This window comes from Capricornis sumatraensis, chromosome 1, assembly GCF_032405125.1.
Source record: "Capricornis sumatraensis isolate serow.1 chromosome 1, serow.2, whole genome shotgun sequence".
Classification (NCBI taxonomy): domain Eukaryota; kingdom Metazoa; phylum Chordata; class Mammalia; order Artiodactyla; family Bovidae; genus Capricornis; species Capricornis sumatraensis.
This window is the reverse complement of record NC_091069.1, coordinates 2,989,422-3,057,661: the sequence shown is the minus strand read 5'-3', so window position 1 is coordinate 3,057,661 and position 68,240 is coordinate 2,989,422. Positions and strand designations below refer to the sequence as shown.

The window sequence follows — 68,240 nt, the reverse complement described above, 5'->3', positions numbered from 1 at the left end:
CCTGCTGAACCACCGGGGACGCAATAAGGGTGAAGTAGAGAACACAGATTGGAGGAGGAAATGGCAATCCACTCCAGTGTTCTTGCCAGGGACGGGGAAGCCTGGTGGGCTGCCATCTATGGGGTCGCACAGAGGTGGACACGACTGAAGCGACTTAGCAGCAGCAGCAGAGAACACAGGAAAATCTGCGCTGTGTCCTTAGCTGCAGCGCGGCCCTGGAAACCCTGGGACCCCTCTGTCTCAGAGCTGAACATAGATGTTTGCTGGGCTCCCACCAAGCCCTGGGCACCCGGAAGAGCTGAGGCTGTGGCCATGGGGCAGACCAGCATGGCTTCTGCCCCTGGGGAGCTGGACACAGGGCAGCTGTGAATGCGCTCAGGGTAGGCGGGGGCACCTGGAAAGGCCTGGATCCCACCTGCTGGAGGGTGGGAGGGGGTGGGAAAGGAGAAGCATTTGTGGCAGAAGTGAAGAGAAGCTTCTGGAGGGGCAATGGGCAGACCCAGAAGGCGGGCAATGGCGTGGGAGCCAGTGGGTGTGCATTGCCTGGGGCTTTGCAGGCCCCGTGAGGGGATTCACGCTTGTTTTCTCAAAGCAAGGGAAGCCTTCAGGGACTTTCCAGCCAGGAGTGACATCATCTCTTTAACCTCCCCCGGGCTGCCTAGCAGACCAGTAGCCAGAGCCAGGAGCCCAGGGTCCCCTAGGGGCATGGCAAGGCTGTGGGGGCCAGGCTGGTGGGGAGAGTCGGACCTCGGATGACCTCCCAGGGCGGGACATGGCTCTCTGGCTGCCAGCTGCGTCTGCACCCCCTTGGCACAGCACACGATTCGCACACATCAGCCAAGGGAACAGCTAGGACGGGGGGGCAAGACCCCAAGCACCAGCATCGTGGTGACCTCAGTCCCAGGTGTCGACCAGGAGGCCGGGGGGACGGGGGACCCAGACTGGAGCGGGCATAGGGCGGAGCCTGGAGGAACTCCTGCACCCGCAGGTTGCCAAGTGCCAGGCTGGCTGTGGCCTTGACTCCTGGCAACATGAGCTTGGCACACCCCTCCCTGAGCACGGGCTTCTCTGTCCGAATGGTGATGAATGAGCGAGGGAGGCTCTTCAGGCCTCCAAAGGGAGGTGGCCCCTCGAGGAGTTGAGAGGACACCGCCTGGGGAGTCACACGGCTCTGGCCTGAGTGGGCGAACTCAGGGAAGTGATCTTCCTCTTTGAACCTCAACTTCCTCATCTGTGAAATGGGACAACAGCACTGTCGCAGACGATGGCCCTGAGCTCCAGGTGAGGGGCAGACATATACACGGTAAACAGCCAAGACTCACCGGGCCTCACCGGGCCCTCCGGAGGTGTTCCTGCCGGTCATCTGCTCTGGAAATGGGACCCTGGCGGAGCATTGCCAGCAGAGGGAGGCAAAGCCCCGCCTCTGAGTGGGCCGGCTGGGCCCCGCGAAGCCACGGCCCTGCTGGATCTGGGCTCTGGGGGCCGGAACGGCCCAGGTTCATTCAGGATCGGGCTTCGGGGCAGCCAGAGGAAAGAGTTTGCGTTGGGCCCAGGCTATTTATCACTGGATGCCGCGAGGGTGGTGGGGTCTGCAGAGCCCAGTACCTGCTCCATCAGTCCTCCCGGGGTTGAGCTTAATGGACAGCAGAGAACGTGGCTTTTTCGAGGTCTGTGCTTAGTGATTGAATCCTCACAGCCACGCGGGCTGGATGTAGGTTCGGCACCCGCGGGCACCCACTAGGTCACTGGTCGCTTGGCAGGTCCTGAGCCCAGTGTGGCGGGAAGGACGTCGCCTGGGGCAGTGAGCTTCTCTTTCTTTCCTTTTGGTGGGGAATAGCTGACCTACTTAAGGTCACACACTCTTCCAAGGCTTGTTTTGTTGTTGTTTGTCTCTGGCATGGCTTGTGGGGCCTTTTCATACTGTTCATAGGGCTCTCAAGGCAAGAATACTGAAGTGGTTTGCCATTCTTTTCTCCAGTGGACCACATTTTGTCAAAACTCTCCACCACGACTCATCCATGTTGGGTGGCCCTACACAGCATGGCTCCTAGTTTCATTCAACTCTCATGCTAGCAAAGTAATGCTGAAAATTCTCTGAGCAAGCCTTCAACAGTACATGAGTCGAGAACTTCCAGATATTCAAGCTGGATTTAGAAAAGGCAGGGGAACTAGAGATCAAATTGCCAACATCTGTTTGATCATAGGAAAAGCAAGAGTGTTCCAGAAAAACATCTGCTTTATTGACTACACAAAAGCCTTTGACTGTGTGGATCACAGCAAACTCTGGAAACTTCTTAAAGAGATGGGAATACTAGACCACCTTACCTGCTCCTGAGAAATCTGTATGCAGGTCAAGAAGCGACAGTTAGGACCGGATATGGAATTGGATATGTTACATCTATGAATCAAGGTAAATTGGAAGTGGTCCAACAGGAGATTGCGAGAGTGAACATCGACATTCTAGGAATCAGCGAACTGAAATGGACTGGAATGGGTGAATTTAACTCAAATGACCATTATATCTGTGGGCAGGAATCCCTTAGAAGAAATGGAGTAGGCATTACAGTCAACAAAAGAGTTCGAAATTTAGTACTTGGGTACAATCTCAAAAATGATAGAATGATCTCTGTTCATTTCCAAAGCGTACCATTCAATATCACACTTATCCAAGTCTATGCCCCAAACAGTAATCCTGAAGAAGCTGAAATTGAAAGATTCTATGAAGACCTACAAGACCTTCTAGAACTAACACCCAAAAAGATGTCCTTTTCATTATATGGGACTGGAATGCAAAAGTAGAAAGTCAGGAAACACCCGGAGTAACAGGCAAATCTGGCCTTGGAATACAGAATGAAGCAGGGCAAAGGCTAATAGAGTTTTGCCAAGAGAATGCACTGGTCATAGCAAACACCCTCTTCCAACAACACGAGAGAAGACTCTACACATGGACATCACCAGATGATCAACACCGAAATCAGATTGATTATGTTCTTTGCAGCCAAAGATGGAGAAGCTCTATACAGTCAGCAAAAACAAGACCGGGAGCTGACTGTGGCTCATATCAGGAACTCCTTATTGCCAAATTCAGACTTAAATGGAAGAAAGTAGGGAAAACCACCAGACCATTCAGGTATGACCTAAATAAAATCCCTGATGATTATGCAGTGGAAATGACAAATAGATTCGAGGGATTAGATCTGATAGACAGAGTGCCTGAAGAACTATAGACGGAAGTTCGTGACATTGTACAGGAGGCAGTGATCAAGACTATCCCCACAAAAAAGAAATGCAAAGAGGCAAAATGGTTGTCTGAGGAGGCCTTACAAATAGCTGAGAAAAGAAGGGAAGCAAAAGGCAAAGGAGAAAAGGAAAAATTTACCTGTCTGAATGCAGAGTTCCAAAGAATAGCAAGGAGAGATAAGAAAGTTCTCCTCAGCAATCAATGCAAAGAAATAGAAGAAAACAATAGAGTGGAAAAGACTAGTAATCTCTTCAAGAAAATTAGAGATACCAAGGGAACATGCAAAGATGGGCTCAATAAAGGACAGAAATGGTGTGGACCTAACAGAAGCAGAGATATTAAGAAGAGGTGGCAAGAATACACAGAAGAACTGTACAAAAAAGATCTTCATGACCTGGATGATCACGATGGTGTGATCACTCACCTACAGCCAGACATCCTAGAATGCAAAGTCAAGTGGGCCTTAGGAAGCATCACTATGAACAAAGCTAGTAGAAGCGATGGAATTCCAGTTGAGCTGTTTCAAATCCTAAAAGATGATGCTGTGAAAGTGCTGCACTCAATATGCCAGGAAATTTGGGAAACTCGGCAGTGGCCACAGGACTGGAAAAGGTCAGTTTTCATTCCAATCCCAAAGAAAGGCAATGCCAAAGAATGTTCAAACTACTGAACAATTGCACTCATCTCACCCGCTAGCAAAGTAATGCTCAAAATTCTCCAAGCCAGGCTTCAACAGTACATGAACCATGAGCTTCCAGATGTTCAAGCTGGATTTAGAAAAAGCAGAGGAACCAGTGATCAAATTGCCAACATCCACTGGATCATAGAAAAAGCAAGAGAGTTCCAGAAAAACACCTACTTCTGCTTTATTGAGTACACCAAAGCCTTTGACTGTGTGGATCACAACAAACTGTGGAAAATTTTTAAAGAGATGGGAATGCCATACCACCTGACCTGCCTCCTGAGAAATCTGTATAGAGGTCAACAGTAAGAACTGGACATGGAACAACAGACTGGTTCCAAATCAGGAAAGAAGTACGTCAAGGCTGTATATTGTCACCCTGCTTATTTAACTTATATGTAGAGTACATCATGAGAAACGCTGGGCTGGATGAAGCACAAGCTGGAATCAAGATTGCCAGGAGAAATATCAATAACCTCAGATATCCAGATGACACCACGCTTATGGCAGAAAGAGAAGAGGAACTAAAGAGCTTCTTGATGAAAGTGAAAGAGCGGAGTTAAAAAGCTGGCTTAAAACTTAACATTAAAAAAATAAAGATCATGGCATCTGGTCCCATCACTTCATGGCAAATAGATGGGGAAACAATGGAAACCGTGATAGACTTTATTTTCCTGGGCTCTAAAATCACTGCAGATGGTGACTGCAGCCATGAAATTAAAAGACGCTTGCTCCTAGGAAGAAAAGCTATGACCAATCTAGACAGCATATTAAAAAGCAGAGACATTACTTTGCCAACAAATGTCCGTCCAGTCAAAGCTATGGTTTTTCCAGTAGTCATGTATGGATGTGAGTTGGACCATAAAGAAAGCTGAGTGCCAAAGAATTGATGCTTTTGAACTGTGATGTTGGAGAAGACTCTTGAGAGTCCCTTGGACTGCAAGGAGATCCAACCAGTCCATCCTAAAGGAAATAAGTCAGGACTGATTCATTGGAAGGACTGATTCATTGTGTTCATTGGAAGGACTGTTGTTGAAGCAGAAGCTCCAATACTTTGGTCACCTAATGCGAAGAACTGACTCCTTGGAAAAGACCCTGATGCTGGGAAAGATTGAAGACTGGAGGAGAAGGGGACGACAGAGGATGAGATGGCTGGATGGCATCACCGACCCGATGGACATGAGTTGGAGTAAGCTCCGGGGCTGGTGATGGACAGGGAGGCCTGGTGTGCTACGGTCCATGGGGTTGCAGAGAGTCTGAGTGACTGAACTGAACTGTGGGATCTTAGTTGAATCTATGCCCTCGGCAGTGAAAACTCGTAACCGCTGGACCACCTGGGAGTTCCCAAGGCTCCAATTTTGAAAACGCAGAGATCAGAACCAGGGTGACACAAGCTCTGGTATGAGGCCGCCTGCCTCGCTCTGCGATGCTTCACACATGTTGCGTGTTTGTTTAATCAAATTGAAGGTTTGTGGCAAACTTGCGTCAAACGTCTGTCAGAGTCATTTTCCAACAGCATTTGCTCACTTCCTGTCTCTGTGTCACATTTTGGTAATTCGTACAATATTTCAAACTTTTGATTATTATTATTATATTTGTTACAATACCTGTGGACAGTGATCGCTGATGTTATTGGTGGTGGTGGTGCTAGTTTAGTCGCTAAGTCTTGTCCGACTCTTGCAACCCCATGAACTGGAGCCCTTTCCCAGGCAGGAATACTGGGGTGGGTTGCCATTTCCTTCTCCATTGAATCTATTATTATTATACAACTCCCTGAAGGCTGAGAGGATGGTTAGCATTTTTTAGCAATAAAGTGGTTTTCATTAAGATGTATACATTGTTGTTTGTTTTTTTTTTTTCAGAGATGACGCTATTGCACACCTTATAGGCTACAGTCTAACAGAAACATAACTTTTACATGCACTGGGAAACCGAAATACTCACGTGACTTCTGTTCACACTTCATTCACACTAATTTACTGTGACATTCATTTGATTGCAGCCAAGGGCATTGGAACCAAACGCATCGTATCTCTGAAGTGCGCCTGCAGAGAGATTTGCAGTAAAAACCGCGAATCTACACAGAAGTACGAATTCAACTATGGATGTGCTTGATAACACGTCACCTGCCCTGTGGCTCAAGGGCATGAGAAGACAGTGAAGAGTGCAGTCCCGAGGCCCTCACACGTGGTGTCTCTCGCGTTACCTAGAAACAACGCTTCTGCAGCTCAGAGCATCACTGCGTCCAGCCTGGGTTTCTCGGTCCTAATTGGGATGGTGACGTGTCCACAGAAAGTGGCTGCTGCCTGGCCCGTGCGAGTGCACGAGTCCCCGGAGGCAGCGCCGAGAACGCAGCTGTAGGACTCGGCGCCATTTCTGAGTCCTGACCTCATGCCACGAGCTTTGTGCCAGGGACCTGACAATTGCAGCCCCACCACCAGCCCAGGAGGCTGGGTCAGAGCCGTTTCCACTTTACCCTGAGACACTGAGTCTCCAGGATGTCACGTCACCTCCCCACGGTCCTCCGACTGTGACCGGGAAGGTGGAAACACAAGTGGCACAAATCGGGAAGCTCAGGAGCAGCCGGCGTAGCCCCTTCGATGATCCTTAAGATGGAGTCACGTGGAGCAGCGCCTCCCGGCCCGGGTGCAGCCCACGCTCCACTGGCTTCTGCGACGACGGCGAGTCGTTTGGGAGCCAGTGCACACGTGCTCCCTCCCAGAGACGCACGGTGCACACCGTCATTTCAGGGCCAAGAGGTCCTGCAGGAAAGGATCCCCTGACCCAGGGCTATTTCCCACACCCATCAAACACCCTCTGGGACACAGCGCTTCTGGATCTCTCCATTCGCCCTGGGGTCAGGCTGAACCATACCGTGTAGGTTCCCGATTGAAGTACTTTGATGGAATAATCCTTTGCTGTTGTGCCTGGGATCCCCTCATGACAGCGAGCGTACGAAGGTCTCCACCTCCTGTCTGCTGACAGCTCTGCCCCTCCAACAGCGCTCCTGGGCACGGTTCCCGAATCTGGGCTGGCCCGCAAACGATTCGTCATCGGCCGTGATGGGATATGAAGCCGCCACAGAGTGGTCCTCCGCTCAGAGGCTAAGCACAGCCTCTGGAAGCGAGGCTTTCTCAGTGAAGAGGATGGCAGCTGTGGGCAGCCCCCCGAGTAGCGCCAAGGCCTGAGAAGCTCTGCTTGATTCTTGGCGTGTGTAGCCCCACGGGTGTGTTTATCTGTGGGCCCTGAGGCCGTCCTTCCTGGCTCACAGATCCCTTCTCTGCTGTGTCCAGAGGGGTGCAGAGCCACCTCTGGGGCTTCCTCTGGGACAAGGTGGAGCAGACCCCATGCCAGTGACGGGCCTCCGGTTTTTCCGCAGGGCTGAGGGGCTGCCAGCCATCCTGACCACCTAATCCACACTGCCCAGCGTGGTGGCCGTGCGCACATGTGGTGGTCAACTACCTGGACTGTGGCCCGTCCAAACTGAGGTGCGCCGTAAGCCTGGAACACCCACGATCTTTTAAAGACAGTCCCCCTCCTACCCCCAAAGAAGGTAAAAGATCCCATTAACTTTGTGTCAGTTACGTGCTGAAGTGACAATATTTTGGGTCTGTTGGATTAACTAAGATATATTACTAAATAAACTTCACCCATTTCTTTTTGCACTTAACATGGCTGCTAAAATATTTGAAATTGCACACGTGGCTTGCATTGCCTTTCTGGCAGACAGCGCTGCTCTAAATCACCCTGGAGGCCTCCAGAAAAGTGCCCCCCCCACCTCCGCCCCTGGTGAGCAGTCGGGAGAGGAGGGCATGGCAGGAGGGTGGACTGGCCACTCTGTGTTGACCTCATGTGTTTTGCGTGTTGAAAAGCACAAGTCTCCAGACCCCTGGGGTGGGACACCACGAGGAGGGGAGGGGGCCGTGGCCGTGCAGGCCATGGGCATGCACGTAGCACTGGAATGTCTGGGGATATCTATCTGCTAGGGCTGCCAGAACAAGTGCCACGCACCATTCCCTGGTGCTCCAGTGGTCGGGACCCAGAGCTTTCACTTCCAGGGCCTGGGTTCAATCCCTGGTCAGGAAACTAAGATCCCATGGCTAAAAAAACAGAAGTGCCACAGGTCAGTGGCTTAACAGAAATTCAATTCTTACAGTTCTGAGTGCCAGAAGGCCGAGACCAAGCTGTTGGCAAAGCGGATTTCCTGAGGCCTCCCTCCTGGGCTGGGAGGCGGCCACCTTCGCCCCGGTCTCCACTGCTCCCTCTGTGCGAGTCTGTGTCCCGATCGCCTCTTTGTTGAGGACCCCAGTCACAGTGTCTTGGGGCCCCCCCGCACCGACCTCACTTTCCCTAAATTACCCCTTTAAAGGCCCAGTCTCCAGAGACAGCTACATTCTGAGGTCCTGGGAGCTGGGGCTTCCACGTACGAATTTGGGAGAACCAGAGCCCCAAGACAGAACAAGCCAGACCCCCAGGCCAGGGCTGTCTTGGCTGAGTCCAGCCCCAAGGGAGAGGCTGCACCCTTTCCCTTGTGGGAGGTGCACCGTGGCCTGGGAGGGGTCCTTTCAACAACGCACGGCTGGTGGAGCAGGCTGGCTCAGACTGTGTGTCCAGGATGAGAACGGTGCACTGCAGAAATGCTGGTGGGCAGCGGAGCTGAGGCTGTGGGAGCAGGTTCAGGCCCCAGTGAGCAGGTCTCGGGGTGTCTTTCAGCCTGCAGTGGGCTCCCTGGGGCCTGGGGAATCCCTGCCGGTGCTTCTGAGCCCGAGCACAGCTGAGGGTTGCGTCCCTGGGCATCAGGGGAGGTTCAGGCAGGGGAGGGCAGAGCCCTCAGCCTGTGGCCGTGGTTGGTCTGCCCCCAGGATCTTGCCCGCAAGGCGATGGGCAGGGCCGGGTTCTGGGCATGCCCAGTTTAAACCTGACATGGCATCGCTCTCCTTGTTGCTGGGGGCCCGAGGGTTTGAGGGAGAAGTGAGGTGCTCCTTAAGGCCCACAGGTCCCCTGAGGCCTGTCCTGCTACCTCTGAGGGAATCCCACAACTACCAGGAACTTCTTGGGAGGACAAACACTGCTAGGAGTTCTTTCTTTAAAAAAAATAATTGAGGTAAAATTCATGGAGCATGAAATTAACCATTTTACAGCGAATTCAATGGCATTTAACATATCCAAAATGTGCAACCACCACCTCTGTCAAGTTCCAAGACATTTCATCACCGGAAGTAATGCCCCAGACCCACTGGGCATTCACTGCCCAGTCCCCACAGCTCCCAGCCCTGGGGACCACTCATCTGCTTTCTGCCTCTCTGGGTTTGTTTACTCTGAATGTTTCATACAAATGGAAGCACACAGCCTTTGGTGTCTGGCTTCTTTCACCCAGCGTGGTCTTTCTGCATTTTGACAGAGCTGTAGCTTGTGTTGGTCACTTCATTTCTTTTTATGGCTGAAAATAGTCTGTCCTGGAGGAGCAAGTGGCAAACCACTCCAGTATCCTTGCCTGGAGAATTCTATGGACAGAGGAGCCTGGTGGGCTACAGCCCATGGGACTGCACAGAATCAGACATGACTGAGTGACTAACACACACACAACAGGCCATCACGTGTGTGTTTAGTCTGGGCTCTCCAGAGAAACAGAGCCAACAGGATGGTGTTGTTCAATAGCTCAGTTACGTCCAGCTCTTTGCAACCACATGGACTGCAGCACGCCAGGCTTCCCTGTCCCTCACTATCTCCTGGAGTTTGCACAAGTTTGTGTCCACTGGGTCGGTGATACTGTCCAAACATTCCATCCTCTGTCGCCCCTTCTCCTTCTGTCTTCAATCTTTCGCAGCATTGGTGTCTTCTCCCAGTGAGTCAACTCTTTGCATCAGATGGCCGAAGTATCGGAGCTTCAGCTTCAGCATCAGTCCTTCCAATCAGTATTCAGGGTTGATTTCTTTTAGGATGGGCTGGTTTGATCTCCTTGCTGTCCAAGGGACTCTGCAAAGTCTTCTCCAGCACCACAATTTGAAAGCATCAATTCTTCGGTGCTCAGCCTTGTTTATGGTCCAACTCTCAACAGGGTGTATCAATACATAAAGAAATTTATAACAAGGAACTGACACATATGATTATGGAGACTCTGAAGGCAGGAAGAAACAGATGCTCCAGCTCCAGTAGTCAGGCGGCAGGATGTCCCTCCTCCTCAGCCGTTCTGTTCTATTCATACCTTCTTCACCTGATTGGGTGAGACCCACCCGCATGGGGGCAGGGGCGGGGGCATCTGCTTTACTCAGTCCAGATTGCAATGCTAAGCTCATCCCTCACATGTGGCCAAATCTGAGCCCCCTTCCCCCACCGCCAGCCATGCTGACACATAAAATCAGCCGTCACAGTGTGGTCCTACCAACTTGGTTCAGCAGGCGGCAGCTGATGGGCATTTGGGTTGCTCCCACCTCTCGGCTGCTGCGAGCACATGTGCAGAAGCACCGGTTATAGAGCCTGTTTCCACTTCTCTTGGGTGTGCACCTAGGAGTGTAACTTAAGGGTGCTGGGAGTTCTTTGGGCAGAATTTAGGCTGAGTGCCCCTTCCAAGATGAAAGTTCACCGTTTGCCATTTTCCATTTCCCAGTATCTCTTGTCCCAGAAATGAAGCATCTGCACTCAGTGAGAAAATCTTGGGTTCACCCTTGTGCCCAGATGGGCCACGCCAGGGACAGGTGGCACTTTGCAACGCCAGTGGCTTCAAAACAGATTAACAGTGCGCTGACCTTCTGAACTGTGGTGTTGGAGAAGACTCTTGAGTGTCCCTCAAGGTGGTCAGTTCAGTTCAGTTCAGTTCATTTCAGCCACTCAGTCATGTCCGACTCTTTGCGACCCCATGGACTGCAGCACACCAGGCCTCCCTGTCCATCACCAACTCCCGGAGTTTACTCAAACCCATGTCCATTGAGTCAGTGATGCCATCCAACCATCTCATCCTCTGCCATCCCCTTCTTCTCCTGCCTTCAATCTTTCCCAGCATCAGGGTCTTTTTCCATTGAGTCAGCTCTTTGCATCAGGTGGCCAAAGTATTGGAGTTTCAGCTTCAGCATCAGTCCTTCCAATGAATATTCAGGAATGATTTCCTTTAGGATGGACTTGTTGGCTCTCCTTGCTGTCCAAGGGACACTCAAGAGTCTTCCCCAACACCACAGTTCAAAAGGTCAGGGGACTGTTAATCTGTTTTGAAGCCACTGGTGCGGGGGCAGGGCCAGGTAGAGAAAGGGAGGAGCCAGGTAGGGGGGAAGTGGAACCAAGTAGAGAAGGGGTAAGGTACAGTGGAGAAGGGGCAGAGTCAGATGGAGAAGGGGCAAAGAGCGGGGCCAGGCAGAGAAGAGGCGGGGCCAGGCAGAGAAGAGGTGGGGCCAGGCGGAGAAGGGGCGGGGTCATGAGAAGGGGCGGGGTCATGAGAAGGGGCGGGGGCAGGTAGAGCCGGCGTAGGGAGGAAGGCATAGGGAGGAGGGAGGAAGATCAGAGCCCTGTGCCTCATGGCCCAGTTGGGGATTCCTGAGACAGTGGTTCTGCCCAGCCTGCACTCCTTGGGAGTCACAGGACTTACCCCACTCACTATGTCACCACCCCCGCCCCCCAGGGCTCCCCTGCTCAGATGTCCCTGGGCTCTCTCTGCCCCAGGCCGGGGTCTGGATCCTTCCTTGTGCCCCTCCTGCCAGCAGCGGTGGTCCCCAGGCTAGTAAGTGGTGCCTCACCCTCCGTGACCCAGACAGTTGAGAGACAGCCAAAAGCCTGGTTTAGGGATTGCGTGTGCTCTGCTCCCTATGGAGTCTCTGCCCCGCTGCACAGGGCCTGCCAGGGTAGATGGACACTGGATACCTGACCCGAGAAAGTGACCCTGGCACCCAGGAGCCAGGGCTGGCATTCCCTCTCTCTCGCTCTCCCTCCCTCTCAGAAAGCAAGCCAGGACCACAGTCGAGTTTAGCAAAATCTGGACGACCATCGGAATCATTTTTATTGCAAATCTGTTAACAAAAAAGATGAAAAAAAAATACATCATTTTAATCACCTACAGTTTTGTAGGTAGATAACTTTTTAAAAAAGTTTTCTTTTTATGTAAACTACACTCTATCTTATAAAACACAAAAAGAAACCACATCTTAGGAAGAGTCTGATCGTGCCCACTAGGGGTGGCCCCACAGCACGCCCGGCGAGGCTGGGGCAGCAGACTCAGTGCGGTGGGCGGCGGGACCCCCCGGCTTTGCTCTCAGGAGCTACGGTTCGGCAGCTGCAGGTCGTGGGGCCTGGGTTCTGGCATCCCTTATCAGCACGACCCTGACAGAGTTGTCCAATCAGATTTCTTAAACAAAATCACCCTTTAAAAATGTATTTACAGATATGTATCTGCCACAGGCTTATACTTGATAATGTAAAAATCTGCTCTACCCTGGGTGCTGGGAGTGGTGGCCCGCGAGCAGGCTCCTGGTGACCCGAGCACCGCAGGGCGCACCAGGCCCTGGCACCAGGGTCTCTGAGCACTGAGGCTGGACACGCCCACATTTTTCCAAGTCTCCTATAAAAACCAGGCCCGTCAGCACTGGGCCGCAGGGGCGCCAGTTCATCTTCCGCTGAACCTGGGAGATGCAGTTCAAGTTGAGGTGCCTCCAACAAGGCGGCCCGGCAGTGTCTTTCCCCAGGAAGGGGGAGGCCTCCCCAACGTGGGGTCCAAGGTGGGTACCACATGGCCACACCTCCGACTTCTCACATGATGCTTAAACATCAGCGGGGGCGAGGGGCAGGGGAGCCTCCAGAAAGAACAAGAACTCACAATACCAAAGAACAACTACGTAATACTGAACCTGAAACAAAGATTCATGACTGGTACCATGAAATGTACCCTTGGCATACCCCAAGAACACGTTTTGAGAGACATATCTTTAAAAAGTTTAGAAGTACAACCGAAATGCACGAACCACATCATTTTACATTTTACTTTCCTACTTCAGGTACAAAGTAACCCACGTGCCAAGAGAGTAAAAGGCTTGCTTTTCTTTCTCTAGACGCATCTTTTCTTAAGATGCAGGCGGTCCTGGAAGGAGGGTGGTCCAGGTTTGGAGGTGGGGGTGAGGGGATGTCTGGGGAAATCAAAGCAGGCCCTGGGCACCCCTGGAGCTTTCTAAACAATGCTGGCTCAAACCACCCTTGTCTGACATCATTTCTTTTGGGATTCAAAAAAGAGGAAATCAATAAATAAATGGCATTTGCACATCATGAATCTTTGTTTATATTTTACAAATACCTAGGAGTCTTTATCCTAAGTAGGAAAATCATGACTGAGAACTAGTTTATTTTCTCGGAGCAGATAAAAGTTTCTACCTGATGCCATACAAAACAGTACATATAAATAAAAAGGCAGTGTTTCCATGTAAAATAAAAGTACATAAATAAATACTAAAAAAAAAAATTAAAAATCCTTGTCCTCTTATTTTGTATAAAAACACATTTGTTGAAAAAAAGCTCCTTTGGTCGGCCCCGGCATTCATGGAGCGCACGCACACGCCCCAGCAGGGCTTGGGAAAGGAAGCGCAGGGTCCTGGGGGCAGCCGGCTGTTTACTTGAATGCCTCCGGGACGTGGGCGATCTGGGACGGCACGCTGGTGGGCGGGCTGGAGATGCCCTCGGACCAATCGGAGATGTTGGAATGTGGCGAGGAGCTGGACCACTGGTCGGGGGACTCGGGGGACGGGGTGAGGAAGGGGTGCTCGGGCACCTGTAGCTGGTGGCTGGGGGTGTTGTCCACCGGGGAGGACGAGTAGCTGTGCTGGGAGGGGGGCGTCAGGAACTGGGCGGTGGTCATGGGCGGGGCCAGCGTGGGCGGGGCCAGCGTGGACGGCAGCGACGTGGGCAGGACCTGGCCGTCCTGCGGCAGGACGGTGTGCGCCGCCAGGTTGCCGGGCCCCAGCGGCTGCATGTCCGCCTGGCTCAGCTCCCCTCCCAGGAAGCTCCGGCCCAGGTGGCCGCTGGTGGCCGAGCTCACGCCGAGGTGCGGCTGCGGCGGCTGCAGGTTTGGCTGCGGCGGCATGCTCGGCGGCTGCATCTGTAAGTTCTGCTGTGGCTGCAGCTGCTGCGTCTGCACCAGGTGAGGCTGGGAGGCCAGCCGCGTGTTGGGCAGGGCCTGGTAGCTCATCACCTGGGACAGGGTGGGGGCGTGCAGCGGGCCCACCGTGCCATGCTGGAGGCCAGCAGCCTGTGTGCTCAGGGTGCCCGGCGTCACGCCCCCTCGCAGCGGGTTGTACTGGTTGGGCACCAGGCCATTCTGCAGCCGGGACAGCCACTCGCACTGGCCATTCAAGCCCGCGGCTCCACCCACGGTGAAATTCACAGCCCCACCGCCCCCACTGCCGCCCGCGCCCAGGATCGTGCTGGTGCCGGAGGCCACGGGCAGGTGGGAGAGGCGTGGTGGCCCTGCCTCGAAGGCCAGCCGGCTGCCCCCGCTCAGCGCCGCCATCTCGGGCTTGGCTGCCACGCTCAGGTGGCTGACGCCCAGGTGGGCCTCGGGCATCCCGGGCAGGTGGTTGAGGGGCACGGAGGGAGACGGCTGGAAAGGGGAGGGCAGGAGGGGCGGGGAGGCCACATCTGACAGGTAGCCGTGGGGGGACTCGAGGGAGTCCACGGGCGACAGCACACTCCCGCTGTCCAGCAGGCAGCCCTTGCCATCTTGGGACTTCTTCCTCCGAGCCTTGAGGTCCTTGGGCTCCTTGCCGCCACAGGCCAGGCCCTTGGTGCTGGGCTTGCGGGCCTTCTTGCCCTGCATGGGGGGCTTGAGGTTGCCCAGGTAGCCGTTGGGCGAGCAGAGCGGGGGCGACAGGGTAGGCGCGCCGCCCAGGGTGGCGCCATGCAGTGGGGGGCTGCGCACCAGGCTGTACTCGTCCAGCAGCCGCACGATGTCATGGTGCATGCGCTCCTGCGCGATGTCGCGAGGCAGGCGGTCCATGTGGTCTGTGATGTCCCGGTTGGCGAAATGGTCCAGCAGCACCTTGGCGGTCTCGTAGCTGCCCTCTCGGGCGGCCAGGAACAAGGGTGTCTCCTCCTGGGGGGAGCAGATGGGGGCAGGTGCAGGGGTCACCAGTCACCAGATGGGCCAGTGGTCAGCCCCGCCTCCACCCTGCTGCGGAGGGGAAGCACCTCATCTCAACCCTCCCCCTAGGGTCCTACCATCACTATTACGTCTTACAAACAAAAACACCTTAAACGCATCTTCTAAGACCCACTCAGAGGCCCTGTGGGATCCTATATTCTAAACCAGTGGGGCTCTACCTTCACGGCGTCAGAAAGTGAAGTCGCTCAGTCGTGTCCAACTCTTTGCGACCCCGTGGACTGTAGCCCTCCAGGCTCCTCCATCCATGGGATTCTCCAGGCAAGAATACTGGAGTGGGTTGCCATTTCCTTCTCCAGGGGATCGAACCCAGGTCTCCCGCATTGCAAGCAGACAGACGCTTTAACCCAAGCCACCAGGGAAGCCCTTTGGGAAATCTAACAGAATGTGTCCCCCCTTCCCCTCCTCCAAAACCACACAGATGGAGACCCTGCCACAATTTCAGGGGCTGTGGGGTCACTAAAGTGTGTCTGTGGGCATCCGTTGGTCTCCGAGGAACCCTGACATCTTAGCTCTGTCCCCAGGGCGTGGTTTTCTCATCTGTACAGTGGACATGCCACGTATGCCCCCCGAGGCTGCTGTGTGGGGTGAGGCTGGACGGTGTCTGCCTGGCACACACGTGGCCTTGGCTGCAGCTACCGCCCCGCCACGGCGGTCCCTGCCGCCAGTCACCCTGTCTCCCCAGAAGGAGACGGGATGATGCCTCTGCCCCATGGCAGACTCAGAAGTGACCAGGCCCAACAGCATCCCCTGCGCCCCTCCCCCAGAACAGGAGATCCCTTCAGGGGTCAGTGAAGGAAGGGGTGGGTCCGGGGACACAGGAGCCCAAAGACAAGCACAGGGGACTCAGGGCCAGGCTGGGGCTGGGCAGGAAGGAAAGAGCATACTCAGACTCTGGGGACAGACTGTGGCAAGGCTGAGAGAGACCAGAGGCGGTCCACGTGTAGAAGGTGGACACTCACCGTCCCATCTGGGGGCCTGGCAACGCAGAGCCCCCCACCCTGCCCACCAGCCTCTTGGCTCAGCGTGCACCATCTGGGTCAACCCGTCCCGGCCAGTGACAGCCAAGGACAGAGGTGAGGGTGCAGGTCAGTGACATGGGGGGGGTGGACAGCTGCAGCTGCCCGTGCCCTGGGCCCGGGAGGGGACTGGTAATGTGGCCAGAGGGAGGCAGGGAGCGCCGACCACACGGGCACCCACGTCTCTGTTTTCCCGCAGCTTCTCCTGGGACTTAACGGGTTAGGAAGCCGAGGCCCAGAAGCTGAAGTCATGGCTTGGGGGTCCCCCGGTCGGGAAGGAGTGGCAGAGGGGAAGTGTCTCGCCAGCCAGCCCACCTTGTTGTTCTGCATGTCCTTGTTGGCCCCGTTCTTCAGCAGCACGACAGCAGCCTCCACATTGTTCACCGCGGCTGCCCAGTGCAGGGCGGACTTGCCTGCGAGGGGAGCAGAGGGCAGGTCAGGGGTCGGCAAGCAGGTCAGAGGTTGGCAGGCGGGTCAGGGGTCGGCAGGCGGGTCAGGGGTTGGCAGGCGGGTCAGGGGTGGGCAGGCAGCCGTGGCGTGCCCCCTCTCCGGCCCATCCGGGCTCACCCAGGTCATCCACGGCGTTGACGTCGGCGTGGGAGTTGATGAGGTCCTCCAGCATGCCCTCCACGGCCAGGCGTGCGGCCAGAATCAGCGGGGTCGTGCCGTCGTGCATGCGGGCGTCCAGGTCGGTGGCTCGGTTCCGGATCAGGATCTGGACCACAGGGACAGTCTCGGGCTCAGCAAGTGTGAGTGCGAGGCCCCTGCCCGCTCCTGGACACGTGCTTGGGACCCAACCCCTGACTCAGATGCAGCCCTCCTGGGGTCAGGCGGCCCCAGGGAGCCCAGACACGTGTGGCGTGGGAGCCCGGGGAGTGGGCAGAACTCCACCAGGCTCTGCTGGCGGGGTGGGGCCGGAGCACGAGAGAGAAGAACGGCCACTGTTTCGGGGGTGGGAGGGGGGACGAAAGGAGCTGGGGAAGAGCTGTGTGTGGACCGGGCTCTCCCCGAAAAGCGCCCAAGGGAATGTCTCTACGTGCCACAGAGACTGCCCGGGCAAACTCGGCCAGGGCCTGCCTCCAGGGGCTCATTTAAATTGTCCCCAATCTCTCATTTCCATAAAAGACAACATGTCAGAAATCATTAGACTTTTGTGACACCCCCTATTTGTGCCCCATTTACCTGCCTGTCTCTGCAGAGCAGCATGGCCCGGGGCCTGGGGGTTTGTGGCCAAGAGACTGGCAGGCAGCTTTCAAAAGCTGCTTCTGCCAGGGATGCTCCCCAGAGACCCAAGCACCCACGTCCCTAATCTATCCTCATCCTGGAAGGCCAGCAAGGCCAGAGCCGCCCCCCACCCACTGCTCACAGGCAGCAAACAGCAACCTCTAGCCCTTCTCTCCACCGCCAGAGGCGATCGATGCCTCCAGCCAAAGAGGGGAGGGCATGGGGGCCGGGAGGGGCAGGCACAGGGGACGGGCCTATCTTGGGTGAGGGTGAGGAGGCCCTGCCCCTGTAGGTCCCTGGGGCCTCTCTTGCTTTAGCGCCACCAGCCTGGCTGCCTGAGGGGACGATACAGGGGATTTGACACCCTCCCTGGCCTCACACCCCCTCTAGGGTGCAAAGGTTTGGGGTGCGGGGGGAACCCCAGCTGCCCCTGCTCTGGCCAGGGTTGGCATCAGGGCTCTGCGGCCAGACCAGGAAGGAGGGAAGGCAGGCAAGGGCGCGCAGAAAGGCACGTGAATGGCTGCCCACCTGGAAGACGCCCTGTGCGTCGGCAGACACAGCCGCGTGCAGCGGGGTGCGGCCCATGTTGTCCTGTATGTTGGCGTCCGCGCTGGCCTCCAGCAGGCGCTTGGCTGCGTCGGAGCGCGAGTAGCGGGCGGCCAGGTGCAGGGCGGTCTCGCCGGTGCGGTCCGTCTGGTTGTGCAGGCTGGCACCCTGGTAGATGAAGTCCGAGATGACTGCGGGCGCGTCCTCCTCCTCTTCGCTGTTGCCTGTCTCTAGGCCCCCTCCGCTGCAGGAGGCGATCATGAGGGGCGTGAAGCCATCTGCAGGGGGGCAGGACGGGGACAGGGCCAGGTCAGGAAGGCTGGCCCCTGGCAGCTGCTCCCAGGGATAACAGACCTCAGCGGGGGCGCTGCCCACGGAGGCCCAGTGCACACAGCCACACTGCCCAACGCCAATGCAATCTGTCCAAGCTCCCCGAGGGCAGAACCAAGTCCAGCTGCAGGCAGCTGGTGGGCTCTGCTTCCTGACCTGCCCGAGACCTTCACCCACAGCCCCGTCCAGGAGACAGAGGAGGTAAGCTAACAGGCACTCTGGATGTCTCAAAAGACGCATTTTGAAAGAAGAAACCAACTCAGAGCGCAGAGCGCGGTTTGAGACCTGCACTCCGAGAGGGGAAGCCATGAGGAGGATGACCAACTCCTGGGGGTTCTCACCCCCTCCAAGGCCCAGGGAGTTTTCAGGTACTGACCCTGAGGCTTGGGACAGGGGGGCGGGTGGGTCACAAGGTCAGGGAAATGCGGGCTGCCCAGTGCCACCAGGTTCCTGGGGGTGGAGCCCTGGGTGGGGGGCGGCGGTGTCTAGCCAGCCGCACCTACCCGGCCCGCGGACGTTCACGTCCATGCAGTCGGCATCCGCCTCGCCCTGGGGAGGCGTGGGGGCCATGGCAGACACGCGCAGGTCGGCGGCGTCCAGGTGCTGCTGGGTCCACTGCCGGTGGTCTGTCTGGTCGTCCAGGTCAGGGAGGACCACGGGCTCCTCGAACTATGGAAGGGCGTGGAGCAGAGGGTCACACCCCGTGGGGCTGAGCGGGGCGGGGCGGGGTGGGGACCCTGGAGCCCCGACTCACCCGGAACTTCTTGGCCTCCAGGCCCTCGTCGCCCCACTCATTCTGGTTGTCGTCCATGAGGGCGCCGTCCGAAGAGTTCTTCAGGGGCCTGGGGGTGACGGGCCGGGGGGAGGTGGGACTAAGTGCGGGGAGCGGGGGTCCACGGAGATTCCCCTCCCCTTCCAGGCCCCGCGCATGCCGAGGGCCCCAGGAGGGGCCGCGGAGGAGGGGAGGGGGCAGCCCCGCCTCCCGCAAGCCCGGCCCCCACCCAGACGCCCCGCCACGTCCACTGACTTGAGGCCCACGGAGTCCTCGCCGAGGGGCTCGCGCCGCTTCTTCTTGCTGGCTTCCGACACCTTGAAGCCCTCAGGGAACCAGAGCTGGCCATGCTGCCGCCGGCGCTTCCGCGACAGCAGCACCCCGCAGCCCACGAAGAACAGCAACACGAAGGCCGCCACGGCCACATACATGAAGTGCAGCGGCGGGGGCGGGGGCGGCTCCACCGTCTCACCTGCGGGTACAGCGGCCGCGGGCGGGTGCCCAGACATCAGGCCGCGCAGCCAGGCAGGCCGGCGGCCGGGGGCAGCGCACTGGCTCCGCGGCCCGGCGCGTCCTCGCCCGCTCGCCTCCATCCCGCCCCCCAAAATAAGGTCATTTTCTACGCGATTAATCAGAATTGCAAACTATCGCTAAATTCTCTCCTGCACCAGCCGGCTATCTGGAGACAGCTTTTACTTTTTTCTCCTTTAAGGGAGAAGGATTAGGCAACTTCAAATCGCTGCACTCGCATCGAGCTGTTAAGACAAAGGATTTAGGGGGATTTTCCAGATACAAACTTCAACACTTCACATGACATCGATCAATTCTTTGCTTTCTCTCTCTTAAAAAAAAAAAAAAAAAAAAAAAAAACCTGTAATGATTTTGAAATAATACCCAACAAAGAAAAATCGGGAGGAAGGGGTGGGGCGAGAAAAGTCTCCCCCCCCAATTTGCTGGCGGATGTGTGGACTCCCCTGGGCCAGCCTCGCTGACAGCTGTTGCTACGGGAGTGAGAGCATGCCGGGTGGGAAACCCCAGAAAAGCCCCCCCGCAACTCTGGATGGCATGACACACACCCCCATGGGTGGCAACTGGCGCAAAGAACAAGAGCATCCTGGGGTGGCGGGGGGAGCTGGGAGACCGCCTCCCACGCACAACCCCTCCCAGGACGGTCCAGAGCTCCCATGGGAGTGCGGCTGGGGGAGCGGGCCGGCCACTCACTCTGCACGGCCTCGATCTTGTAGGGGATGTTGAGGCTGCCCAGCGAGGCCAGCGCACCCAGGAAGGCGGCCACGTCTGTGGCGCTCTGGAAGCACTGCGAGGACGACTGGACGCACTGCCGGTTGTCGATCTCCAGGTAGACGATGGACCTGGGGTGGCAGGGCAGAGCCTAGGTCAGGGGGCTTGGGCGCCGGCCCACTCCTGGCACCCGCCCGGCCGGCACACCCCCCAGGGATGGGCTCTGGCTCCTGTGGCGTCACCCTGATGGATGGGCGGGGAGAGAGGGTGCTCCCAGAACCCCAGGGGGGCAGCCTGGGGAGGCGGAGGGCTGGGTCTGGACAGGAACAAGCCTGGAGGTGCACACTGGCCCTGAGGGCCCGCCGTGTCCAGCACCAGCAGGGCACGCATGGTGCTCACACGGACACTCCTCAGAGTGCTCCCCTGCCAGCAGTGGGCTCCTGCAGAGCCACGGGCAGCCTTGGCCCCCATCTCGGAAGGATGGAGGTGTCCGGAGCCCGGTCCTTCGCCTCCGTGAGAGCTGAGCCTGGGTGGGAATGCCATCTCTGCCGCTCGCCCGTCACGGGAGCTGAAATCCCAGGTCTCTTTCCCCATCTCGGGAGGACAGCGCTGCCCTCTCTGGGAGGGGGGCATCCCTGAGGGTCAGGGCATGGAGGCCGCCAGGAGGGGCTCGCTCACCCGCGGATGTCCATGGGGTCCAGCTCCCTGCGCTGGCGTCTGCCGGCGCCGCCTGGGAGCAGCGGCGCCCCGCCATCCACGGAGCGCCTGACGGGGTGCTTGTGCAGTTCCTCCTCGCGACCGTAGTAAGGGAAGATCATCTGCTGGCCGCTGGCATCGCGCTTGAAGACCACATTGGTGTGCAGCAGGCGGCTGAGCTCGCGCAGGAAGTGCAGGGAGCGGTTGCGCAGCTGCTCGGGTGGCATGAGGACCACCAGCACCAGCGTGCCGGCCGCCAGCCGCTCAGGCACGTGCTCCGCGCAGTCCAGCCCGTCCCACTCGCACTCGGCACTGTTGCAGCCCTGGTCGCAGTGCCCATCCCTGAAGTGGTCCTTGCAGTACTGGTCGTACAGGGGGCTGGGGGCGCACGGCAACAGCTCAGGGCTCCCTCCGCGCCCGGGTCCCCCAGGGCCACGCCTGCCCCTGTCCACCCGGAGGCCCTCGGCCAGCACCCGGCTGTGCGCTCCCCTGCCTGTGAAGCCCAGTGTCCTCCTCCCACCTGCTCTGCTCCTGCTGGTGAGCAGACGGCCCCCTCGCCTGCCCCCCACCAGCCCCGTGGGACATCGAGGACGCTAAGCGGCGTCCGCGCGGGCCTTACTTGCACTGGCCTTCTGCGCGCTGGCAGTCGAAGCCGTCGAAGAGGCAGCCGGCCGAGTTGCACTGGCTGTCGCAGCGGCCGTTGCTGAAGTACTTCCAGCACTGCAGGGCCTGCGTGCAGTTCTGCCAGGGGTCGTCGAAGTTGAGGGAGCAGTCGCCGCCATCCCAGCCGCACGCGTGGTTGTTGCACTGCAGGCTGCAGACCTTGTTGCCGGCCTCCTCGCGGCAGCCGGGAAGCTCGCAGGTCTCCTCGACCTGCGGCGGGGGGATGTCGAGGCCCACGCCGCCCCCGAAGCTGTAGTCCAGGATGTGGCACAGGAGCCCGTTGAACTTGGCGGGGCAGCGGCAGCGGTAGAAGGGGCTCTCAGCGGCGGGCTCGCAGATGCCCTGGTTGTAGCAAGGGTTGCCGCCCACGCAGGGGCTGCTGGCCGGGAACTGGCACTCGGGGCCGGTGAAGGGGCCCAGGCACAGGCATGTGGGGCTTCGCGGGCCCGAGATGCACGTGCCACCGTTCAGGCACCGCAGGCTCCCGCAGCTGCGGGCGTCGTTCTCGCACGTGGCGCCCTCGAAGCCCTGCGGGAGGGGCCATGTGGTTGTGAGGGGTGAGCCGGCCCCCCCCCCCAAGTGCTGGGGACACGCCTGGCCGCTCCATTGTGTCCCCCACCCACCCACAAGGGCTGGCGGCCTTTCCTTTTAAAAGAAAGTCAACACGAAACGCTCGGGGGTGGGGGTTTCCCAGGAGTTGGGAGGGAAGGAGGGAGGGGTGGGCACAGTAGGAGCCTGGGGCACTTTTAGGGCCAACAGCCTCTTAGGATCCTGCACAGGGGGCTCGTAGCACTGCATGTGTGGCAGACCCAAGGAACACACGACATGGAGTGGGCTGGACTTAACGTGTCAGTGTGTAGATCACTTGCTGCTGCTGCTGCTGCTGCTGCTGAGTCGCGTCAGTCACGTCCGACTCTGTGCGACCCCATAGACGGCAGCCCACCAGGCTCCCCCCGTCTCTGGGATTCTCCAGGCAAGAACACTGGAGTGGATTACCATTTCCTTCTCCAATGCGTGAAAGTGAAAAGTGAAAGTGAAGTCGCTCAGTCGTGTCTGACTCTTCACGACCCCATGGACTGTAGCCTACCAGGCTCCTCCGTCGATGGGATTTCCCAGACAAAAGTACTGGAGTGGGGTGCCATTGCCTTCTCCAGGGGATCTTCCTGACCCAGGGATCGAACCCTGGCCTCCCGCACTGCAGGCAGACTCTTTACTGTCTGAGCCACCAGGGAAGCCCACAGGAGAGCAAGATGTTAATAACGGGAAAGCTGGGTGTGCAGGGGCCGAGGCTACACAGGAACCCTCCTGCACCAATTTTCTACTAAACCGCTTTAAACATAAAGACACAAGAAACACTGTCTCGAAGGGAATGCAGAGGGTGGAGTCCAGACACACGAGCCACCTTTTGCCCTCCAGCTCACCCGCAGGCTGGAGGGGCGGCGGGATGGGGCGGGGAGGTGCTGGCCACCCCCGGGCACTAGGTGTGCTGAGCGGGGGTTGTCCTCCTGCCCCCTTCAGACCAGAAGCCCTCACCACCACCTGCTGCCCATGGCACCTACCGCTGGGCATTTGCAGATGAACCCGCGGGCTGTGTTGGAGGCCACCGCACAGCTACCCCCGTTCTTGCAGGGTCTGTCCTTGCAGCCGTTAATGACCGACTCGCAGCGGCGTCCTGGGGACAAGAGTGGCGTGAGGCACTGATCCCCCCGCTCCCAGCACCGCCCACCCCCCTGACCAGGGCGGCACCCACCAGTGTGGCCGGCGCGGCACTCGCAGTGGAAGGCGTTAACGCGCTGCACACAGTTCTGGGTGCCACGGGCGTCGCAGGGGTTGGACAGGCACTCGTTGACATCACCCTCACAGCGCTCACCCACGAAGCCGGGCGGGCAGGTGCAGCTGTAGCCGCCCACCTGGTCCACGCAGGTGCCGTTGTTAAAGCACTTGGGGCCCCGGGACACGGGGTCGATGAGGGGGTTGCAGTCGTCCACGTTGATCTCGCAGTGCACGCCTGCAGGCCAGGCGCCATAAGACCCCACGTGGCCGCTCTCAAGCCCCACGCCTCCCACAGGTGTGCCCCGGCTGGGGGTCAGACGCCCAGGAGCTGGACGCTGGCAACCAGCCCGCCAGACTCCCTCCCCAGGTGTGGCCAAGCCTACCCTGTGTGCCGCGGGGGCAGGAGCACTTGTAGCTGTTGGTGAGGTCGATGCAGGTGCCTCCGTGCCGGCAGGGCTGGGACAGGCACTCGTTCACCTCCTCGGAGCAGTTCACCCCGTGGTAGCCGGGCACGCACTGCAGGAGGACAGCGAGGCGTGGGCCTGCGGTTCAGCGGGCAGCCGGGTTGTGGCCCCCTACCCCTGTGTGCGCTGACGGGGCCCCATGAGCTGCCCTCTTGCCTCGCAAAGCCCTCCTACCAGGACCCCGATGGAGACCCTGGTAAGGGCCCTGGTAAGCTGCGGTTCACTGCCCAAGGTGGTAGTGTAGAGCTGGGTGAATCTGGGGGAGGGAAACCCTGCCCTACTTCTCAGGGTCTTCCTCTTGCAGGTGCCCCCAGAGGACAGCTCCTCCAGGCAGTCTTTCCTGATTGCCCAGCCCTCCCCTGATGGGACTGAGTGCAGCACGCGTCTATGGGTCTAGTCTTCCCTGCCGCACTGGCTCCCAGCCCAGGGCCTGGCCCTAGTGGCACTCAGGCCAGACACACACACCCCCGCCCCAGGGACGGGTGCCCACCTCACAGGAGTAGCCACCGGGGTAGTCGGTGCAGGTGGCCCCGTTCTGGCAGGGGCTGGGTGAGCACTCGTCCACCTGCTCCTCACAGTAGCTGCCCGTGTAGCCAGCCTGGCAGTGGCAGTGGTGTGTGTTGCCCGCGTTCATGCAGAGGCCCCCGTTCCGGCACAAGTGGGTCACGTTGATGCCTGCAGGGGAGGCGGCGGGCGGAGCGTGAGGCCCCAGCTCCCCTCCCCAGGGGCTGCTTCGCGCCTTGGGCAGCACACCTCCTGACCTCAGAGGTCGGACGCCCGGTGGGCACGGGGAAGCCTGGGCTGGTTACCTTGCTGCCGCGCGGCCACCTCGCAGGAGACGCTGGGCACGTCACAGTAGAGGCCAGTCCAGCCACTGTGGCACTCACAGCGGTACAGCGCGTTGGTCTGCCAGCACCGGCCACCATTCTTGCAGGGAGACGAGTCACACCAGCGCACGAGGGTCTGGGGACGAGGGGGCAGCCTCGCTCACGCCCCACCCGCCAGCCCCCACGGGCCCAGCACACCCAGCGGGGGACACACATGGGCGCCAGAGACCCTCACGCCCAAGGTGGCCCGTGACCTCCCCCCAATCCACAGAAATGGACACCGAGGCCCACGGGGTCTCCCCTGCTCAGGAGCAACTGGGGCTGTGGGGGCCCCTCTCTTGCTCTGGGCCCTTGGTGGTGAATCCTGACAATAGGCTGCCTTTCCTTGAAGGAAGATTTTTTCTTAAGAAGGAAACAGCTCTCTTCTAATTGGTGTTTTGCGTGTGAACATCTTTAAAGAAGATAAACCTTTGATACTTTTACAGTCTCCATGAAAACACCGGCGTTTAGCCGCCTTCCCCCCCAACAGCTGGTCCTTGTTTTTGCTCCCTAAGCCTCTGCTACCTGAGCTGGAAACTGCCCTGCTCACCACCTCTCCCTCCTTATCTGCCCCCTCCTCGGCTCTCCAGGGTGGGAGGGCCAGCTGGAATCCAAGCGAGGGGCCCCACCACGTGGCCAAGGTGCCTGGCGTGTGCCCCGGGGCCCGCCCTCACCTGGCAGTTGAGGCCCGTGTAGCCCTGCGGGCAGCTGCACTTGTAGGCACCGTAGCTGTCCTGGCAGGTGCCGCCGTGCAGGCAGGGCCGAGAGTCACACTCGTTGACATCATGCTGGCAGTAGCTGCCGGTGAAGCCGGGTGGACACAGGCAGGTGAAGGAGTTGATGCCGTCCACGCAGGTACCGCCATTGAAGCAGGAGCTGGAGGTGGGCAGGCAGCAAGGGGGTGGTGAGTTGGGGGCAGGACCCTGCCCAAGCAGGTACGTCCGTGCCAGCACCCTCACCACCAATCAGGGTGGCCACAGGGGTCTGGGCGCCAGGACAGGCCAGCAACACCCTGGCTGACCTCAGGGAGGCCAGTAGGAGTCCCAGGGGACCCCAGACTCTCACACCACACCACACTCCTTCCTCTGCCCTCTTTAGAACTCATGCTGAGAGGAGCTTCATCTCGCACACAGGGGTGTCACGATCAAGACAAAAATGAGCAGAAACCAGACCGCGTGGGAGATAAATGCTAGAAATGGGATAAGTGTGACGGTCCATGCCGAGCTTCCTGGCAGCCAAGGCAAATAAGGACACACGCCAGTTACGAGGTCCCCAGCTGATGGAAGGAGGAACAGCAGTTCCTGAGGATAAACCGCAGGGCTCCTGCTTCTAAGCCACAAGGGAGAATGGACAACGGCCCTTTCAGGAGGAGCGGTGTCTCACACTGGCAACAAGCGCCCGCCCCCAGGTGGACACCCGCTGGGTACACAGGTCTGCCGGCGCTGTGCATGGCCCCGTGGCCGGCTGTATGCACCCGCGGCCCTCGCACCTCTCCGTGCAGTCGGGCGTGTTGTTCTCACAGTGGATGCCACTGAAGCCCGTGGGGCAGGTGCAGGTGTAGCCGTCCACGCAGTCGGTGCAGTTGGCGCCGTTGCGGCAGGGATTGCTGGCACACTCGTTGATGTCCTCCTCGCAGAAGGCGCCCTGGAAGCCGGGCAGGCAGTCGCAGAAGGCCGTGTTGATGCCGTCTGTGCAGGAGCCCCCGTTGTGGCATGGGTCTGTGAGGGGACCGGAGGGCAGGCCTGAGAGCTGGGCACCACCCCTCTGCCAGGGCGACCAAAACTCTGGGCTCCTGGCACTGCCCCCGGGGTGTTCCGCAGGGAGCCCGGTCCAGCAGGCTGCATTGTGAGCTTGGGGGTCTACGCTACCCCACGAGCTCCCAGTCCCCAGGCCATAAAGGCCGGCAGGCTTAACAGTGAGACCCACACAGGCCGTGGCCACAGGCTTCCCTGCCTGCTGGTCATGCCAGATGAGGTACTTGGCCTCTCTTGGACCCCAGGTGGCATGAGCCCCAGGACAAAAACTAGGTTAAGAGCCACGCTGGATGGGGCAGCTGCGGCCCCGGGGAGAGGAGCCCGGGAGTCCGGCTGGGAGATGCCAGGATGGACGAGTTGGGGGCCCATCAGCCTGGCACCACAGCCCTGGAACCACCCACGACCACCTCACTGGTCGACAGCAGCCACCTAGCCCCGCCCCAGCACTTCCTCCAGCCCCCAACCAGGCGCCCTTCCGAAAGGTCCAGCTGGATCGAGAGGGCTGCCGGCGCCAAGCCTGCACCCGGGTACTGCCCTGCCCAGCCTCTCATGTGACCCTGGCACGTTCCCTGCCCTGCGCCCGCCTGGGGACATGGGTCTGGACGTCTCAGAGGCGGGCGGGGCCGGCCAGCCACTCACTGGGCCGGCAGTCGTCGATGTCGGTCTCGCAGTTGCGCCCCGTGTAGCCTGCCTGGCAGTGGCAACGGTAGCCGCCATTGGTGTTCTGGCAGGAGGCGCCCACGCGGCACGGGCTCTTCACGCACTCGTTGATGTCGATCTCGCAGGTCTGCCCTGGGGAAGGGGACAGGGGAGCCGCTGGCTCAGCCAGTACCTACGGGGCACTGCCCGCCCCCCCGGAGCAGGCCCTCTACCGCCGCAGGGCGACCCTCTGGGGGCGTCCAGGGAAGGGGGCCTCTCCAAAGGGCTGCCCCCTGACTTGGGGCCAAGCAGGAGACAGATCTTCAAGCCTGGGAGGACCCTGCAGCCCACTGGTTCATCCCCCAAGGACAGGGGCTCACTAGCAAGAGTCGCCTGAAGCCCCTGACCCTCCCCACCCCCGTCCCCCCGGCCCCTGGGCTCACCCTGCCAGCCCATGGCCCCCAAGCCTCTCCAAGCTTCCCTACCCCATCCCCCTGGGCTCACCCTGCCAGCCCGTGGCCCCCGAGCCTCTCCAAGCCTCCCTATGTCCCCCCAACCCCTGGACTCACCCTGCCAGCCCGTGGGGCAGGCGCAGGAGAAGCTCTCATAGTCCTCTGACTCCCGACACTCACCACCATTTCTGCAGGGCCCGGGGGCACACGGGGCCAGCACCACCTCACACGTGGCCCCTGGGAGGGAGGGGCAGGCTGATGAGCCCTCCAGGAGCCCCGGCCAGAGGTCAATGCCCCGGGCAAGTCCTGACAGAGGCCCCGGCAGCCACCGTGAACGGGTGGTTCTACCGTCAAAGCACGTCTGGTTGCCCTGCGTGGGGGGCAGGGGCGGGGGGACATACAGCGGGGCACCAGGACCCTGGCTGTGTGAGCGCCTGAACGTGAACCAGGGGAACCCTTGGGCCCCCACAGGCTGGGGGAACGGCCTGGGCCCCACCACCCGATAGTGCCAGGAGCAAGGGCTGGGCTGGGCCTGACAACCCCCCGACACACGTTGCAGGGGCCCTGGACCGGCTCCCAGTCTCGTGCCCTGCTAATGGCAGAGGGCCCCGCACTGAGCTGGCGGCCTGGGAGCTGAGTCCAGGGGTTCGGTGCCTCGGGCGGCTAGTGCCCATCTCGGGAGGCCCCTGAACCAAGGCTGTGACTGCAGGGAACGTGCCAGCCTCAGCCCTCAGGATGGCTGCTTATCAGGGGAGCACTGAACACGGCGTCAGGACCCCGGGTGGGAGCGGGAGTCTGCCTGGACCCCGGCACTCCAGGTGACCTTTCCTCTCTGAGAGCCCAACACGGGGTTTCCTGTTTACGGCCCACGGGGCCATGTCCCGAGCCCGCGAGGAAGCGTTATCTTCCCGGCCGCCCATTATCTCCCCAGCCCGCGGGGGTGACTGTCCCGGGCCTTTCATTCTATCGGTTTCCACAGTGACCCCAGCCGGCAGGAAATTCGCCAGGGTTTCCGACAATTGTGCAGAGGGAAGCAGGAAGCGGGCGGACGGGAAGCGGGTCAGCACAGGCCGGCTCCTCCCCGCCGGCCGCCAGCCCCGATGGCAGTGTGTCCGAAAGGGGCTCGGGTGCGCCCTGGGCGGCCACCGGGGAGGGGGCGTTTCCTCACCGGCAGAGGAGAGAAAGTCCAGGTCCCCAGCTTTGGTCAAAGAAAACACTGCTCGGGCCACAGGCCGCCGGTGTCGTGAGAACTGCAGTCACGGGCCCCACCCCTGCCTATGGGGGCCTCTCAGGACTGTCCCCAACGGCAGCACCCCCTGCCCCATCCCCGGGGGGCCTGGTGGCCTGAGCACTCGTGACTTCCATTTTTTAACACTTGCCAAATCTCTCCTTAGGAGGGGACCCACATCCCGCCTCCCCCAGCCTGGCCAATGGCGACAGCTGAGATGCCAGGGACCCGTCTCCCGCCACTCTCAGCAGGAACACAGGGCTCCTTGTTTCCCCACACAAAGAGGGCCCGCCATCAAAAGACTCCCTCAGGCCTCGCCAGCGATGGGGAGGGCAGCCTGGCCCCCCTACCCCCAGGGCAGCCTGAACAGCAGGCGGGGAGGCTGACAGCCCAGACCCAGCTCCGCTGCCAAGGGGGCCACCTCCCAGGCAGGTCCCCCAAGTAGGGACTTGCTTGTGCTCAAATTTTCTCCCAGGCACCTGGTTATTTTATGAGCAAAGACACCTGCAGGGCAAGGCCCTAATGCAGCCAGGCCTAAGGCTCGGAGTACAGAGCAGGGCCTCTGGGATGCCTGCAGAGGGGTGCAGACAAGGCCAGCCCAGGAAGGCCGCCTCGCACCTCAGCCACCTGCGCCACCTCCCGAGGCCCCGCCCCTGCCCTCCAGGCCCCGCCCCTGCCCTCCAGACCAGCCCACACCACAGGCCCCGCCCCTGCCCTCCAGGCCCCGCCCCTGCCCTCCAGACCAGCCCACACCACAGGCCCCGCCCCTGCCCTCCAGGCCCCGCCCCTGCCCTCCAGACCAGCCCACACCACAGGCCCCGCCCCTGCCCTCCAGGCCCCGCCCCTGCCCTCCAGACCAGCCCACACCACAGGCCCCGCCCCTGCCCTCCAGGCCCCAAGTGCACAGCCCCAGGCCCCGCCCATACCTGTGTAAGGCAAGAGGCAGTTGCATTTGTACCCTGCCACGTCATCGATACACGTGCCCTGGTTCAGACACGGGTTGGACGCGCACTCGTTGATGTTGGTCTGGCAATTGGGCCCTGGAGAGAGAGAAAACACGGTCGGTGTAGCTGTCACCCCAAGTGCTATGGCCAAGTTCTGCCTGGCGTGGAGAAAAAGCCCTGCACTGAGCCTGGGGCCTGGGAACCCACACCAGCCGGCCCAGGAGCCACGGGGGTTCTCGACGGCTGGCATGTGTCCGGGCTCCATGCGGCCCCCAGGGCCTGCGCTGGGACCAGGAGCCCCCGTCCCACTCACCACTGAAGCCCTCCCGGCAGGCGCACACGTAGCCGCTGGTCATGTCCTTGCAGGTGCCTCCGTTGACGCAGGGGTTCGACTCACACTCATCGTTGTTGACGTCACAGTTGGCCCCACTCCACCCAGGGTCACAGTCACACTTGTACCTGCAGAGGCGACCACACGGCGGCTCAGGTGTAGCCAGAGAGGGCGGGGCCTAGGCTGGGAGCAACCCAGACTCTGCCACCGTCTTACAACCTGATTAGATGGAGACACTGGTCCACTCTGACCCTTGGAGTCCTTTAAACGACTTTAAATAGCCTGCCTCGACTAAGACAGTGGTAAGGGTTTGGGACAGTGCCCAGTTCAGAGCAGTGGTCAGGAGACCATCCACTGTTCACTTGCTGTGTGACCCTGAACAGGCTGCTTACCCTCTCTGTGCAAAATGAGGGTGTGTGGTCCCTGCCATGTCCATCACCCCATTTAGATAGAGCCAATGCCAGGCACGTAGTGGGTGTCGGAAACTAAAAGTCAGCTTCTCTACACTCTATTCTGGCACCACATATATGGGCAGGGTTCCCACACCAGGTGGGTGGCCCGCAACCCAGTCCTGGCCCTAAGTGCCTGGAGTCAGCACAGACTCTCCCCCCACCCCCCGGAGAGGGCTGGGACCCACCAGACTGGGCCCAGGTCAGACACTAACCCCAAGCCCCAAGTTGTCACCTCTACTTCTGACCAAACAGCCAGGAACCAGACCTCTTCCTTTGAAATTTGCAAAAACGGCTCACGAAACTCAGAAAAACTGTTTGACTTACTAGATCAATGGTTTACTATAAGCAGGGAAACTTGGAACAGCCCAGTGGAAGAGATGTATGGGGCCAGGGATGGGGAAGGGCTCAGAGCTGGTCCCCGCCCCATCCCAGCACCTGTTCGCCAACCCGGAAGCTCTCTGAACTCCCGCACTTGGCCTTTTTATGGAGGCTTCCTCACACAGGCGTGACTGAATAAGTCACTGGCCGTTGGTGATTAACTTGCACTGCAGCCCCTCTCCCGTCCTCACGGTCAGGGTGGGACGGAAGGCCCCGGACCCCAGCCTCAGCCTCGGATGACCTTAGCAGCCTCCTTACGGAAGCTCAGTGGTGGTTTACTTGCTAAGTCGCGTCCGGCTCTCGCAACCCCATGGACTAGCCCGCCAGGCTCCTCTGTCCATGGGATTTCCCAGGCAAGAATCCTGGAGTGGATTGCCATTTCCTTCTCCAGGGGATCTTCCTGACCCAGGAATCGAACCTGGGTCTCCTGCATTGCAGGCAGATTCTTTACCACTGAGCTGTGGCCCAAAGGGGCTTGGACACGACCCAAGACACCCCTTCCACTCTCAGATATCTCAGAGATTTCACCTCTGGCCTGCTGCCTTGGCACGGATGCGTTCCCTGGGCACACACGGAGCCGAGGGCAGTGCTGGGCTCAGACCAGGAGCCGAGTGAGCGCCCGTGCACGGCACCCTTCAGGGCTCCCACAGCAGACCCGTCCTCGGGGAGCACCTGGCCGCTCTGCCCAAGACCCGCTGGCTCCCCACCCCCACACCCCCCGCCCCCAGGGTGGGGCTGCGAGGACGCACCCATTGAGGCTGTCGCGGCAGGCCCCGTGGACGCAGGGGTTGCTGCTGCACTCGTTGACCTCAGACAGGCAGGTGGGGTCGTGGTAGCCCTCCGGGCAGCGGCAGGTGAAGCCGTTGATGCCGTCCTCGCAGGTGCCCCCGTTGTGGCAGGGGCTGTCCGCGCACTCGTCAATGTTGATGTTACACATGCTCCCTGCGGGTGGCCCAGCAGCTCAGACACCAGGAGTGGGAGAGGGGTCAGGCTCCCTGCCCTCGGAGCCTCAGTCTCCCTCTCCGAGAGCAACCCCCTCCCCCCACTCCATCCCAGGCCCTCCCAAGGTTCAGACTCTCACCGACACAAGCTCTGCTCCCAGGACACAGGGCCCACGTTGGACGCACTCGGGGCAGAGGGCAGCATGTGCACCAGGGGCCTGGCCCCACTGCGGGCCAGCCAGGCTGCTTCTTACCCGGCATGCCAGGCTCAAGGGTGTCCATCCCAGCGTCAGCCAGACCCACCCCCCACCCCCGTTCCTTCCAGAGCCTCTGCCGCCAGCTGCCAAGGCTGCTGGCCTGAGAGCTGGGCCCCCACAGTCCCGAGACCCTGACCTGCCAGCGCGGCTTCAGCCCCTGAATCAAGGCCCTGACGCGGGCGGGAGGGCAGAGGCCTCTGCAGGCCCCCGAATCCTGGGCGGCTCACCTGTGTAGCCCGGCTCACACGCACACTCGTAGCCGTCAATCTTGTCCAGACACGTGCCGGAGTCGCAGGGGTTGCTCGCGCAGTCGTCTAGGTTGATCTCGCAGTTGGGTCCTGGGGGTGGGAGACCGGAGGAGGTCACGCGCTCCTGCTCGCTCATCCACAGCTCCACCTACCCCCCGCAACCCTGCACCAGCCCGGAGCCGGGCACCTGTGGTCCCCTTGAGGCAGAAGCAGAGGTAGGCGTTGTCGCGGTCCTGGCAGGAGCCCCCATGGCGGCAGGGCTGGCTGTGGCACTCGTTGACGTTGGTCTCGCAGTGGTGGCCCGTGTAGCCCGGCTGGCACAGGCAGCTGAAGGTGGCCACGCCGTCCTTGCAGGACCCGTAGTGGCAGGGGTCGGGGTCACACTCGTCGATGTCCACCTCGCAGTGGGGCCCCGTGTAGCCTGCAGGGGCGGGGGGCCACTCTCTGGGTTACCAGGCTGTCCAGGACACCATCAAGCAGACCCAGGGTCCTCTTGTTCCCACCAGGGAAGCCTGGGGATGTCTGGGGCGCGCCCCCCACCTGCCTGGGGTCAGAGACGCACCCTGCTCGTGTTCCTCTCCAGACTGAGGGGTCACCCCCCAGCCTCAGCCTCCGACCAGCCCCTTCCCTGGACCCCACCGCCTGCTTGTGGCCCCCCCACTTGGCCTGGGGTGGCAGCCCCGCACCTTCTGTGCACACACAGGTGTAGGTGTTAGGCCCGTCCAGGCACTTAGCGCCGTTCTTGCAGGGTGTGCTCGCACACTCGTCCACGTCATACTGGCACAAGTGCCCGGTGAAGCCTATGGCCGGGGAGGGGATGGCGGTCAGATGCCAGGGGCACAACGGCACCACAGCCAAGCCCTGGCTGGCCAAGGTCGGGGGGCGGGGGGCGCCCGGGAGGGCCCCGCGAGAGTGCTTTGGCCAGGGCTGGGCAAACGGCAAATGCCCGTATCCTTTCCTCGCCCTCTTTCAGAGCACACCCCTGGGGTCCTGGCCCTCCTGCCCTGCCCCCTTCAGAGGAGGCTCAGCCCAAGATGGACGGTTGCCATGGCTACAGCCGGGCTGGGCTGAGAATTCGGTTCCCGGCTAGGCGTCTGGGACAGTTTATTTGCATCTCAGAAGGTCCAGGGCTCTGACCCCCAACACCTCCCCGGGCTTGGCGTCCCCCAGCCCTTCCCTGCGACAGACTCGGGGCCCTCACAGGCTCCATAGGCCCTCCTAGCCATCACATCCACTGCCGCTGGCAGAGGCAGGTGGGTGCGGCAGGCCAGCCCTCCTCCCGCCGGGGCACGAAGGCAGGAAGGGAGGTCTCTGGGCCCCGGGCTTCTCAGCGAGGTGGGGGCCAGGAACCCTGCCCGGCCCAGCTTTGTCTTCTAGGGGCTGAAAACCAACCCACCCCCGCCTCCCCACACTCCGGAGGTGAGGCTTTTACGGGCCCTCCCCACCGTGGGGGACCTGACCGGCCTTGACGCAGGGGCAGGGTGGGCGGCGGGGCCCAGGCTCACCCGTGGGGCACTCGCACACAAACTCGTTGATCTTGTCCAGGCAGCGGCCGTTCTGCAGGCAGGGGCTGCTGGCGCACTCGTCCGTGTTCACCTCGCAGTGCAGGCCCTCGTAGCCTGGTGGGAGCGGGCTGGTCAGCAACGCTGGGCCTCTCCACACCTGCTCCCCAGGGCTGACCCAGCCGCCCAGCGCTCGCCTGCTCTTCACTGTGCCAGGAGACCAAGCTCGAGCCTCCCCAGATAACTGTGGGGAGGCTGCGGCCTGGGCGGGCACGGAGGCCGGGGGCAGAGGCGACGTGGCTTCCCCACCCCCAGGGTCGGGCGGGCGGCCGGCCGCGTACCAGGCATGCAGATACACTGGAACTCCCCGATCTGGTCCAGGCAGGTGGCGTCATTCTGACACGGGTTCGATACACACTCGTTGACGTCGATCTCGCAGCGCGGGCCGGTGTAGCCCTGCAGACACTGGCACTCGAACGAGCCCAGCGTGTTGATGCACTTGCCTGCGTGCTCACAGGGGTTGGCACCTGGTGGGGGCGGCGGGGGGGAGATGCGGCACGGGTAAGGGGCTGATCTGGGAACCCTAGCCTCTGGGTCAGTCGGGGGTGTGCCTGCCTCCCCCATCAGATCCGCCTCCCCGCCTCCCCCCATCGGACGACTTCCAACAGGTTCCCCAGCACCCCGGCTGTCCGTACCCAGCGAGCACTCATCCACATCCTGGCTGCAGGCCGGCCCCGTGTACCCCGAGGGGCAGGTGCAGATGGCCTTGCCGTTGACAGGGTTGGTGTCACAGTTGGCACCCTCATTGCAGGGGTTGCTGATGCAGGCGTCGTTCAGGTGGCACAGGAGACCTGGGCACAGCGGCGGGGGTCAGCGGGAACACCGACTGCCCACACCCGGCTCCCCAGGGAGGGCCCCCGCCAGGACACAGCCAGCGACCCTGTGGAGGGCCCTACAACGCCAGAGCTATTCCGGGAGGCTCATGGCTGGCCGCTTCACTCCAGGAGGCCCCTCCTGGGGTTCCCCCCTTACAGGCCCCACAAAGCTGCAGTGTGAGCGTCTGTGTGAGGCCCCTCGCCCAGGCCTGACGCCCCAGGGCCCTCCGCCTGGGGGCAGGCTGGGTGCTCACCCGTGCGGCCGTGGGGACACTCGCAGTAGAAGGAGGCCACGCGGTCGTGGCAGGTGGCGCCCCGGAAGCAGGAGGCGCTGGCGCAGTCGTCAATGTTCTCGCTACAGTCCGCGCCCGTCCAGCCATTGACGCACACACAGTTGTAGTCACCGTGGGTGTTGTGGCAGGTCCCGCCGTTCTGGCAGGCATTGGGCATGAGCTGGCACTCATCCACGTCCTCTGTGCAGTACTGACCTGCGGGGGGCCGGGACGGTTGGTGCCTCTAGCCCCCTCCGCCAAGCCGAGACCCTCACCTCGACCAGGAAGTCTTCCTGACTTCCTCCAGCCCCGCCAGCCAGAGCCAGCCTTTCCCCTGCACCCCTGGCACCTGGGGGCTCTTGCCTGGCCACTCCGTGGGCACAGGTGCACTGGGGTCCACGCTCACCTGTGGGCAGGGCCTGCATCCTGCTGGCCAGCATCCCTGTGTCCTGGCCAGCAAGCTGACCTCAAACTGGGGACCTGATTGTGGCCAGGCCAGCCTGGGGCCAGGCTGCAAATGGCTCACACAGACGGGCTGGTGCCACCCACGTCTGTGCTGCTCCAGGGGGTTGGGGGGGGCCCCAGACCCTGGCGTGGGGGCAGTCAGCTGCAGGTCACGGCATCCTTCCCGTCCCATATCTCAGCTCCCTTCTGCCTGCCCCCCACGGGGACAGACTCCAAGGGCAAAGGTGCCCCCTGAGCCGCCCGCTGTGCGCACCTGTCCACTCCGGGGGGCAGCGGCAGTTGTAGGTGTTCACGCCATCCACACAGGCGCCTCCGTTCTTGCAGCTGTTCCCTGGACAGTCGTCAATGTTTTCCTCGCAGTTCTGGCCAGTGAAGCCTGCAGCAGGGGCCAGTTGCCCGGTCAGGCCTCCCCACGGGGCCAGGCCCTCACCGTCCTGTCACGCTTGCACTGGGTTCTGGCACCCTCCTGGCTGGACCCAGGACACCCTGCTCTGGGCGGAGAGCTGCTCTCCACAGCCTGTCCTGTGATGCCCACCGCCTTGGAGCCCTCGGGGTCCCTGCCCCACACCCTGCCCTCCCCACTCCTGTGACCGGGCCGCACACCCCAGAGCCCACGGTCAGCACATTCCTAAGCGATCGTTTTCTAAACGGCCGGCTGAACAGACGGAGACCCACGGTCACAGGCTCCCCGGGGTTCTGTCAGAGAAGACGTCTGCACTACGGCCTCTGTGACTGGGCACTGCCTGCGGGCCCAGCCCTGTGCTCGGGGTTGTCTGCACACCCCCACGTGCGGCCGTGGATACCCCATGTGACGGGGCAGCACTGGGCCTGGGAGCCCCCTCGCACGGAACTGGAGCAGGGAGATAAAGGGACCCTGGCAGGCAGTCGGGGGTGTGTGTGTGTGCAGGTGCGGCCCCCAGACTTCCCAGAAGCAGAGGCGCAGGCAGGGCAGGAGCCCCCCACCCTCTCCCTGCCCTCTCCCGGCCAGGCCAACTTCTGCGGCACCCCCTCCACGTCCAGTCAGTTAGCTATTAATCCGTTCGACTCCCGCTGGTTCAATAATCAACCCAGAAAGGTGCGTCTGGCAATAGCCAAACCTGCAGCCAGTTACTAATTAATGCCCCTCCCAGGGCGCCTTTGGACCCCCTCCTGCCCCTCCCTCGGAGGCCCCCCCCACTGGAGCCTGGTGCCCACACTCCAGTCCCTCCTGCATGCGGCAGGCCTAAAGCGCCGCCTCTCCCCACCCCCAGCTCACCTCCAGCCGGTGGGGCCGCACCTGCTCCACGCGTGCGGCCCCCTCTGCCAGGCCCCCACGCCTCCCACCGGCCCCCCCAGCCCGCACCACAGTCCCTCCTGACCCTGGGGTCCCACAGCCCACCCCCCTCAGGAAGACATCTGAACCCAGACTCCGAAACAGCCACGCAGCCCAGCCGGGCAGTGGGTAGTGCCGGGGCGGGCAGGTGGCGAGGGGAGAATCAGGGACCGGAAATGGACATGCCTGGCGTCTGCACGCAGAGGCAACAGGCCCGGGGCTTGCGGGCGGGAAAAGCACTTCCTCTTTGCAAGGGCCGGGCTGGGCCGAGGGCCGTGTGGGGGCCAGAGCGACCTTTGGGTCAGTCCTGGGTCAGCCGGACCCTGGGCCCTCCCCTCTCCAGCAACCCAAACCCCACCGAGCCCACCTCCTTGTCGCCCCGCCCCAAAACTCCCTCCCCTTCCCAGTCCCTGCCTAACCGCCCCCGTGCAAGTGACAGACTGGAGGCTTTCGAACCTCTTCGTCATTATCAGTATTTTTAGATCAGCAGCAGCAAAACGGACTCAGAAGAAAACTACAGTGGAAAGTCTGGGACCCGAAACAGGAACGGTGGAGCTGCTTGGGGGGTGGGTGGGGCTGGGCCCGCCTGTCACTCCTGCCCCGGCAGTGGGCGACGGGAGAGGCCAGGAGGAAGGGCCCCCACTGCGGGGAGCCATGTGTGAGCCCCGGCCCCCCCGCCCCACCTCCAGGAACCAGGGGAAGCCCCACGGGCGACACAGGAGAGGGTGCTCCCTGCAGCGGGGGAGAGTTCTGTAACGTGCACGTGGTCCCAGGGAACTCGGGATAAGGGGCCTCCTGGGGGGCCTGAAGGAGGCCGGTGTCCACGGCCCGGGAGACTCGGGGCAGGGGGCCAGGAGAACAGAGCGAGCCCGGAGCGGGCGGAATGCTCAGGCCCTCCCTGGGGGCGGCAGGGCCCCTGGCACAGGGTAGGAGCACTAGGGTGTCACAGCAGGCCTGTCCCGGGGCGGCACTTGGTGGGTGGGCGCCCCCATCCCAGAGCGTGCCCCGCACCACCCCCAAGGCTGCCCTCCAACCGCCCGGGCTCGGGTGACGCCCCCAGACCCAGCCTGCCCGGCTCCCCGCCCCCTGCACGCTTCCGGCGGGCAGTACCTGGCAGGCAGGCGCACTCGTGGGTGGTGTCCCCCGTGGGGCGGCAGGTGCCCCCGTTCTGGCAGGGGGAGGGGCTGCAGGGCACGTAGGGCAGCTCGCAGTGGGGGCCGGTGTGGGTGGGGCGGCAGACGCAGCGGTAGGAGCCGACCTCGTTGAGGCAGGTGCCGCCGTGGTGGCAGAGCCCGGGGCTCTGGCTGCACTCGTTGACGTCCTGCCTGCACGTGGGGCCGTGGAAGCCGGGCGGGCAGTGGCAGATATATGACGCCTCAAAGGGCAGGCACTGGCCACCGTTGGCACAGGGGTTGGAGGCGCAGGGGTCGGCCTGCTGGCATGTCTTCCCTAGGGGGGCAGGGGGCGGGGGGTGGTTAGCCGGCCTCCCTGGTTCCTATGAGCTGGGGGCAGCGTCCAGACCTGGACAAGGGGTGAGCCGGGCATGGGTCCAGTGGCATCAGCTCCTCACCACCCAGGGACCCCAACCACTTAGGGGCTGAGTGACCACCGTGGGATGCACAGTAGGCCAGGCCCCCTGGGGAGCTGACCCAGACTGCGTCCCTCCTGAGCCGGTGGTGATACCACGGCTCCTGCAGGGGCTGGGGGAGTCTCCCCTTTTCTCACAGAGGCTGCAGCAGGGGGGTGCCCTCGAGCCGGGAACTGACGCCTCCAGGGCTGGAAAGTGGCATGGGGACCCCAGAGCGGGGACTCTAGGCGATTTCTGGGTCGCTGACCCCCACAGCCGAGCCCAGTCCAGGACCGTCCACGGCCACGTGGACGGGGGGCCGTCACTGGCTGTGTGGGCGGCTGGGGGAAGGCCACTCCATCCCCGCACCCCCGGGGTCCTCACCTGACCAGCCCGGGGGGCAGAGGCACTTGTACTCAGTGAGCGTGAGCAGGTCACAGGTGCCGCCATTGAGGCAGGGGCTGGCGAGGCAGGCGTGGTCGCGGGGCGTCAGGCACAGCGGCCCCGAGAAGCCCAGGCGGCAGCTGCAGACATAGTCCACCAGGCCTTCTCGCTCTGTCGTGTGGCACGTCCCGCCGTTCTTGCAGGGGGCGCTGAGGCAGGGGTTGGGGGCCTGGCATTGCTGGCCCGCAAAGGCCCCGCTGCATCTGTGGCAGACACGCCAGGGCGGTGAGTGCCCACTCCCTAGCTAGCCCGCCACCAGCCCCGGCATCCATGGGGGTCCCCCTCCCGGGCAGCAGCCCCACTCAAAGGGCCCGGGGAGGTTCTGGGACCACAGTGGGGGTCATTGCCCAATATCACCAGGGTGCCAAGCGCCACTGAGCTCTCCGCTTTCAAGTGGTTACTATTACATCAAGGGAATTTCATGTCCATAAAAACAGTGATTACGTTAATTGGAGACATTAGAGACCAGAGTGTTTGGCGGGCCCCAGCGTCGGTTTCAAAATCCACGGAGGCGTCTGTCTGCACTCGTGGGCCACCAAGAAGGGGCCACGCGGGCCAGACCCAGCCATTCTCCGTGGAAGGGAATGGTGTTCTGTGAAACCTTTTGTTTCAGGGACCTGCCTACTCTCTCTCTCTCCAGCTTTTCTGAAACGAATGTGCGTTATTTGGGTAATAAAAGAGTTCGCAGATTGCTCTTCTTTCAATGCGAACACGAGAGCAAACAGGGCAAGGACTGCAGACACCACATGGCCGGGCTCCCACGTTGTCACCGACGTGGAACTCTCTCTCGGGGGTCCGACGCAACAGGACCGTGCTGCTCGGCGCTCCACCCTCACCCACGCATGGTGCCCGGACGCAGTCTCTCCCTTTCGGAGGCGAAGGCTTTACATCGGAAGCCCAGCCCGCTGCACAGCTGGAGAAAGCAGCGGCCAGGAAGACTGCCGCTGCGGCAGGCCCTGTGCCGGCTCCTAGGCTAAGACGGCAGCAGGTGAGCCAGGCGTGGGGGGGCACCCTGCCCCACCCCCGGCCCCAGGCCTGGTCCCAGGCACTCCCCACCGGGAAGGGCTCGGCACCTGCCACCCCCACCCCGGGGCTGCCCTTGGCCACCTGTTGCCTCGGCTTCTCGAGGCAGGGCAGTACACTGCCCCCCAGGGTCACCTCGTGGCCTTGCGCTCGAGGGAAAGCCCAGGAGGGGCTCTGGGACCAGCCAGGCCTCCCCCTTCCCAGCGGCAGAGCCTCTGGGGTGGAACGCGCCCACGGCCCCCAGCCTGCAGCGGCCTGGGAAGGCAGCCCTCACGCTGGGCCCATAGCCCCAGGCGCCGGTGGGCGGGGCCCCCACCCCCGCCGGGCAGCCACGAGGACCCTGGGGGAAGAGAGGGCCCTCCTGGGCTCCGACCACCCTACCTTCCCAAGACCCCCCCGAGGGGGGGCTGCTCCGTGGGGTTTAGGCCTTCACTCCAGGACCCCTCACCCCCAACAAATGCCAGCCCGCCAGGGCCCCTCCCCACCCTCCTGCACAAAGCTGCGCAGGGAAAGGGGGCGGGGGGTCCCTGAGGAGCTGGGCTTTCCTGAGGCTGTGGCTCGGGCAGGGCGGGCGAGGAGAACGCAAAATGGCCAGTCCGGACCACCATCTGTCGCCTGAAGCCAAAAGTCCCAAACCAACTGGCTTAAAGAAAACCAGCTGCCCTTCTGGGAGGGGCGCAGGGGAGGTAACTCAGGCCGGAGCCGGGGCTACAGCCCAGCCGGCTCAGGGAGAGGGCGGAGGACGGGTGTGGCTGGCTCCTCTCTGGGGGCACAGACCCCGGGACGCACCCCCTGTGCGACCGGCACCCTGGCACCCCAGGCCCCGGCAGGGCCATACCCTGGAGCCTGGGGAAGGTGGCGTGGCCCGCACTGAGCGTGGATCCAGTTACAGGCCGCCTGGTCCCAGCCTGAGTGGCACTGGGAACCCAGAGCCCTGGAGGGGAGGGAGGAGACCCAGGAGGTAGCCCCTCCCCCACCTCTCAATGCCCTCCATTGTCGAGCAGGAGCTGGCCACCGCTCCCGTTGGAGAAAAGGCTTTTTTTTTTTCCCAGCTACTGAAGAGCAGGCAGAAAGTGGGAGCCAGACAGAGGACGCTTGGTCATCAAAGCGGGGTGGGGGGTGGGAGCCCGCCTGCCCTGTCCACACCTAGCTCCAAGGCATGGGAAGCCCACCCAGGTGGGTGAGATGAGGCAGGCCTGCCCCATGGCCTGGGGGAAACGCACACAAGGCTGCCCAGGGCGTCCTCCGTGTGGGCTCCACCTTCATCACTGGTCTGGTTCAGCAGCGTTCCCAAGTGGACCAGAAAGGCCTCACCAGGGTGCACAACCCTCCAGCCTCCAGCCACGGGGCAGTGTGTCCCTGAACCCCACCCCAAGCCCATCCTGAATGGGGAGCCTAGCGCAGAAGACTGTGGGAGAATCCACCTGGATCGAGAGCATCCCAGCCAGGGAGGCTGCATGAATTACAGCGAGAGGAAAAGCGCGCCCAGTAAATCAGGCTGCAGCAGCAGGGACAAAGGGCGGCTGGGGAGCAGGTGCGCCTGTGGCCAGGGACGCGGGTGGCAGCTGCTCCCTGCCGGCGCAGCGGCGGCTGCCAGCCCCGGCGGGCGGGGGGCAGGGCAGGAGCCAGGGAGGCTCCTCCGCGGGGGGAAGGCAGCGGCTGAGGGGGCCCATTGTCCTCCCTGCTCCCGCCCAGGCCTGGCGGACGCTGCTGTGAAGGCACGCTGCCCATGCGGGTCGGCTCCAGGGCTGGGCCTGGCCGCCGTCCACCACGAACACCCCAGCAGGGGGAGGGGCAGGGCAGCGAGGGAGCGGCAGCCTGGGGGGGGGTTGCCGCTGAGGCAGGTGCTTGGCGCGGGGGCGGGGGGGTGCTAGGTACAAGCAGGGCCTGGCTTAGCTCCATGGGAGGACGCCCGGGGCCAGGTTGGTCTTGAGGAGGGCAGGGGTGGGTAGGCAGGGTGGGGGTGCCTCACAGCCCATCACAGAGGCCTGTCCCTGCTCTGGGCGGCCTCCGGCCATGCCCCCCTTCGCCTAGACGTGTCCCCACCTGCCCCCCACCCTGGCTGCAGTGCTGGGGTTTCCTGGGGAGGCACCCATGGCACCCGCACTTCCCTGAGAAGGTGGAGGAGGGCCCGTGAGGCTGCTCAGACGCGGCCAGTCTGCCGGGACCAGCGACCAAGTCCCTCGTGGCCATTCGGTCCTGAACACCTGTCCTGGCAGCTCGGCCTAAGTGCCTGGCGGGGACAGGGGCCCATGCTTGGAGGGCAAAGTCGCACCCAGCACCTGCCTCAGGATTCCGGGCCAGGGGCCGTCGGGGACCCTGAGGCTGGACGAGAACCGCCCCATGCACCGTGCCACTCAGCTCCTGGCTCCCAGGGGCCCATGGCAGCTTCCCCTTCCTTGCTCTCCTCTGGAAGGCGGTCTCCCAGTGTCTCCTCCTCCACTCGCCTTCCCTCCGGCCCACACATAGCCCAACGGGGTGTCCTGGCCCACCACAGCCAGCAGCAGCAGAGGGTCAGGTGGGGCTGGGGGCTCCAGGATCAGAGCTGCAGAGAGGCAGCACCCAGATTGGGGGGTGGCAGCGCGGAACAGCTACTGGGACGCCCGCCCGCCCGCCGGCCCACCGGCCCGGAGCTCACTGGAGGCTTCCTCAGTGTTTCCTCCTAGCCGGCTCCTCCCCCCAACCCCCCACCCCCCCAGCGCCACTCCATAGAAATGCAGCCCCAGAAGCGTCCAGAGGCAGATGCTGCCTTGACCTTTCATCCCTTCACCCGCGACTAATGCTAAATGGTGCTGTTTTCCTTTCTGAGTTAAGCGGGCCATCTGCCACCCCCAGGGGAGAGATGACAGCTCCCTCTACACGCAGGCAGTTCGAAGGCGGGATTCAGCACAGAGGAAGGACTCACTCGGTCTGCCCTCGAGCACTCTGTGGTTGAGCAGGGGAGTTGAGTGGGGCAGAGCTGGGTGAGCACAGGGCCCTGGCCGGGTGGGGGTGCAGACTGGGGGTCGTCGGGGGGCGTGCCTCCCAGTTCCTTCTGCAGGCCGGACAGTCACCCCAGGGGAGCAGGGGTCACCACCGATGGGTGGGTGAGACAGTCCATCAGAACTTTCGGGGGGCTCTGTGGCACAGATGGGCACTGCCTGCCATGCCTCCGTTTCATGCGAGTCGGGATCAAGGGCACAGAAGGCCTGGTGCGGAGGCGGCCTGGGCATCTGGAGCACAGCGGACTCTCACTCTAGCCAACACTGCTGGACTTGATGCACGCAGTCCACCGACGTGTCCCTGGGGACACGCTGGCTCCACCAGGGTCTGTGTACCTGCTTAAGGAAAGCCGTGGGGGACACAGGGCTCCCCAGCACCGAGGGCCCCACTTCACCCTGCTGCCTGAGGCCTGGGATATCAGCGCAAGAGCCGGTAACCCATGGCTGGAGGCCACGTCTGCAGGCCCAGGGCCTATGCCCCAAAGGTGGGCAGGGACTGTGCCACCCAATACAGACAGGGACAGCTCTGCAGGTCCCTGCCCCCAGCCATGCAGCCCGTATCCCCGGGGGGCTGAGTCAGGGCCTGGGGTCCTACCCGCTGCAGCTGAAGGCCCTTCCCACCCCCCACGCCCCGCCCTAGCTCTGCCTGCAGTGGGGTGCCTGCTCGAAGACCCTCCCCACACCAGCACTGCCTCGCTCACAGGCTTTCTGCCCAGGACCCTCCAACAAACACAATGTTACTCGGGCCCCGAAGAGAGGGGCCAGGGAGCACGGATGGCTCGTCAGGGTCCCCCCCTCCTCCCCAGAGGTGGTCCAGGATGCTAAACAAAGACCACTAAGGCCCACCACCAGGCAGGCAGGCCCGCCCACCTCGGGGCAGCTTGACCGGGAGGTTCTCAGACCCCCAGCCCAGCCCAGGCAACTGGGGCCACCTGCAGACCAGGCGGAGGAGGCTCCTGCCCACTTATGGAACAGGAAGACTGAGGCCAGGAGACATGGGGGTGCACTGGACAGACTCTGAGCCCCCAGCTCCTCCCTCAGAGGGGGCGGGGTCAAGGAGTCCACTTGTGCTCCTGGATAAGGCTTGCCAGGGGTCCTGGGCACAGGCTGGCTCAAGGGCCCCAAATGCCAGTGGGGAATCACAGTTTCCAGGAGGCTGTGTTCGTGGCAGGTCGGGGGGTCGTGCAGTGACTGAGGGTGGTGCTCAGTGGCCTCTGCTGGCCTCCCTCACTGTGCCCACCCACCATGCCCATCCCGGGGTCCTTCCCCACTGGGCACAACCAGGACAGCTCAGCTGTGAGGAACGGAGCCCCTGGGAGACACAAAAGCCAGGGGTGCCCGGGAACTCCAACAGGCAGTGGGCGGGGCTCCAGGTTTCTCTCAAACCCTCAGCATCCTTGGTCCAGACCGCTGTCTGAGCCATGACTCTGCCGTGCCCCAGGGTACCTGGATGACAGCCCTCTGCCCTCTCCTGTCTTGGTCCCTTTCTGCTCAGGCAGGGTGTGCCCAGGGCAGCCCGGAGCCTGGCCACCCCCGCACGGGTTTGGAGGCCACAGTGTGAGACCTCACTCCACCACCTGCAGCCCCAACTGCCCCAGGAAGCGACTGCAGGGACCCGGCTGGTGCCTGGCTGAGCTGCAGTCTGCTTCCAGCCCGCACGGCCGCTGGGCTGGGGCGGCTCAGAGCTGCATGGGGAGGGCGCTGCCCTGGCTCCCAAGCTTCAGGGAGGAGGCGAGTGGCAGCCAGGGCTGCCGAGGGACAGGGGACCCCGGAAAAGGATCAGCCAGGTCTGAGGCAGACAGACCCCAAGTCCCAACAGCAGCTGACCCTCAGTGGAGAACAGGCAGCGGCCGCAGAGGAGGAAAGCGGTCCAGGTGGGGCGGGGCGTGGAGCCGCCGGGCCCAGCAGCTGCTCCCCGCTCAGGGCTCTTTGCCTCTTTTCTCCCAAGTTGCACCTCTGGATGGTTTAGAATAAGCTGGAAAGAGGAAGTGCAGGAGCGCGGGGAAGCCCTTTGTGTTGTGTGTGGACGGAAGCGGTCCTCCGGGAAGCCACCTTTCCCACTGCGGGGAAAACAATGCTTGCGGCTCGCCACCCCCCCACGGCGATCATAGCTGCCCCACCCTCGACGTGGGAAGTGGCTGCCCGTCTGAAGGGATGGAAAGGCAGAGGTCAAGCGGCTTCCTGGAGATGGCCCAGCTGCAGTGGGCAGAGGACAACCCAGGCCCACCCACGGGCAGACACACATCGCTGCTTGGCTGGCCCCTCTGGACATTGCAAAAGGCACAGCCAACACGCTGTCCCGAGAGCCCTGGGGGCTGCTGGGCGAGTAAGAAAAGCCTGCTGCCCCCCCACCCCCGCGGCCCTGCTCTGCTGGGTTAATTCCCCAACCATCACCCCCAAAGATGGAGCCAGGAGCTGGACAAAGGTGGGAATGGGTGTCCTTATCCAGGGCTCACCCCAATAGCTCTCTGAGACCCACGTGGTCGGGCCTGCAGCCCCACTTCTGGGAGGCCGGGGAGTGGCCCCTCCCAGCTGCCAGGGAGCTCGGTTCCCCACAAGACGGAGCTGGACCCGTGCCCCAGACACTGGATACAATGAAGGGATCGATGAGCATGCGGCCTGCGGCCCGCGCCATGGGAGGGGGGGTGCGCTTAATCCAAACTCGATTAATTAAGTCAGCAACCACAGACTGAGGTAGGAGCCAGAGCCAGAAATGGCCCTGCAGTGCCCGCCTCTGCTCGGCTGTGGGGTGGTGCGGGGAGAGGGGAGGCCTGCCCGGCAGCTCTCCCGCCGACCGGAGTGGACGCTCGGGGCAGCCCCGCTTCTTCCCATTCTCCAGTTGCGAATGCAGCGCGGGAGAACACTGAGGACCCCCCTCGACACGGGTCCCAGAAGGAAGACACTGTGGACCCCCCTCCCCGCTCCCGGACCTGTACTCAGGCTTTATCTCGTCTCTTTCTCAGAATGGCCCTGCAGGGACACTGGCCCATTGTACAGATGAGAAAACCAGGGCTCTGGCAGGTTATGCCCACGGCACCACCTGGGTTTGAATGCAGCTGTTAACCTTTGCTGTCCCCAGCAGTGGCCAGACGCCAGGCCCTCAGTGTGGGGGTTGGGGGCAGCTAGAGCACAGCGCCCCCTGGAGGCAGCTGGGAGGCCAGCAGGAGCTCCCTGGGTGGAGGAGGGGGCGTGGGCCCTCAGCACCCCATTCCTTCTCCCCCTCCCCCTCCCCCTCCCCCTCCCCCACCCCGGTGGCCTGGGTTTCTCGCCTGACTGCCTGATCTCCCAGACCGGGAGGGCCGGAGCAGACAATGTGTTCTTACAACCCCACAAGATCTGCTGAAACTCAAAACCCTGGATTGGAGGCAGAGGGGAGGGTGTCTGGGTGAGAAGCCTGGGAATTGGGGAGCTCCCAGCTGGCGGGGTGGGGCTGCCCTGGGCCCCGGCTTCCTTGCACCCCTTCCGTGTGGCAGGAGGGGTCCCACGAACGCCGGACACCTGTCACCACCCTCAGCCACAAGAGTTCATGAGGCCTTCCTTCCTGTCTGTCCAGCCCTAGGGACAGAGAGGAAGCACGGAGCCTACAGCCGCCGGCCGCTGGGAGGGCCAGCAGAGAGTGGGCCCTGATGAGGCTCCCATGAGACCCTCTCCCTGGATGCCTCTCCCAGCTCAGGCTCGCCACCTGCCCAGTCCCCAACCCCTGCCCGAGGCAGACCACCGGGCCCCGTGTCCCCAGGCTTGCCCACAAGCCCGTGGCCGACCTGGCCCCCACCCCGGGCTCAGCACAGTCACCAAGGCACGGGACCACGGCAGACACCAGGAGACACAGCCCTGGCAGCTGCGCCCAGGCCGGCGTGGACCTGCTGAGAGACAGCCCCGCACTGTCACAGCCTGGGGACACCCGGGCAGCCCGCCCGCTGGTCTGGGCCTCGGGCCGTCTGGGCTCAAGGGAGACTCTTCTCCATGGGGAAAGCAGAAGGTTCTTGGGCTGGCCACGACCTTGCGCCCTTCCGTGAAAGTGAAAGTGAAGTCACTCAGTCGTGTCTGACTCTTTGCAACCCCACGGACTGCAGCCCACCACGCTCTTCCATCCATGGGATTTTCCAGGCAACAGCACTGGAGTGGGTTGCCATTTCCTTCTCCAGGGTATCTTCCCGACTCAGGGATCGAACCCAGGTCTCCCGCACTGTAGGCAGACGCTTTACCGTCTGAGCCACCAGCGCCCTTCCATGACCTCACCCAAATCCGGGGCTGGGCTGGTCTCTTGCGAGCCTTCTGGACGAAGCCTGGGAGCACTGAGAACAGGCCCAGAGTGGAGTGAAGCCACGCCGATATGTCCCATCGGGACCCACGTGTGTTACTGTTTACGGGGGAGCTCATGGGGGCGGGTGAGCAGCCCCCGGTCACACAGCCCCCCATGGCCTGCGCTATAGAGCACAGCGCTGTTTTAGCCTGGCGGGAGCAGCGAGCTGGAACAGGGCCGGGCAGCTGACGTGGACCATGCCTGCCTGTGGCCTGGAGGCCAGGCCTTCCAGAAACCCGGATGGGCTCAGCTGGGTCCAGCCCTGACCCAGGCCACGTCCCAGATGCCTGCCGAGCGCCGTGCTGGGCCGGGCCTGGGCCCTGGACCCCCAGGCAGAAGCCGTCATGGCCTGAGGCCCCTGCCACTGTGGACACCGGGACACACAGCCCTGCCTGGCCTCCCCCACCCCGTCTGGCTCTCAATCAGGCCTGAGGCCACCCTCATCCTGAGCCCTGGAGGGGGAAGTGAGGAGAGCCCCGCCCTGTGGGGCCACCCCTGGGAGCCGGAACCAGCCTGGCGAGCGCAGGAGAGACCCTCAGGCTGACCCGGAAGGCCCAGAGGCAGTCACCTCCCCCAGCCCTCTCCCTGGTCGGAGGGGAGACGGAGGCCCCGGGGACGGAAGTGTGGCCAGCACCCCCCACCCCCAGGCCCCGCCTCAGCCCAGCCTTAGCTCAGCATCTCTCGTACTGAAAAGCTTTCAGGGAAAGACACACACACTCAAAACTCTGGCTTCTCCCCCAGACCTGTCATTTCCAGTAACCGTGTAGTTTCCGCTTACCAGCAACCGAAACCAAGAGGAAACCGGTGGGAGGCAGGTCCCCGAACCCTGGGTCCCCGCGGGGGGGCCACCGACAGAGCTCTCCAGGGGCAGCCGCCCACCTCCTCTCACACACATCCCCTGGTGGACCCGCGAGGACCCGCCAGGGCCCAGCTGCCTGTCCAGCAGGCCTCCTGGGGTTGGGCAGTAGGCCGGCGGCTCAGCTGACCCAGGACCAAGGGGCGAAGGAAGCAGGAGGCCGGCAGGGTCCCCGGAGGAGGGCCGGCCTGGTGCCCGCCTGTCACCCCGAGTGCCTGCCCAGCCTCCAGCGGCCTGTCCCCTGTGCGGCGTGGCTCAGACCCCCAGCCCTTCTCCCGGCCCGCGGCCCTGACCCTAAGGCCGACGTGACGACATGGGACCTGCCTGCCCCAGGCCTCGGCCGGGCTGGGGGAGGCTGGACTTTCGCACTGCCTGCAGGGCAAAGAGTTTGCTCAGCAAATCACAGTGTCAACAGAGGGATGAGGGACCATTTACCCAGCGGAGAAGAGCCAACCGATTCAAGCACTTCAGAGACACCCGACGGACACCCAAGCCCGGTGACTGACTTGTCCCACGAGGACTCCCAGGTCGAGGCTGGTGGGGCCTGGCAGGCTGTCTGAGTGCCTCTCGTGTTTGGGAACCGCCACGTGGGCGTTGGAAGTGCGGCCTCCCCAGGGCACCCCCCGCCCCCACCAAGGCTTGCTGGGAACCAGGACCCCGGACGCACCTTCCAGGAAATGGAGCAACTCAGGTGCACGAGGCTCAGGTCAGACCTCCAGAGGCCGTCCCCAGCCCCGACCCAGGAGAGCCCAGGACAGCACAGCAAAGGGCTGGGAATCCTGGGGGCTGAGCCACAGAGGGGGCGGGCGCTGCGTGGAAGGGGAGGCCAGGCCCTTGGAGGTGTCCACATGCCACCCGACGGGCAACCATGCAGAGCAGCAGCTCGGTGTCAGGAAGGGAACGGGCAACGACGAACCTAATTCACTCAAACGTGTGGATGCCGGTATGATGATGACCCCTGCCCCCGAGCCTCGGCAGGGAGTAGATGGCGAGGTCAAGGCCCCCTTTCCCAGAACGCTTCCATCCCAGGGGCAGCGGGGGTGCAGGTGGGGAGGAGACCCCCAGCCAGAAGGGACCACTCAGTGGTGAAACCCTGGGGAGGGTGTTCTGTTCCCAGAGTTCCACGCGCCTCAGAGACGCGCAGAGAGCTGCCCCCACCTGTGATGGGGGGACCCACTCGAGCCTCCCCACCGCGGCCGAGCAGGTGTCAAGGTGCTAACGTTGCATGAGCACCCCTCTGGTGCCCTGCAGGAAACGTGGAGCCTCTTTGATCCCCGAGAGCCCCTGGGAGGGGATCGGCTTGTGGCTAAGAGCGAGGAGCCAGGCCCCTGACCCTCACCCTCTCACACCAGGCGGGGTGCCTTCCAAGGGTACACCCACCAACTCCGAAATGAGCCCTGTTTCAGGAGAGATGTGCTCCAGGCCAGGGCAAGGCCGGGAAACAGGGAGATGGCGTGGGTAGGGGCTCAGGTCTCAGACTTGCCCTCCAGCTGCCCCTGACCTGTTCAGAGCCCATCTGCCTGAGTCTCCACAGTGGACTCCCTCCTAAAGGGGGGCCTGGGGCACCTGGGCAGGGTATTCCCACAGCACCAGCCTCACGGCGCAGGAGGTGAAGGCATCTGCCCTCGAGTCTGGTTCTCAAACAACGAGCCAGGCATACGTCTGCCCTGCCCGCCTTGCCCCAGCACCTAGAGAGCGTTCAGTGAACGCCCGCTGCTCCTTGCATTCCTGACACTGAGCAGGCGGTGGGGTGCCGGCCGTGGAGCCCTGTGTGCTCATCCCCTGGACCCGAGGGCACACCACCCCACTTTAACAAGTACCCCTGGATGCGCCAGGCCCCACTCAAGGGGGGGTCCCATGGCTGGCCACGCGGACACAGGAGTGAGCGCCGCCTCTTCCAGGGAGCCTTCCAGACATCCCCCACCCCCGACACCCACCGCCTCTGGACTTCTGCCCAAGGCCATACCGGGATGACCATGCTGGGCCACTGCCAGCCACCCCAACGTTCTCAGGCAGGTCGAGTCCAGCGAGCGCCCAGACGAGTGAGGCACGGACATGCACCCCAAGCGAAAGAAGCTGGGTGGGAGAGGCGAGCGGCGCGTGCATTCATGTCAAGCCAGAGATGGAGAGCAGGTGGGAGCGCGCGGGGCTGGGGTAGGGGTGGGGGCGCCCGCTTAATGCCTGTGGGGGTCTCGTTCGGGGTGCTGAGAACCTGGAACTAGACAGACGTGCTGGTCCCACAAGCTTGTGAATGTACTAAGCGCCACGGAAATGCAGACTTCGTTCAGTAATTTACTTTGCTGTGTCGCACAGTTCCCAGGCGGCACTAACGGTAAGGAACCCGCCTGCCAATACCGGAGACACAACAGACGCGTTTGATCCCTGGGTCGGGAAGATCCCCTGGAGGAGGGCATGGCGACCCATGCCAGTGTTCTTGCCTGGAGAATCCCACGGACAGAGAAGCCCCGAGGGCTACAGTCCACGGGGTCGCACAGAGTCGGACACGACTGAAGCGACTAAGTTCCCCGACCAGGGATGGAACCTGTGCCTTCTGCAGCGGAACCTGAATCCTAACCACTGGGCCACCAGGCAAGTCTCCCGAAATGTACCTTCTAAACGTCTAAAATCATAAAACTTATGATACGTGCAACTGACCACCAAAATACAAATAGAAATCCTCCCTTCCCCCCGCCCCGCCCCCACCCCAAATCTGGTCATCAGCAACCTATGGCCTCAGTGGAGCGAGGTGGGCGGGGCCTTGAGGAAGGAGATGCCAGGGATGAAGCCAACAGAGGCCACTCTGGCAAAGGGCTCTTCTCTGCCCAGCGGCCCTTCCTCTGCAGCAGCACCTGTCAATCACGGCCCCCGCTCTAGCGGGTGTGTCCACGGCCCACCAGCAGGCCCAGGGGCTGGAGGTGAGGACCCCAGAGCCCTGAGATGGCCCCAGACAGGCAGAAGCCGCCCTACTGCATGGCCAGGCCTGACTCCTGGGCCCTCCTCCCCCGGCCACGCTGCGTCCACTGCCGCCACCTGGGCATCTGTGGGCCCATCCCAGGGTCCTGCCAGGATGCCGCTGGAAGGCGCTCCGGGCGGCCAGCCAACCCCGCACTCTCAGGCGCAGAGCAGGAGCCAGTCGCTCTGTACCTGCTACAGTCCATGGGGCCGCAGGGTGTGGTCGCCAGAGACAGGCCGGCGGGGAACTTCAGGACCCATCAAACGCACCCTGACCCACAAGTCGCGATGCCCCCAGGCCAGCCGCTTGTTAAAGCCTCTGGGAAGAGTCTGCCAGGCTCTGGATGTGCCCGGACACGAAGGCAGAAGCTGAGGCAAGCTGGCCCCAGGTCCCCTACTCCCGTTCCTAGCCTCTTCATCTCTCAGCCTCAGCCGTTCCCACCTGTAAAGTGGGGACTGAGGATGAGCTGCAGAGCCGGCCGCCATCCTGAGGGGGTGTGAGGCCGCTGAAAAAAAGGTCTGCCGCGCTTTTACGAGGCTGGATGAAAGGGGCTGTCTGTGCGTGGAGGGACCGTCAGCACTTTATTGAGGAAAGCAATCAGGACACTCAATCGACTCTGCAAAGCCACGTCCTTTCACTATTCATAGGCAAGACGTGAAACAGGAAAGGTGCCCTCCTCGAGCCCGGCCCGGCCCGGCCCAGCCTGGCCAGCGTCACGGAGAGCGAGGGACGGAGCCAGTGCTGGCTTCCGCGGGACCCCTGGGCTGCCACCCAGCCCTGGGGGAGTGCAGCCGTGCCGCCCTCTGGACCTGCCCCCACCCCCCGCCACCTCGGGGCAGGAGGTCCCTGCACCCGCTCTCTCACTCGTGGCCTCGGCTGCCCTGACCCAGCTCAGCTGTCCTGATGAAAAGCGTTCTCTCTCAGCTGTCTGCCCGGCTCCACCCTCTTCCAGCTAAGGGCACAGCTTTCTTTTTTTTTCCTCTCTCTTTTTAAAAAAAAAAATCCCTATTTTTTTTTCCAGTGGAAAAAACACTGGCCGCCATAGAGGCAGAGGCAGGCCCGAGGAGGGCACCTTCCTGTGGGGCTCGCGTGTTCCCTGACGTCCACCCGCCGTGGTCAGAGGCAGCAGGTGATGGTTTGGGGCTGAGGCTGTGCATTCGCTGTGTTTTTCTAACCCTGCGTCCTTGGCACCCAGGCGCTGACAAACAGAGGAAGTCCTGTACAGACCTGGTTCGTTCTCAGCCTGGGGTGGGGGCGGGGGCAAGGGTGAGAATTAACCTGTTCCTCCCCCAGACTCGCCTGAGACACGCAGGTGACTCAGTGGAAACAGACGGGCCAGGTGACACAGACGCAGACTGTTCCTCTGCAGCCGGGTGGCCGAGTCACTTCCACTCGGCCCCTGACCCTCTTCTTCTAAAGGGAAGTCGTTGTCCCCGCCTTGCTTCCTCACAGGACGGCCAGCGAGGGCCCCGGGGGCAGTACAGGCAGGATGCAGCCGTGATCAGGAAGACACGTCCCCGGACAGAGCGAAGCGGGGCTGGGTACCACGCTGGGCTGTGTGACGCTGGGCCGGGGGCCGACATCTCTGGGCCCTGCTACACGCCCGATGCCCATGGTTCCGGGGTTGCTGCCAGCCACGTGGGGCCGGGCTGCCCTGCCCACTGCACTCCCCTCCCTCTGACGTGTCACGTGTTCAGGCCGCCTCTCCTAACCCCCACACTGGAAAGCGGAGAAACCATGGGGGCAGGGGCTGCGTCGGACCTGGGCCCACATGCCCACGGCCAGAGCAGCACCCAGCACACAACAGGTGCTCAGAATTGGGAAGGAAGCAAGGAGGGGGTTTGCGGGTGCCACCGCAGGTGAGAAGCCCTCGGAGTCGCCGGCCGGCCCCTCCCAGGCGGTGCCCTGGCTCGGGCCCACCGGGCTGTATCTTTCAGGTTCTCTGAACTCACTCATTAGACAACTAAACCCTCTCAAATGAGGATCTTGAAACCAGCGCTGTCAGCTCAAAAGGAGAAGGCAGCAAGGGAGCGGACACTCGCCCCGCGCCTGCTGCGTGCCTCTTACGTAACCTTTACGCACCACCAAGGAGATCAATCACGGATCAAGCGCGAATTACAGGCTGGGGGAATCTGGGTTCAGGTGACCCGAAGACCTGAGGTCACGAGGGCAGTGGGCACAGGAGAGCCAGGCCTCAAATACAGGATCGTCCAAAGCTGAGGTCCACCACCTGCCCGACTTCCCTCCAGCGTACTCTGGGCACTGAGGCGGCAGAGGGTTGCAAAGACCCACCTGAGCCTGCCCCTGGGTCACCGGCCTCCCCAGGCACCCCCTGCTGGGGCCACCACACACAGCCACCCTCCTCAGGGCAGAGGGCTCTGCCCCCAGAGACTCATGGCCATCGGGCGGCCCGGCCCCGCTCTCTGGGACTTCCTGAAGGGCCTTCGCAACAACACAAATCTCTTTTTCCGACCCCGAGCCCTGTAGACACCTGACGGGTGGCTTCTGGGGAAGGTTCCCTCTCTCTGGATGGAAACAGATGAGTCACCTGGCATGAATGCGCCTGGCACATGACAGCCCCGATTCCCACGCCCTGGCCACAGGGGAAGCAGCAGGAAAGTCACAGAACTTTCTGCGGGTCCCGGCTAGAGGCTGCAGAGCCAGGGTTCACACCCAGGTCAGCCTAAGACCCAGACACCCTGGAGGGAAGACAGCGGCTCTCCCCTTCAGCCTAGAGAGCCGGGCTGCCCCCACCAGCAGAACCTCCGCAGACCGGTGGGTGGCGGGTGAGGGCGAGACGGCGCGGACCCTGGGGGTGGCCACAGTGCCCCCACCCTGCCCCACGAGCCTGGACTGGGGCCTCCCCACGGCTGGGCCTGGCCAGTCGTCATGGCTGATCCCTTGCCTCCAGCCTGAGGCACCCAGAGCTGGGGCCCGCAAGGACGGCACTTCCGTTCAACTTCCCAATGGGTCTGCAGGGTGCTCACAATGGGGTCTCTGTGGGCCGAGCGAGGCGGGGTGCCAGGCCAGACAGGCAGGCTTTCTGCCAAGGTGGTGGTGGGGGGAAGCACCAGGCCAAGGGGAGGAAAAAGGCCAGCACCCTAGCCCTGATCCGGGGCCTGGCTTGGGGAGGCCGGAACTCCCAAAGTTGCCCAGGTTTGGGGGTGGGAGAGCCTCCCCCAACCCCACCCCTTTGAAGCGCCTCACCCGGAGGCCAGCAGTGAGACCTGCAGCAGCCAGGCCAGCGTGCGGCTGGAGCGTGGGTCCGCGGCGGGGGCCCAGGCTGCCTGGCCCAATCCCCCGGTGATGGCGCAAGGAGAGACGGCTCCTGCTTCCCCCAGCCCAGCACTGCCCCTGCCCTCCCCAGAGCCCTCTGCAGAAGCACGGAGACTGCCCCCAGCCCTACACGCACGTACATCCCAGCGAGCCGAGCCGAGCGGCAGGGAAGGGAGTGGGCATTCTGGGAAGCCACGCATACTCAATCACCCAGCATTAATCCGCCTCCCCAACAATAGCCCCTGCACTTCCACTGAATCCCAGCTGTCGGTCTCTCAATGAAAGGAAACAAGATTTAGGGCATCAAGCGTCGGTGAGGCTTCTGCAGGAGGAGAAAAAGGCCCCAAAAAAAGCAAAAAAAAAAAAGAAAGTAGTGCGCATTCATTAGTGTCTGACAAAGACACAATGCATTTTGTCCATTAAACTGCTCACAGACCTGCTTAATTGGCTTCAGTCTGGGGCCGGGGTAGCGGGGAGGAGGGGGCTGCTTGCCCACTGGCTGGGCCGGCAGTGAGCCCGGGCTGGGGGTTGTCAAGGGAATGGGCCCTCAGCAGTCGGAATGAGGGCGCGCCAGCCCGGCTGGGGACTCACTTCTGCAGCCTGGGGAGGGGGCGTTTCTCCAGCCGCCAGGAACCTGCTCGGTATTCCCATCAGGGACGAACTCAAGTTGAAGGGCATCGGCCACAGCAGAAAAACTTCCTGAGAGGCTGGCCAGTACTCGCAGGAGGGCAGGCAGGCGATAGATCCTAACCAGGTTCCCTGACACCACCGCCACCCCCGCCCCCTGCCCCCCGTTCACAGCTGAGGACCCAGGGCTGGGAAGGCGAAGGGCCTGGGAGGTCAGAGCTGGGGACAGAGACAGAGCTCCTGGCAGGAACTCCCACCCACACCCCTGCGGAGACGGGCACGGCCACCTCGATGAGTTCCAACCTCCTTTCCCCAACCTCACCTGAGGCCAGGGAAGGCAGAGGGTGGCAAAGGGTGGGTGTGCTTTTGAACTAGTCAGCTTCTCGCTGAGAGGCACCTCCTGTTCAGGAGGTGCTCACCTGCCTGGAGCAAGCATCACCTGCCCTCAGCAGAGGCACTCCCCCCAGCTGGCAGGGTGCAGAGGGCCCGGCCTCCCTGCAGACGCTCTGGAGCCTCCCTGCAGGTCTCAGGGACTTTGGGAAGAAATGGGGGAGCAGGGATGCCCACCTAGCACCCCAGGAGCCTGAGGTGGTCCTCAAAGGAGCGCTCGAACCCCCAGTGGCCAGGCTGGGCTCCACACGCAGCGTAATTGCTGGTGATTAAGTAATTGCCAGACTTTGTCCAATAAAACCAGCACGTGACCGCGCCCAGCCTTCTGGGCCATCTCCAGAAGACAATGGCCTAGTGTTCTGCCCCCGCTGGCCCGCTGCAGAAGGCAGGGGCTCCGCTCCGACAAAGCAACAGGTCCCTGCAGGGGCGCGGGGGCCCATACTCACATGCAGGCCTCGGTGCCGTTGGGGAACACTTCACACTTCCCGCCGTTCAAGCAGGTCTCACCGGGCTGGGAGCAGCGCAGGCCTGGGGAGGGGCAAGAGGAGAGGTCAGCCCGGCCAGCACCCCCAGGGGCACTGCCTACCCTTCACTTCCTGTCATGGGGTTACTGGGTGCAGGGGGCCCCCAGGAAGCCCTGCATGAGCCCTAAGGGGGCTTAACATTCTGCCCACAGTTCTGGGATCAGAGATGGGGCGGGGAGGAACAGGCTGGCTGGGCGGCAGGTGGAGAGGTCACGCTCAAAGTGGGCAGAGGGGTGGGCAGGGGCGACCTGAAATGCATGGTAGACAGCAGCGAAGAAACGCTGGGATGACCCTGGGCCAGTCTCCCAAACTTCTGGGCTGGGGCTCCTATCCAAGCACCAGGATTGTCTTGCTGTTCAAACAAGTTCTTCCAAGGGGTGGCGCTGGGGGGGGCGGTGCTGGCCACACTCAGCTCCCCCGCTCGTGGGAAAATGCGACAGCTGCAAGGGCCGCTGCCCCGCCCGCCAACAAAGCGCCAGGCGGAGGAATCAGAGCAGCCCATTGTCGCGCCAGGGCCGCCTCCTGGGGCACCAGGACTGCACCCCAGGGACCTGGCCACGCCTCCACTGACACCCAACACCGGCTCCCCAGGGTGGGCATCTTCAGTGGCAGCCTCCCCTGCCACACACAGCCAGGGGCTGGGGGCGAGGGTGAAGATGCTCCATTTGGAAGGAATTTGACTTCATTCCCGGGAAGGGATCAATTAATCCACCCCCCCTCGCCCCCCCTTCTTACCAAGGCTATGTAAATTAAGCCCCCTCTGGGGGGGTGGGGACGGGGTGTGACATGGAACCCCATCTTCAGGAAGCAGGGAACTAGCTCTCCCTCCAACTTTTACGGGAAGAGAAGCATTAATCACCATCCAATTCCTCGGAGCTCCTCTCCACGGGAAGCGGAGAGGAATGACCGCCCCGGCAACCCTTGCAAGGTTTCCAAACGTGAACTCCACAAAGTGAAAGTTCATCAGTAGCAGCTGAATCTTCTGCACACAAGACCCCCACCCCGCCCCAAACTGTGAGCCAGGATAGGGGTAGCGACCCGGTGTGGGGAGGGGACACCGCGGGCAGGGCGGCCAGGAGCCGGGGGACACCTGGGTCTGGGGCCCTCGCCCGGGTCCTGCGCGAACTCTTATACTCCGAAGGGAGGCCGGGCTGGGCCGCCTAGCCCACCCTGCTCCCCGCTGCCCAACACGCTGGGCAGCCAGGTCCCGTAGTGCGGTTCAGTAAAGACGATCGCGGCACCCTGGACCCCAGGCTCCGCGCCCCAACATCCGCCCTCGGCGCGGGCAAGAGGCGAAGAAAAAAGATAAATGGCCCCAAAGCAACAGGAAACCAAAACCGACTCGATTCAAATCGAAAAGTAGTAGGCAGCTCGTCCGCCCGCCCCGGGAGCGAGCCCCACGCGCGGCTGGTGAAAGGCGAGCCCAGAGCTAGGTCTCCCAGGCCCCCAGATGCCCACGCCCGGCTTCAAAGCCGACTTCAAACCCGGCGCCAAACTCGGTTCCAGGCGCGAGCACCGCCAAGTCCGTCCCGATCGGGCAAACGGAGCTGGGGAGGGTCAGTCCTTCTCCCCGAGCCCGGGACTGGCTCCTACCCCGCCCCGGGTCGCTCGGTCCCCCTCCCCACCCTGGCCGCCAGCTCCCAGGCACCCGGGGACTCGCGCCTAGGGCGCCGCCAAAAGTTTCCGAAGGCGCGGAAAGTTGCGGGCTCGCGGCGGGCAGTCGCCTACCTCGTGCGGCGAGCGCCGGCAGCAGCGCCAGGCAGAGCAGGGGCGCCAGGAGCGGCGGCATGCCTGCCCACCGGCTGCCCGCTGCGCCCGGGGGCGGCCTCCTGCGCCCGGCCGGCGGGGGCTCCGGCACACCCGAGCGCAGAGGGACTGTCCCAGGGGCGGTGACGGCCCGCTACTGCCCTCTCCTTCCGGCTGGAGAGCGTCCCTGGGCTCTCGCGGCCTCCCCGGCCCGGTTCCGCGCCCGCGATCGTTCCTACGCTGCGCCCGCGGCCCGCGCCCCGATCCCGGGGCCCGTGCGCTCCCTCCCGTGGCCGAGGCACTAGTGAGGCGCCCGGCCGCCGCGCGCTCCGCCCCCGCCGCGCCGGCCCCGCCCCCGGGGCCCGCCCCCGCCGATCCCTCCGCACCCCGCGCCCCCTTGCTGGCCGCGCCCCTCTGCTCTCCTCGACCAGCCGCGCGCCTCCTCAGGCTGGGGCGCGGGGTCCCGAGCCCGGGTCCTACGGGGGTGGGGGTCGCGGCCGTGCGGAGCGGGGTCGGGGCCCATGCCCTAAGGGACTACTTCTCGTTCGAAAGTTTTCGGAGACCCAAAGTTTGCTCCGGGGTTGCGGAAGGATCCGGCTGTGGGCTCCCGCCGCGCTCGGCGACAATTGGCAAAGATTTACATCTCAATAGCGGAGGAGGCGCAGGCGGAGCGAGGAACGGGGCGCCTTTGACAGGCCTGTCCCCGAGAGGAGCTGGGCTGGGCAGGCGAGTGTGGGGGTCCCTGGGACAGAGGCTCTGGGAGAAGTCGCTCCATCGGCAGCCCTGCGTTACCCCTGGCCCGGGGCCCTAATCCTAGGAGCCCCCCTGGTAGCAACTTAAAACCTCTGAAAGTTCCAGCCTAGACCTGCCCCCACCTCCGTGGCTGTGAAGACCGGGCCATTTGACCCTGAAAGATGGTGGTGCCGAGGCTGCAGCCTCTACCAAAGGGACCCTGGGGACCCCCAAGGAAATAGCCTGGGGCCAGCGCCCGGCCAGAAAGATTAAGCACCAGCTCCCCCAGGAGGGACCGCCTCCGGACGCTCCTTGGTCACCGTCCTACCCCTTCTCCCGCGCCTCCAGCCTAAGGTGGCCCGCGAAGCACGCTGTGGGTCCCGCAGCCCTGGACCCTCCCCCGTGCTCCTTCCGGGTGACTTATTTCTGCACCATAACGCCAGATTTGGGCATCCTGTGCCAGCCCGGGTTAAGTGCTGGGCGTCCAAAATGCCTGCCATTGTCCCTGCTAAGCTGGTTTACAGCCTCGCACTGGGTACAGAACAGCACCCCCTCTCAACACAGGGCAGTGAGCCGGCATGCGGTTCCCTGGCAGGAGAACCCTCAGGACTGTAGAAATCCCAGAGGCTGGCTGAGAAGCCGCCCTTGCCAGGGAGGCCCAGAGAGGTGGGCAGAGTGGGGTTTGCCTGCTGGTGGGCAGGTTGCACCAGCCCAACCTCCTTGGTACACCTGTTGCAGGGCACCTGGGGGCAGCTGGGATGCAGTTGTGAGCACCAGGAGGAACAGCTTGTCCAGCTGCTTCTGGAGCCTCCCTGGCCTGCCTCCTCCAGGAAGCTGACGGCATGGCACTTCTCAGAGCCTGGGGTAACTTCTCTCGGGGTCAGTGCCTGGGAGAGGAGGCGCCTGGAGGCAGCAGAGATGTTTATATAACAGCAGCCAGGCGGCCTGGAGGAGCAGATTTTCCGTAGCTGGAAGAGGGGTCGGCTGCGAAGTCCCTCCCCTGCCCACCCCTCGAAAACCAGACCACAGTCTCAGGGCTCTGCACACCACAGCCTCTCCTCTCCCAGGGATGGACAGAGGAGGGCTTCAGGGCCGGCACCCCTCTGGGGCCACTGCCTGCGTGCCCTCCTCTTGGAACCCAGCGTCTCTGCCAACAGGCCCCAGATCAAAAGCAAAGGGCCATCCAGTCCTGGCTTGGGAGCAAGTCCTCAGCCTTCCACCGAGGAAGCAGTCTTGGAGGAGGGACTTGGGACCGGGGGAGTCTCACCTGAGTCTGCCAGCCCTGCCAGGCCTACACTGGGCCTTTGCCCAGGGGCTGGGTACTCTCATTAGCCAGTGACACAGATAAGGGGGCCTCCCAAGCTTCTAACCCCCATGCCAGCCACCTGCTTCCTGGGGTATCCCATGGGTGACTGGGGCCCCCAGGAGACCCCGGCAAAACCAGAAGTGCCTGGGACTGGGGAGGGGCTTGTGTGAGGCCAAGGTCAGGGGCTGGGCGGGGCTTCCCTCCCCTCCAGACCTGGGAAGGAGGTGGGCCAAGCCCTGGCAAGTGGGCACCAAGCTTTTCCAATCACAAATTAGGCCCCTTCTTATCTCTCTTTAACAACCTTCCCAGGCCAAGGGGTTTGAGGTTGGGAGGACTGGGGGTCCTGACGGCCCAGACCCTGGAGACCTCCTCTTACAGGATGGGCAGCCTAGGGGCAGCCCTGGTTGGGGGTGTTGGGGAGAGGAGGGGAATTTGGGGTGCGGGTCCTATCCAGAGCCCAGTGGGAGAGTGGGGCCTGGGGTGGCCAGCACTGATCCGGGGGGCACAGCAATGGAACACGGTTTGGGGCTTCCTGCCTGTTTATGGTGGGCACTAGGGCCAGGTTTGCTGGGTGGTCCCTGCACAGCCCCCCAGGCCACCTGGGAAACCTGGGACTGGTGGGGGTGAGGCTGCAGGCCTGGCTCGCAGAGGGGTCAGTGTCTTGTAGCCACTCTCTTCTCTGGGGTCCAGCTTGCTGGGCCTAAAGGGGAGAAGGCCCTGAGCCCCCAAACCCCAGGCTGAGCTGGTCAATTTCTCCTCTTCTGCCCCCCAGAGATGCAGGGATATCATTGCCAGGATGGGCAGGGGAGGTCTGCTGGGGAGTCCATTCCTGCCTCCCAAAGAAACTCACCCCAGCCCCCTCCTCCAGGGAGTCTGGCATGATTTGGCTTGATGGGGGGTATGCTGTTTAAAGCTCCCCTGCCCTGATTCTAAGGTGCAGCCAGACAGAGACTCCTGGTCCTGGGGCCCCAGCCCCTCTGCCTCCTGCAGAGGTTGGTCTTGGCGCTTTGGATGCAATTGGAGGGCGTGGGGCGCTGCTGATTTTCCTGGCTGTCCTGAGAAGACTGGTTCTGGGTCGGCCAGGTCCCCGCCTTGCTCCTCAGCAGGCAGATGGGCTCCGGAAGCCTGGGGTGGGCTGTCTGGGACCACAACGGGGCTGCTGCCTGCCCTGGCCTCAGGGGTTGCTAACAGCGTGGGGGCAGCTGGGCAGCTTGGTGCGGGTGACGGTGGCCCTGCGGCAGAGGGGATGGGGTGTGGGGAGGAGGGGTGAGAGTGGGGGGCGGGGGCAGTGCCCACCAGGGCAGCAGGGGGTCGAGTCCAGAACCCCAGGGGCGGCACTTGTCCACCTTTTGAACTTAATTGTAAAATGTGTCTGACCCGCTTAGGAAGAGAGGGCCTGGGCGCCTGAGACGTGCCCAGCCTCCTGCCCCACCACAGCCAGGCCTTGACCAGCAGGCTCACTGAGGGCCCATGCCTGCCGCCCTGGGCTTGGTCTCCTCCTTCACCAAAAGATTCCTAGAGTCCTGTCCACCCTTTTCCTCTTGAAAGCAACCCAGAACGTTTCCAGACGTTCGAGCGTTTTTCTGGACGTGGTTTCGGTGGCGAGGTAGCATGGCTCCACCACTATGGGCTGCACCCGGGCCAGGCCCCCCCGCGCGTTTGTGCCTGGGGCTCTGCCTGCTCCCCGCTCCTTTTCCCCAAGCTGGACTCCCGCCAGCACCCAGAAGGGAAGGGGCAGGCTGGGTCTCCAGTTGGCTTGTCTGCCTGCACTCACTCCCCGTGCAGGGGATCCACGGTCACCCAGGTCTGTCTGTGCTGGGAGTGGGCCAGCCCGGGCCCCGCTGCGGGTGCCGGCAGACCCCATGGGCCAGCTCCGCCAGGCCTGGGGATGCCCCCTCGTGCCCTGAGTCCCAGGCGGTCTGTAGTGGGTCGGTCCCCTCCCTCACTGGCCTCACCTGCTCCAAGAAGCTGTCCCAGGACTCCCGTGTGGCTTAGTGGTAAAGAACCCACTTGCCCCTGTAGGAGACACGGGTTTGATCCCTGGTCTGGGAAGATCCCACATGCCGCAGGGCAACCAAGTCCATGCGAGCGTGCTGAATCGCTTCATTTGTGTCCGATTCTTTGCAACCCTCTGGACGGTAACCTGCCAGGCTCCTCTGACCATGGGATTCTCTAGGCGAGAGTACTGGAGTGGGTTGCCGTGTCCTTCTCCAGGGGATCTTCCCTACCCAGGGATGGAAACTGCGTCTCTTGCACCTCCTGCTTTGGCAGGCGGAGTCTGTACCACTGAGCCATCCGGAAGGCCCCTACGCCACAGCTACTGAGCCCGCGAGCTGCAGCTGTCGAACCTGTGTGCTGCAACCTCTGAAGCCCGCCTGCCCGAGCCTGTGCGCCCCCAGAGGAGCCCCCGCTATGAGAAGCCCGCGCCCCGCAGCTGGGGAGCAGCCCCCACTCAGTCGCAACTGGAGAAAAGCCCGAGCATGGCCCACCACGGCCGAAGATAAAGAAATAGAATGATTTTTTAAAAAGCTGCCCCAGAACCCCTGGGCCTCCCAACTCTCACACCTCCATGAGGTGTTCCTCAGGGGGCGGGGTGGATGCAGGGACCTGTCACTGTGGGTCCTGCCCCCCCCAACAGATGCATACACTCTGGTGGCTACCAAACGGCGCCATGCTGCAGGACCCTGCACCCGGCCCTGCCCTTCTGAGGGGCCTATCCACCTGTCACACACGGCGGTCACTCCCTGAGGGCCCAAGGCCTCTAGACAGCTCAGGGCCAGGGAATGGGGTTGACTGTGAGCCCCCCGGCCCGCCCCGCTGCTGCCCAGGAAACCCGGGAAAGAGGGTCAGCCTCTCAGAGGCAGGCACAGAGCCTAGGGAGTGTTGCCCAGGCAAATCCTCTGGCAGGTAGCTGCCTCCCTGAGCAGGTGAGCCGATGAGGCCTGGCTGATGTGGGCTTCGAGAGTCGCAGGACTGGCCCCGGCGCTTGTCATGGAGCCATGGGCTATGGGGCATGCACAGGCCCTGACGGACCACCTGCTTCTCCGTAGGGACCCCCCTCCCCAAATGCTCAGAGCTTGACCCAGCAGGAAAGGACTCTGGGCCTGGTCTCCCGAGCTCTGAGAATACGGGCCTGGCCTGGACCTCTCTGGACCCCTGACCCCTCAGCTGCCCAGAGGGCTAGGGCAGAGCTAGACTTGGAGTTGGGTCACTCAGGGCTCAGAGGCCCATCTCTGGGTATCCCTGGAGACAGCCAGCCTCAGAGGAGGAAGGGCCTACCTAGTACCGGGGGCATGGTGTGAAGCAGGCTTGGCTCACTAAAATGTGGGGGGGGGGGGGAGGTGGGTTGGGGCAGGAGGTGGGGGTGCTCAGAGAACGCTGTCCAGCTCAGAGGTGACACCTCCCTGTAGGGCTGGCTGAGGGGCGGGGTTGCCCACCTTATGGACAGGACACTGAGGCTCTGAGGAGGTCATGGAACCCAGCCTGGGTCTCCCCATCGCAGCCCCCACCCTAGGTCCTGGGACCCCTGCAGAGCCTGCTGGGAGGTGGGGGCAGCCTGGCTCTAGGGAGCTTCTACCCAGCCCGCCCTGCTGGCTGCAGCTCAGAACTTTCTCCAAAAAAAAAAAAAAAAAGAAAGAAAAAGGGCCCCGGGGGATGAAACCGCCTGGCCCCACCCCCAGCTGTGCTAGGAGCCTGGGCAGGCCTGAGTCACTCACGCGGGGAACAACCGGGCCGGGCTCTCCTCCCCCAGCCCCAACCTCTCCCCTTCCTTCTCTCTTCCCTTCCTTCCTCCCTCCATCCCACCTTCCTTCCCTTTCTTCCTTTATGAAGTTATAAATAGCTGGAAATTGCCTTCTTAAAAAAGTCCATCTTTATTTTCACAGGGAAGACATAGGCTTCCCACAGCAAAATCTTTCTGCCCCAGAGGGATTTGCTGAAGAGGAGCCTCTGCAGACATTTTGCCCCCCACCCACCCTGTGAACCAACCCCCCCACGCCCACCACCCCCACCCCTCCAGCTGCCTGACCCCCTGGTGGGCCCACGGGGACTCTCAGCCCCTCCGCTGCTTTCTCAGGGCTGCCTGGGTTTCCTCCCATTTGCTCCAGACACATTTAAACATGTCTAGGACTTCCGCCCTCCCCTGCACTCGCCCGCCCCCCACCACCGCCACGGCCCCCTGTTAAAAAGAAAATGGGCCTGGACATCGGGGTTTGGGTTACACGGAGCCCAGGGAATTCTCTTCCCGGACTAAACGGACCGCAGACATTAGCAGGTACTGCACATCTGTGAGTTATTTTCATGTCTCCAGGGGCAGGGGAAAAAAAACTCCAACAATCCTTAAGTAAGACCAGAATTCTTCTATATTTCTGCCTTGACAGCTAAGGAAAAAATTTGCCAAAAACCAGAGGCGCTGCTGAGTGTTGGCGTGGGAATGTTAGTTTAGTCAGAGACTTGCTCTGGGCCGTTTAAATAAAAACAGGCTCTTTGGTGGCAAATGCCAGTGGTCCGTGCCTGCGATGGGAGCTCCCGCGATCCGGAGGGGGTTCTGCAACCTCCCGCTCTCTCGTCCCTTTTTCCTTGGCCTCTCCAGCCTTCCTCTTAACATCACAATCAGCATTTCTCAGGCAAGCATTTGGTGCAACAGTTCTCAAAAACCAGCAAGGAAAGCCGAGCTTCCTGTGGCGATGACTGCGTGGTCCCCGCTGGAGAGAGGACCGCTCAGCACCGTCCAGCCCGCCAGAGGGGCCTGCAGCCACCGAGGGTCTTTGCACAGCATGAATCAGACCAGCTATCACCTGGGCACAGGGAGGATAAAAATACTTGAGCACTGTGGGAGCCAGCAGGCCGTGATGGGATTAGGGTGCCTGTTCCCGGGGGTGCAGTCGTGGGGCGGTGGGGGGGCAGCGGACCTGGGAACCCGGACGGTGCCCCCTCCCCGGCCTTAGCCGCATGCAGGAAAGGCCAGGGTGACTACTGAGCACCCCGCCTGGGCACCCATGAGGCTGAGGGGGACGGGCCTCATGCGTTTTCTGCCCCTGGTCCTTCTCATCTCACAGAAGGAATGCTGGTTCCCATGCCTGCGGGCAGGACCAGGAAGGGACCGCCAGCCCAGGGCTCTGCTGGCACCAGGGTCAAGTGCGCCCTGTGCAGGGTGCTGGGGAAGGTGGGCTGTGGTGGTGAACGTGACAGGGGCCCCTCACCCCTCCTGGGGGCCCTGACTCCTGGGGCTGGGTATCCACCTACGCTTCCCCAAAGCTGGGGTCCTGAGAGTGCTTGTACTAACGTCTGCTCCTCACTTAGAACAGCAAGGCTTGGCTGTTAATATGAGGGAAGAGCCATGAAGAAAAACAGATGCCATCTCTGCATGGAGACCTCTGCCCACCATGGCCCTGCAAAGCTGGGGGTGTGGACAGCCTTGCTCCCCCCAACCCCGGCTGCTGCAGGGGGCCGAGCTAGTCCCAGAGGACATGATTCGGTATGCCTAGCAGCCAGCTGCAGTGGCCTGCTGTCCATCCATCCATCCGTCTGTCTGTCTGTGTGCCCGAACGCCTTGTCAGGCCGGGGCCGCAACCCCTGGGCATTAGTGATCTACCTGGCCTCTGCGTTAGGAGGCTACCTGAGCCCTGACCTCTTCCATCAGCTGAGTCTGCTCTGAGCCCACTGGACCCCCAGCTGAGAAATGGACTGGCGCCCGGAGTGCAGGGAGGCGATGGCAAGGCAACAGGGGGCTGAGTAGGGGTTGGAGACCTCAGGCTTCGCTTTGAGCAGGACAAGGGCCTTGGCTGGGTGGTGAGAGAGGCTTTCGTGGACTCAGGGGACATCGCTCCTTCTGTGCCGCACGATGGGGCGGGCGGGAGGCAGGGCCGTTGGGCGACATCAGCTCGGGGGGCTTCTCTGGGGAGGCGTCGGGGGGCAGAGACCCCTGGAAGTGAAGGGAGATGCTGTACAGCAGACTGGCCCCAGCACAGCCACGCTGCTCCCAGGGGCGCCACCCCGGGTGCCAAGGGCTCTCCCGAGCCTCCAGCCCACCGCGTCAAATGAAATCGGGTGCACTCAACAGGATCCACGGGCCCTGTGTCCCTCACTGTGCCGGGCCCTGCTGGCCACGAGCAGGTCCTGGCTTATCACTTGCCACCACTCCTGGGTGTTACAAGCTGAACTGTGTCCCCACAGATGCAGTGGATGGTTTCCTCCTGGAACCCGTGAATGTGGCCTTCTTTGGAAATAGGGTTTTTGCAGATGTGATTAACCTAAAGTGAGGCCAGGCTGGAGGACGTGGGCTCCCATCCAGTGACCAGTGTCCCGAGATGAGGGGATCTGGGACCTGGGAGCAGGCCTCGTGATGATGGACCCAGCAATCAGGGCATGTGGCTGCAAGCCGGGAACACCCACCGAGAACTGCCCACCGCCAGCGGGAGCCGCAGAGGCAGGGGGAGCGGGGAGACCCTCTTCGGTGCCTCTGATACCTTGATCTCGGACTTCTGGCCAGGAGACCAACGCAAGGGGTTTTAATGCAGAGAAATCTGGTTTTTGAGTTTCACAAGCTTTGCACCAGGCTGTGGGTGTTGGCAAGGGGGCGGGTCGAGGGTAAGTGGGGGTCTCTCGGGGTCCAGCTCGCCCGGGGAGGGGCAGCAGAGGTTTGCCTGCACCTGCCTCCATGCTCACCGGCTGGCACGCAGCAACAGCAGGGTCTGCGTTAGATGAGACGACCTCGCAAGATGCCCTGGTGTCAGGCCACTCGTAAAGTGGGACTCGGCTCGTCGTGGCCTGCAGGGAGAAAGCTGCCCTGGTTTCCGCGCTTGGCGGCTGCTGGTCCCCAGTCCTGGACCCTTCCCTCCTTGGGCCAGGAGGCGACCCGCCGCTCCACAGAGCAAGGACACTCTGCTAAAATGTGACGACGTTGCTGAAACTTGAACTTGCCCTGTCCACTAAACACAGACTCCAGCTGGCAAGCCACGCTGTGTTTGCGCCCCCGGATACGTCCAGCGTGTGGTACGTCCAGCGTGTGGAGGTGGGGGGACCAGCGCCATCTCCCCGAGGCCCTTCAGCCCCCACACCACTGATTTATACCCCCCCACACACACACATGATGCTCAGTCCCAAGCTGGGCCCTGGGAGCCACAGCGGCCGGGGCCAGGGACCCAGAGGGGACGTGAAGGTGGGGAGGGTCCCCAGAAGGGCCCGGCCTCCTGACCGCAGCTGACCTCACAGGCGCTGAGCTTCCCGAGTGGGGAGACCAAGGCAGAGAGCCTCGGGCTGGCACCGCACTTCGGGTGAGCCAGGGAGGCCTGGGCCTCTCTCCCTCCGTGGGAAGCAACTTTTTTTTTTTTCGCTTCAAGGCCAATTGAGGAAAAAGAAACATGTTTGTGTTTACCGGTTCCACGTTTTTCACAGGAATGAAAACACTCCCACCCACCCCCGTTATGGAAATTCAGACAAAACCAAGAAGCGTAGAGAAGGGAGTTACGCCGTGGGCAACCCCAGCCAAGGCTGTGGGTTTTGCTTGTTTAACTTTTATGGGAGTGGAGTTGACTTACAGCATTGGAAGCTGTGTTTAAAACGCATCTGGGCGCTTTTTCCTGCCTTTGTTAGAGCCCGCAGGGTGGACTGTCTCAGCGGTGAAGGCTCCTCCTCTCTTGGGGTCCCCTCCTGGGAGCCTCCCCAGGCCCGCACCCCAACCTCTGGGCTGTCTTTATGGTTAGATGTCATGTGACTGTTTTGAGTTTTCACCCATCGGGTCAGGACTTGTTCCGTTGAGGACAGGACTTGTGTGGGACAGTTTGCCCGAGATCCACAGAGCTTGAGGCTCGCAGTATAGACGCTCAACCCAGGGGACGAATGAGAAAGTACCCACTGGGGACTTCCTGAGCCGGCTCATGGCAGCCCCCTATCTCCCACGCTGTGTCCGCTCTCCGGCACCTCGCCTGGGGTCACCCCACAGCCCAGGGTCTCTGCAGCTCAGGTCTGCATCTCAAGGTCAGGAAAGCTCTAGGTTCTGTCCTGACCAGGAGCCCACTATGGCTGTCCCCTTGCATGAATGCACGTGTTCGCATTTAAAAATGAGTTTGCATTTGTTTTAGAATTCAGGTGCATCTCATCTTATTGCACTCCTTGATTGAGCACTGCGATCTTTACAAATTGAAGGTTTGCGGTGACCCTGCATCGAGCGGGTCAGTCAGAGCCGTTTTTCCAGCAGCATTTGCTCGCTTCCTGTCTGGGTGTCACATTTTGGTAATTCTCTCCATATTTCAAACGTTTTCACCGTTACTTACTACATTTGCTATCGTGACTGTGGTCAGTGATTCTTCGTGTTACTACTCCAGCTCTTGCATTTTTTAGCAATGAAGTATTTTAAAATTAAGTTCTGTACTTCTTTTTTTTTCAGGCAGAACACTATTAACTGGTTAACTTAAAAGGCTCAGTTGTGTCCAACTCTTTGTGACCCCGTGGACAGCCTGCCAGGCTCCTCTGTCCATAGAATTCTCCAGGGAAGAATACTGTAGTGGGCTGACCTTTCCTGCTCCAGAGGAATCTTCCCGACCCAGGGATTGAACCCGTGTCTCCTGTACCTTCTGGACTGACAGGCAGATTCTTTACCACTGTTACCCGCTGTGGGCAATAACACTCTTGCACACATGATAATGTAGTATAGGACTATTGCACACGCAAGAGACTCTATTCTTGTGTAAACCTCGCTTTTAGAGAGCCTGGGACTAACCCATCTGTGCGACTCGCTCGCTGTGATTTCACTGTGATGTTAGCTTTATGGAAAGGTCTGGAGCTGGAGCCACACCATTTCTGACATCCACCACCTGCCCCTG

The 68,240-nt window shown here is 62.2% G+C and overlaps 1 protein-coding gene across 2 annotated transcripts; it reads right to left on the bottom strand.

Moving 5' to 3' along the window:
• Window positions 1-11,908: 11,908 nt before the first annotated feature.
• Window positions 11,909-57,455, bottom strand: NOTCH1 (notch receptor 1). Of its 2 annotated transcripts, XM_068974784.1 has the most exons (34): window positions 57,363-57,455; window positions 55,557-55,638; window positions 38,642-38,904; window positions 37,801-38,139; window positions 35,632-35,754; window positions 34,896-35,129; window positions 34,462-34,617; window positions 34,108-34,293; window positions 33,770-33,883; window positions 32,951-33,064; window positions 32,452-32,685; window positions 32,244-32,354; window positions 31,568-31,760; window positions 29,971-30,116; window positions 29,640-29,753; window positions 27,603-27,722; window positions 27,034-27,186; window positions 26,130-26,358; window positions 25,315-25,516; window positions 24,584-24,737; window positions 24,265-24,449; window positions 23,694-23,826; window positions 23,288-23,545; window positions 23,097-23,209; window positions 21,494-22,065; window positions 20,857-21,252; window positions 20,161-20,309; window positions 19,195-19,411; window positions 18,922-19,009; window positions 18,671-18,836; window positions 17,820-18,115; window positions 16,635-16,782; window positions 16,383-16,480; window positions 11,909-14,982 (listed from the first exon to the last, which is right to left on the bottom strand). In XM_068974784.1, exons 1-34 carry the CDS (start codon window positions 57,421-57,423, stop codon window positions 13,504-13,506), a joined length of 7,626 nt encoding a protein of 2,541 aa, XP_068830885.1. In that variant the 5' UTR covers window positions 57,424-57,455; the 3' UTR covers window positions 11,909-13,503. The 2 variants fall into 2 exon arrangements, with proteins under 2 accessions (XP_068830885.1, XP_068830894.1); XM_068974793.1 differs by lacking the exons at window positions 11,909-14,982; window positions 16,383-16,480; window positions 16,635-16,782; ... (4 more) ...; window positions 20,161-20,309; window positions 20,857-21,252 and having other exon boundaries at window positions 22,065-22,542.
• Between the last annotated feature and the right edge of the window lie 10,785 nt (window positions 57,456-68,240).

Excerpts from the sequence above, each read along its gene's own strand:
- NOTCH1 (XM_068974784.1), bottom strand. The coding sequence starts at position 57,423 with ATGCCGCCGCTCCTGGCGCCCCTGCTCTGCCTGGCGCTGCTGCCGGCG. Across the intron at positions 18,116-18,670 it reads CGTGAACGTCCGCGGGCCGG|ATGGCTTCACGCCCCTCATG; the intron begins GTAGGTGCGGCT and ends GCCCCCCTGCAG. Across the intron at positions 14,983-16,382 it reads AGGACATGCAGAACAACAAG|GAGGAGACACCCTTGTTCCT; the intron begins GTGGGCTGGCTG and ends TGCTCCCCCCAG.